We start from the raw sequence: 72,089 nt of genomic DNA on the forward strand, positions 1-72,089 counted from the left end.
CTTCTTGATAAAAGTTTGGAGGGAGACCAGGCAAAGAAACCCATACCGAGACCCTTGAAGGTTCTGCATCCTCATTAAACTCCGGTGACCATCTAAAAGCATGGTAAAATATTCCATTAATCTCACAAACCTCCTGAGACAAAGCCTTGGTAAAGTCGGCTTCATTAGCCATACGGACGAAGACGTTACGAGGCCTCCGCATGGAAGATACGACTGGAATGGCCGTAAGTCCCCAACAACTATGAATGAATGCCCGCATAGCATCCAACGAAGGTCAGTTCTTCAAGAACTAAAGCAAAATAGAAAAAGGGAAAGGCTCCGCTAACCGTGCAATCTCTTCTTTGGAAAACTGGAAATAAACCTCTCCTTCCACCATCTTCAGAGGTCTAGGGGCAAGAACCATCTCAGGGATGGGTTGAGGGATGGCACCCACCAGGTCGGCAAAGGAAGGCCGCCCAGTGCCACCATCTACGGCTGCCATGCAGCCTCACGTAAAGGCCAAGAACCGTGCGGTGAAAATAAACCCTATTCTGTAGAGAGAAAAAGGGTAGAAACGTCTAAAATCTGTAGCGCTTAAGTTTGATGGGTTTATTAGAGTGCTCAAGAGTGATATTGATAACTTATATAATCATTACAACAACATTGATCAGTCTTCAAGCCAAGGTGGTAGCTCCTCATGACCGACCGGCTCAACATCTTCCATAGATGACACATGGAAGCAGTTCATATGTTTTGATGCGAAGGTAACATTAAATCCAAGCATCGAGGAATACTATGTAGTGTAAGTTTTAGATTGAACGTTATTTTATGGAAGATGTTGAGGTACCTAATTATACATTTCATATATTAACTTGGTGGAAGGTTCATCCCTTCAAGTTTCCACTCCTTTCCCGAGTAGTTCGGGATGTGCTAACCATTCCTATCACTACGGTTACCTCTGAGTCGACGTTTAGCATCGAAGTTCGCGTGTTGGATGCTTATAAGATTTCATTGGCTCCGACCCCTACGGAGACTCTCATTTGCACACAAAACTGGCTAAGTTCAACGCCCATTAGACTACAAACAGTTGATGATGACAAGAGCTATAGGCTTGAATTGGATAATTATATGCTTTTAAATGATTAATTACATATTTTTAAAGTTTTAATTATTTAACTTATAATTTTTATGATTTTTTAGATCTAACTGTGAACTCCAAAATAATTGCGGATGATTGAGAAGGACGCACAGTGAGATGGAGTCCGAACTGTCTAATAAATCATTAACTTGCATTTGAGGTACTTAACTGTTAGTATGTTTAATTTGGCTAAGTAGAATATATTACTAATGTCTAATTTTTTTTTTAATTTCTAAAACAATACAGTATGCTTGGAATTGGAGGCTGATGGTGCTAATAATTATTATAATCACTAATTTGTAGTTTTTTTCTTTTATAATTCTGATACATTATTACATTGTAAATTGGTTGAGAACTTTGGTGAAGTTGGTTAGGATTGGTTGTGATTGTGGTGGATAGGTGGTTGTTTGGTGGTGATTGTGATTGTAATTGTGGTGGTTGATAGGTTGCAAACTTGTGATTGTGGAGGTTGTTGGTTGTGATTGTGGTGGTTGTTTGGTCGTTCCGAGCCTTTTTTATTTAAATTGTGTTTGTGATTGTGCATTTTTTTTCCTCTTTGATTTTGTAATGTATGTAATTTATTCATTGTATTTACGTTTTTTTCATTGTTTTTACAGTATTTTTCATAAATTCGAAGCCCACTAGGCTGTTGGTGATTTTTAGTCTTTTTTTTTTTTAATTTTTGAAACAGGCTTTTCGGAAATGGGGAGCCCAAACAGAGATTGGGCCTTGGGCCAATTCCAACTCTGATCAAAGCTTCGATTGCCGACTCCGACATCGGAGTCAGAGTCAGATTCTGAAATTACCTCCAACTTTAGTTGGAGGTGGGCTTTCCGACTCCGTCGGATTCGGAGGCCACACCTAATTGTAAGCTTCAAATCTAAGTTTCTTTGGTTTAATATGCATTTAGAAATGAATAATGGGATAGGAAGTGATAGTTTGGGTTATGTGGCAAGATTTGTGTATGGTGCGACTGAGAGCCCCGCAAGGAGTAGTGTTTTGCACTAAGGTAGTTAGGGAGTGTCCTTTGGAAGTGGACCTAGTAGTATTTAGCTTGTTGGGGTTTGACATCATATTAGGGTTGGATTGGTTGTTTAAGCATTTTGCAAGAATAGATTGTCCATTGAGGACTATGAAAATCCATGTACCAGGAATGGAAGATAGGGTCTTCCAAGGAAGTAAGTTGAGGTCGATGCCGAAAGTGATTACCTCATTTCAAGTCAAGAAGGATTTGGCAAATCGGGCTAAGGCATACTTAGTGCCCTTAGTGCTTAAGGAGAAAGAACCCAAGGAGATCGAGAGCATATCGATAATAAGGGGGTTTTTGGAGATTTTTAGAGAATTACTAGGGTTATCCCTTCTAGAGAAGTTGAGTTTTCAACTGAGATGGAACTGGGAGCAGTTTTGGTACACAAAGCACCTTATTGGAGGGCCCCAACAGAGTTAAAGGGCCAACTCCATGAGTTGTTGATGAAATGATTTATTAGGCCTAGCATTTCACCTTGGGAAGCACCAGTACTATTTGTGAAAAAGATAGATAGTATCCTTAGGATGTGCATTGACTACCTAGAATTGAATAAGGTGACCATAAAGAATAGGTACCCATTGCCAAAGATAGTCGATTTACTTGACTAGCTGCAAAAGAGCAGTGGTGTTTTCTGAGATTAACCTTAGGTCCGCATATCACCAATTTAAGATTAAGGAAGGTGACATACCAAAGACAACCTTTCGGACCAGGTATGGCCATTACGAGTTTACGGTGATGCAATTTGGATTAGCTAATGCTCCCATCAATTTTTATGGACATCATGAAGAGAGTGTTTCAGCCATTCTTGGACTTATTTGTAGTGGTTTTCATAGATGACATCTTTGTTATTCCAGAAAAGTTGAGGATCATGAGAGCCACCGAAGGTTGGGGTTAGAGATACTTAAGGACCATCAGTTGTTTGTCAAACTCAACAAATGTGAGTTCTGGCTAGATGAAGTGAAGTTCCTCGGTCACGTGATATCCAAGGAGGGAGTCACAGTTGACCCAAGTAAGATCGAAGCGATAATAGGATGGTAGCGACCGACCTCTATCCAAGAAGTGAGGAGTTTCCTAGGTTGGTCAGCTATTATCACAGGGTTGTGGAAGGATTCTCTAGACTATCAAGTCCACTCATGGCGTTGACCAAGAAGAATGTTAAATTCATTTGGACTGAAAAGTGTGAACAAAGTTTTGAGGAGCTAAAGAGAAGGTTAACTACAGCCCCTATTTTAACCTTACCCATGCCTCATAAGCCGTTCATGGTATTTAGTGACGTGACAAAGTATGGTCTAGGTTGCGTCCTGATGCAAGAAGGTAAAGTGGTAGCTTACACATCTAGACAATTGAAAGACCACGAAAGGAATTACCCAAATCATGTTATGGAGTTGGCAGGGATAGTGCTTGTCTTAAAGATATGGGGGCACTATCTGTATGGTGAAGAACTTGAGGTGTATATCGATCACAAGAGTCTAAAGCATCTTTTCATCTAGAGGAATCTTAACATGAGGTAACTTACTTTTAGGATACTTGTGTATTTATGGGGTAATAAACCATCATCCATGTTTATTATACTTATTATAAACGTCATATTATATCATGCTATGATTTATTTCAAGTACATGTTTATGTATGATTAAGTTAGTCTCTCTAACTTACTGTCAGGATATTGTGCATGTATGTTGGTAAGAGAACAATTTTTCATGTTCTTATGCTCTTATACGTGTCACATTATACTATGTCATAAAAATTTTATCTGTTACACATTATGCTATATCACAAAATGTTTATTTTTTATATGTTATGCTATGTCATGAAATGTCTATTGGTTACACATTATACTATGTCACAAAAAACTTATCTGTTACACGATATGCTATGTCACAAAATGTTTATTTGTTTCATGTTATGCCATGTCATTCATCACACATACAAGTCACTTTACGTTATGTCATGTTATCTTTCATTTCATTTCACGTCACGTCATGTCACGAGTTTGGAGTTCCTCACGAAAAATAGTATTTTCAAATCAGTTGAATCTTTTATGTCTATCACGACCCCAAGTGCTAGGATGTGGTAATATCTTAGTAGAACTTCATTGTTCACATTGGAGTGTCTAAACTGGAGTGAAATTTTCTAGGTCGACAAAGTACTATCAACAAGCTTCGAATATGGCCTAAGTAACTGGTCGTTAAAGTGAAGTCAGGCACCAACGCTGATGGTGCCAACTACAGTTCACGTTCATGTCATACACACTCATGTAGGTGCAGATACCTGTCATGGGATGTGTACATTATGTACTCGCAGTGGGTGCAGATACTTGTGGTGCAATGCGTATGTTAACGTACTCACAACTGGTGTAGATACTTTTGATGTGGTGCAGTATCGACAAGGGCACACGTGTGACGTTTCTAAATTCTGCTTGGGATCAGATAAAACATCGGAACATCCAGCACAAGGTTACCTACCCCAGGTCATGATAATAAAGGATCCAATGCACCTAGCATACATTTAGCAATATACAATATTCGCATCAGATAATTTTTTTCTTTAAACAATACTATACACCAAATAAGATATATCCCAAAGTATTAAACATATTTCATAACTGACTATGATAGACGTTCAAAATTACAATATAAGTCAAAAATGTTTGTAATCATAAGAGTACACGAGATCGAACTCCTTAAATTCAAGTACAAACTAAAGCAACTACTAGGCTAATCTATTGAGTAACTCGCACAACTCAGTCAAGGATGTCATAATACTATCAATAAATCAGAGCATTGAGGCTATGAGCTTTGCATCGTGCCATCACTGTCTAATCGACTGTCTCCAGTCGATCAACCTCTAGCATGCCTCTTGATCCTAACACATGGTCTACCATTCCGGATGGGATAAAATGGTAGTTGGGATTATCATACTGAGATTTAATTACAAATCTTAACAAGTTAACAAACAATTTAAACTAATAGTTTAAGGATGGATGCATGATAATAAAAGCATGAATGCAAAATGTGATCATAAATAAGCTTGATATGACTTGATAAATAACATGACATGTGTTGGCATGACTGGAACTAACAAAAAATGAACTGAGCTTGAGACTGAACATGAACTTGAACTGAAACTGAAATTGAACATGAACTTGAACTGAAAATCAAACTGAACATGAACATGAACTGAACATAAACTTGAACTTGAACTAAAACTGAATATGAACATGAACGAGAGTAACATGAACTTCGAATCTTATTCAATAGTTAAACATGGTTAATAAACATGAACTATGGGTGTTACATGGGTCCCCTTGAGCCATGCGTCCCTACTGATACCAAATCACATCACGAGTATCTGCACCACCTGTAAGTGAGTTAACATACGTATCAATTTACAGGTATCTGCATCTGCTATGGAAAATGAAATGTACGTATCCCGTGATAGGTATATGCACGCACATGAGTATGTATAACATGAAATTGAAATGTGGGTGGCACCATTGGCGTTGGTGCCTGACTTCGCTCCAATAACCAGTTCATTAGGCTCCATTCGAAGCCTGTTGACCTTTACCTTATCAACTCATAGAATTTCACACCAGTTTAGACACTTGAGCATAAACAAATGAGTTCCATTAGGATATTACTTCATCCTAGCACTTAGGGTCGTGACAAACATAAACAGACTTGACTTGACGTGGAAAACTATTTTCAAGACACACTATGTACTCAAGACATGACGTAACGTAACGTGACATGTACATGAGATGAATGACATGGCATAATGTGAAACAGATGAATATTTCTTGACATGATATAATGTGTAACAGATAAACATTTCAGGACATGACATAACATGTAACAAATGAACATTTCGTGACATGGCATAATGTGTAACATAAAAACATTTTGTGATATAATATAATATGTAACAGATATACATTTTAGGAAACAATATAATGTGTAATAGATATACATTTCGTGACATAATATAATGTATAACAGATTTACATCGTGACATAATGTAATGTTTAATAGATATACATTTCATGGCATAGTAAAGTGTGTAACAGATATACGTTTTGTAACATGACATATATAAGAACATAAGAACATGAACAACTATTCTCTTACCAATGCACATACACAATATTCTGACAGTAAGTTAAAACTTAAGTTACAGTGAGTGTAGTGTGCCGAATTAAATGTGCGAATAAATGGGAACTATAAGGAGATATTTCGAAACGTCATAACTCCTCACTAAAAACTTAGAAACATAAAAAACTAACTTAGAGTAAAATGACCATTATACCCCTCTACATGTGAAAAAATGACCATGTTATCCCTAACTTAAGATTTTCACATCCTAACTCCAAAACTTAAAAAAAAAAATTACATTGTTCATGCAAATTTTGTCCAAAATCTAAATATCTAATTAGAAAAATTTTAAACATAACACAAGCATGTGAACTACGGGCTGAAACATGAAACACGTTAAACTCTTATTTTTGTTGCAATTCTTTCAAACACTATCTTTCATGCTAAAAGCAAAACATGCATACAAAATCACATCCTATGCTTTAATAACATGCTAGAACAAACACAAAAAACTTACATCATAAAAATAAAAACTTCCTTCATATCAAAACTTCAAGTATTTTGACTTCAAAGAACAACTCTTGATGTTCATGATCAATCCATTTTCAAACAACTCCAAGCATCGAAACTGCATAAGCTAAAACTCTTAATTTTTGTTGCAATTATTTCAAACCTCATTTCTCATGCTAAAACCGAAATATGCAACATACAAAAATCACATCCTAAGCTCAAATAACAGACTAGAACAACTAAAAAAGATTTAGATCACAAAAATCTTAAATTTCTTCAAAATAAGACTTCAAGTATTTAACCTTAAGAACAACCTTTGATATTCAAGGTTTTAGCTATTTTCAAAACAATTCCAACAACTCCAAAAGTTCAATAATATGCTCTTAATAAATTCATAACACATTCCTAAGAACTATCATGCTTTGAATCATCAAGCCAAAACCACAAAAAGTCACAAAATCAAACTCAACACAATCATTTTCACCCTTTAACTGACACAATCAAACTTAACACATTCCTATGTTGTTTGGTTTTGATCAAAACCATTAGATCCAAAACATTTCATGACATAAAATATGAATGAACAATATCATATGCTTAATAATCAATTCTAAGAATAGATCTAAGCATCAAACCTAAGATCACATGGCAAGATTTGCATAAAAACATAGATCTACCCGTAAACCTCAAATACAAGACCTATTCGGACCTTTCCATGCATAAAAGATCCTATCTTTAAAATCAAAACCAAAAATCCTCAAAATAACATCCGAACATGTAGACCAAAGTCCTAGGAACATCATATATGAATATCAAAGCCATTAGATCATGCTTTCACCACAAAAGACCTAAACTTATTCAAAATAGAATTTGTTTTTCATACTCCCAGTTTGCAACTTTTTACATCTTTGCAAAACTCTTATAAAAACTTATAACATGCAATGAATCTTCATAAAACTTGTATATTATCATATTAAATATAAACCATAAAAATATCAAACCAAGAACACCATTAAAAAAATCAAACACTCACACACTATCCAATTTATCGTTTAGACTAACCCCTTTATGCTTAGACCAACTTTTCACCCATTAAACAACCATGAAAAATTACAAAACAAATACCACCAGAAACTAGACTCAGAGATAAATATATTATGTGAAGGGTACTTTGTGAGAAAAAACTTACAATAGCTTTGAAAAAGTCGAATGGAGAAGGCCAGGAAAACTATCCAAGAGTTCCTCTCAAGTTTCCTCTCCAAGAAAAGGCTTCAAAAGTCATTAAAGGCTAGTGAAATGGAAAAGAACGACACTTATACATCTGGAGGGGGTGATAGGAAATTTGTGAAAGACACTTTGGGTGATGTGGTGTCAGCCAAGACCAGAAACAAAACAAGGTCCACACTAACCTAATTTGGGCATTTCACACTGTCGGAATAAAACTTTCCTAACCGAATTTGGACATTCCACAATGTGATCTTGAAAACACTGGGGTAAGCGCCACATGGTGCTTACACTGGGGCCACTATTCCCTCTGAAAATGGGGAAAATAACTTTGCGCCATAAAATCCAAAATATTCATATGAAACTAGGGGCATACTCCATTTCAAGAAATTCAACTCCTAAGTACCTCAAACAATTCAAAATGCATTTTTGAACAACTGTTGTCTATAAAACAAAAATCGTTTTATTGAGCCATAAAGTCCTACATATTCATCTGAGTCTAATGACACAAATCGTTTCTCATTATCACACTCCTGAGTACCTCAAATAAATAAAATCATATTTTTGACATCATAGTAAGTAGTAAGATTAACTATGCTAACAGACTAAAACCTACGCGATTGGTTGATTCGTGAAACTTTTTCGGGATTTTCACGAGGTTCCTAAAGCCCAAAGAAGTTCATCCATTAAATTGCTAGTGTGCTGTTATAACACGGCTCAAGTGGACCTGTGTAACATCCACATTTCATGTTTAATCAAGCAGTTAATATGGGAATAATATTTCAAGTTCATGTTTAGTTTCAAGTTCAGTTTAGATTCAGTTCATGTCATGTTCAGTTTTTATGTCACATTATTTCATGTTCAATCCAAGTTCTTTTCATGTTAGTTTAATTTACATCAATTCTAGATTACGTTAGTTCACATCACATTATTTATGTTCACGTTAGTATTCACGTTTTTACTATCATGCATGTATATGTACACTGCTAGTTAAAGTTATTTGTTAACTTGCTGAGATTTGTAATCAAATCTCACCTGGTAGTCAAAACTACTATTCCCTCCGGAATGGTAAGGGTGTAAATTTAAACTGAAAAATCGGAAAATCGGCCCAAACCCGGTCCAGTTTCGGTTCCGTAGTTTCCGGGACCAGATCGAACTGGACCAGTTGGAAAAACAAATATATAAAAATTAATTTTATATATTATACAAAATATTTTATATATATATATATATAAGTTTTATATATAATATATAATTATATATGAAATTTTTATATATAATATATATAATTATATATCATATATGAAATAATTTCATAATATAATTTATAAGTTATAATATAAAATGTTAATTTTAAATATGAACATTTGTAATTTGTTTGATCATAAGTTATTAATATAATTATATATAAGATAATGTTATTATAATTTATAAAAAAAAAAGTTTAATCTTAAAGATGAAAATTTAATTGATCATATGCTTTAAACAAAAAATATATATATTAAATTATTAATAACATTTTATCATACGAAGTAAGAGCCAAAAAAGAAAGAAAATCACACAAATATTATTACTAAATTTTGATGGCCTAATAAATTCTCAATAGTTTTTTTTATAAGTACATAAGACATTAGTAGATTAGTAATACTAATATATATAAGTATATAATTTATATTAATTACAATTTACATTTTATGACCTAATACTAATGTCTAATACTATATTACTATTAGTAATATACTTTAAGTCTGTATAAATTAGTATATAAATCACTATATTAAATAATCACATATAAAATAATGATATACTAATACTAATACTAAATTATTATACTAATACTATCACAATAGTCTATCAATAATATAGTTATAATAAATTAAACTCACTATAACAATTAACAAATATTAATATATAGTTATTATAATCACTATAATTAATACTAATATTTATAATAATACTATAGTCTAATACTATATTACTATTAGTAATATACTTTAAGTCTATATATAAATTAGTATATAAATCACTATATTAAATAATCACATATAGTATGAGCAAACTATAGACTTAAAGTATTTAGTTAATGACTATACTAAATAATCACCAATCACTATACTAATACTATCACTATAATAAATTACTATACTAATACTATCACTATAATACAATCAATAATATAGTTAGAATAAATTAAACTCACTATAACAATTAACAAACTCACTATAGCTATAGTTGTACTTATAGTCTAATATAGACTATAGTCATACTTATACTAATATAGTTATACTAAATCACTAAAACTAATACTAATATATAGCTATACTAATAATCTAATATTAATACTATTATATAGTATAATATATTATATAGCTATACTAATATATAACTAATACTAATAGTCTAATATAGTCTATAGTTATACTAATTTAGTTATACTAAATCACTATAACTAATACAATACTATAGTATTAGATATAAATCACTATAACAATTTTTTTTAATAGGTTAAATCACTATAACAAAAAATATATAACTATATATAGTTATAATAAATTAAACTCACTATAACAAATACTAATATATAGTTATTCTATTTTTTTTAATGGAGAGACGAGGTCATATGTCCAAGAGTGACCCCGACTCACTTTTATTTGAAAAACACCTCACTTATGGCGGAGGAAAACCGTGGCAACATCCAAGATCCACAGGATTTACATATATGCCCATCCCATGAGTCAATGACCAAAACTTTGACAACCAAAACCCAACATAAAACAACCAGGACACTTATTAACGAGATCTATACAATGAAAAACGAAGGATCAAGTCCAAAAGAAAACTCCGCCCACACCAACGTAAACGTAAAAAGCAACGTAACGTCGAATCCTGCCTTTTACTTAATGGCCTCCAAACTAGATGACCACAAATTACCTCTTTCTTAGGCACGGAAAACCACATTTATCCAAGCATAAAATCCCTTTGAGCTCCCTTGGAATGTTAGCCGACGTATACTCCTGCGTAATCCCAGTACTAACACCTTTAGCAAGCCAGTTCGCAGCTTTATTTCCCTCTCTAAACAACTGTCTAAACCTAATATTAAGGCCTCGGCTGAGCAAGATTATCTCCTCCCAAAAATCTCCTGGTACCGAACCTAACATCTGCCTTTCTCCAGCCAATTCACAACCAACGACGAGTCTAATTCAACAACAATATTCACCAAGCCCAAGGCATCTATGCAATCCAAATAGAACCCCCAACAATCAACTTTATTATTTGAACCAAAGCCAATATGTTCAGAATAGGCAAAACCAGAGTTCCCTCATGATTTCGAAGCAGCCCCCCAACACCCGACTCTCTCGGATCCTCCAAGCTACTAACATCTGTATTTAACTTGAACCAACCCATCTCCGACTTGTCCCAAGATACTGCAATAAAATTTCTTTTCGAATGAGTTACAGCCGGCAAATTTAAATCCTCTAAAATTGCTTGGTCACGTTGATGAAGATTTCCAAACTGCCTAAGCCTCAAACCAACCCAATGGAGCCAGTATTTAACCTTCCTCCACAAAATATTAAAACAATCCTTGTGTCCCTCCATACGTGCCGAACACCTCCACATCCATAGATTCCATATTAAAATACATGGAACCACACCAATCAAATTACCAACCTTTGAAGACTTCTTTGTTCTTCAAAACCAAGACCGATTAGCCACAGAGGGAACACCCAAGAAACTAGAACACATTTGCCAAATTCTAGTAGCAACCTTACCACTGTATAGAACATGATTCAGGTCTTCAAAATAGCCCTGAGGACAGCATTCACATTTAGAGACTATCGAGATTCCAATACGCCTAATCCGCTCATCCACACTTAGGCTATTGGTCATAGCCTTCCATAGAACAACAGAAAATTTCTTTGGCAAAGCTTAGTGCCAAATCAAGTCCATCCATTGATGCTTCGGAACCGAAATACGAATCCAATCCCAAGCACTTGCTGTTGAAAATTTTTACATCCCTACTACCAAGCCATATTAACATATTCGTCCCTGGTTTAGTATCACCAACACGAGATAAAATATCATCAGCAACCTCCTGACCCACTAACTAAACAATCAAATCCACATCCCAACTATGCTCAATCATACAATCCTTTATTTTTAAAAGAGGAGAATCCAAAATTTGTACAGCTTGACGTATAGGACCTGAGTCCATCCACTTATCACGCCAAAAGGATAAGTTCCATTCTTTCACACGCCAAACAGATTTCTCAACAACAAGAACCGACTTAATAAGCATCTTCCAAAATCTAGAGCCTTTAGAAGGATCAACAAGAGAGATATGTTAATTCTTCACATAATTGGCTTTAAAGAAACGAGACCATATAGTATCTTTCGAGAGGAACTTCCAGGCAAATTTGAATTGAAGGGAGCTACAAACATCTACAATATTTCTCAACCCCACACCTCCTTCATCCAAGGGCTTGCAAGCTGACTCCCAACTTACCCATTTCCTCTTAGGCCTTCCTTCCGACGAACCCAAGAAAAAAGTGCTAAATAACCTATTAATTTTACCAAAAATCTGCTTGGGCACTAGTAATACAGATAATAAATGCACCGGCAAGCTTGAAAGAACATGCTTAAGCAAAAGCAATCGGGCACCAGAAGAAAGATACCTCATATTCCAACCTTCAATCTTTTTAGAAATTTTAAGCAACAAATCGTCAAAATAACAAGACTTCAACATACCTGAAAAGATAGGAACCCCCAAGTACCTCACTGGAAAGTGCCCCATCGAGAAGCCAGACACTCTAAGCAACTCCTGGCGTCTTGATTCTGGTATACCACTTGACCAGACCACTGGGTATAGAGCTCCAAAACTTCTAAAATCCTCTCCACATCTTTCTTCCTACCATTTGAGAAAATAACCATATCATCCGCATAAAGCAAATGAGAGATTAGTGGGCCATTACAAGGTTGTGAATAGTAACCAATAAGCCCAAACTGGAATTTATTACGCAGAAGCCGCGAAAAGACCTTCTCCACCAAAATAAATAAATAAGAGGATAAAGGATCACCTAACAGAAACCCCTTCCATCCTTAAAAAAACCTTTAGAAGTGTCGTTCATAACCACAGAGAACCAAGACGAAGATACACAATTGGAGATTAGGTTGCATACCTCCAAAGAAAAACCAAAGGCTTTCAGAACTTGTAACAAAAATTCCCAGTCAATCGTATCATAAGCCTTGGCCATATCTATTTTCATCATGATATTACTCCCCTAATTGGTTTATTTATGTCCTGAACCAACTCCTGCGTAAGGCTTATATTCTCAAAAATACTTCAACCTGGAAAAAATGCTCCTTGCTCTTTAGAAATCAGCCGACTCAAAACAACAGTTAATCTAGTCACAATTAACTTTGAACATATTTTATAAACAACTGAGCATAGGCTATTTGGCCTAAATTTTTCAAATGACAAAGGATTCGGCACTTTCAGAATCAAAACAATGAAAGAAGCGACATAGTATCTCGGGAGCAAGGTACCTGCAAAGAAATCCCGAACGGCCTCGACCAAGTCTATCTTAATGAAATCCCAACAATGTTGAAAAAACGAGAAATAAATCCATCTGGTCCTGGACTTCTATTAATCGAAATATCAAATAAGGCATCTTTAACTTCCTGCTCCGTTGGGGTCTTGCAAATATTCAAATTTTCAGATGCCCTCACCTTTTCCTGAATAACATCTGATAAATGAAGCATTGAAGATGTCATCCTGCAACTTAAAAAATCAGCAAAGTGTAAAACCGCTTCATTATGAATCTCTTTCGGCCTAGACAACATTCTTCCATTCGGCAATTGCATGGATGTAATTATGCTCTTCTTCCTAGAATGTAAAGCTGCAATAAAAAAAAAAAAAAAAAAAAAACATTAACCTCCCCATGCTCTATCCATATATTTTTAATTTTCTGTGCAATTCGGACTTCCTCTTTTTCCAGCCAAGAATTTAACTCCACTTGTGCAGCAGGCATCTCCGTTTCTATTTCTTGGGAGTATTCTCTTGCAGTTGTGCCTCCCCTTGTGCAATTTTCTCATCCAGGCATTTTAAATGCATTGTAGTCCAACCAAATACCTCACGGTTCCAGCTTTTAAGAGCACTTTTTACTTTTTTCATCTTAGCTGCTAGCTTCCACAAATCAGCTCCTCCCACCTCCTCATTCCATATATTAGAAACAAACTCCCAGAAACCTTCATGCAAAGTCCACATCTACTGGAATCTAAAAATACTTGGGCCATACCTCATATTTGAGTTCACCAACCAAAGAGACATAAGCGCATGATCTGACGATTTTCGAGATAAATACTTCATTGACACCATCGGACAAATATCTAATAGCCATGTGTTGCAGAAAGCCCTGTCCAACCGAGCCCAGCTCCAAGCCAATCCACCATGCCCATTACACCAAGACAATTTATTTCCAAAAAGGGCACTTCGATTAAACCACCATTTTGGATAAAGGAGGAAAAATCTTCAATTGCCCTTGGCAATCTCGAACACCCTTCTCTACTTTCCCCATCATGGCGAATAGTGTTAAAATCGCCAATAATCATCCATGGCATCTGTAAAACTCCAAATGGAAGAAGATCAGCCTAGAGATGCCTTCTCTCCATATATGTACATTTTACATAGACAACAGAAACGATCAACATAGAATTAATCCTAAAAGTGGCATGTTGATTCGACTCCTGAATAATATTAACTTGGACATCATCATGCCAAAAAACCCACAACTTACCTCCAGAGTCACCATTAGAATATGAGGCATCAAACTTTAAAATACCTTGCCAACGAACAAGCTTACTTTCCTGACAAAAAGGCTCTACAACAATTAATCATTTCGATTTTTGTAATTTCAGCATAGCACATATCCATGCCTTCGAGGAACCGAGACCTTGACAATTCCAATACATAAGATTCTCTAACATATATCAAGCCTTTCAGGCCTGCTAGGAGCCTTTGTGGAACTACATAATTTCATACTAGTTCACACTTTCGGTTTCAAAATTTTAGTATCCGACACTCTATCTTTTTCTTTAGCTATATGAGGTAAGACACCCATGCTCTCTGAATCCGAAACTGACCCTGATCTCCCCATCTCATGCCTGACCAAAGACTTCTCCGTCCTCAAAGTTAGCATCCAGATCCTCCAATACAACACCATCCGAGAGGCCATTAGTAATATAAGGACCACTATCCTCTCCAAAAACCAACATACCATTCTCGCCAGAAATTCTAATACTACCACCAGCCTCAAGGGGTTTCACCGTAAAAGCTACATTAGCACTAACCTCCATCAAATTGTCTGTGAAGGTCAAAACAACACCCATCGAGTCAATTGAAGCAGAGGACACAATTTTTGCATGCTCTGGACCAACCTTCAATTTTACCGCATCAGAGTTATCCTTTAGCAACAATTCATCATCTCCAATCAACACTCTGTCCCCGCAAATGGTCACCCAATTTATCACTAACCTCTAAAGAAGTTTCCTTAAGAGCCCCATTATTACTAACCTCAAGAGGAATGTCCGTGACAGCCAAAACGGCACCCACCGAGTCAACCGATATAGAGGACCTAGTCCCCTGACCACCATTCATTGGCACCACCGCTACCTCATTTGATACCATCGAATTCGAGATTTTCCCTATGTCCGAGACTACCAACAACTCTGGTTCCTTTAACTTCTACAGCCTCCACACTTGATTTGGTTCTTTCTTTTTCCCTTTATCTTTTGCCAATATCTTACAGGTGTCAATATTATGTCCTTAAGCATTACACTTGGAACAAAGGGTAGGGAGCGTTTCATAGACAATTTCTTGGCGTACACTGGAAGGCTATCGAGGCGTTCCAATCCATACATGAGACACTAGTTTCTGAGATACATCCATCAAAACACAGACTCTTACCCCGTCTATGTATGTCGCACATTTAGTCGCATTGTCTCTCCAAAGGAGAGAACCCACATGTGTTGTAATGTTGTGCAAATATGATTCTTGATAGAAATTCGGAGCAAGCCTAGGCAAAAGAATCCAAACAGGAGCCATAACAAGTTTGACATCTTTTGAGAAATCCACCGTCCATTAAAAATTCTGATAGCTAACTCCATCGATATCACTACTTTCATGGGACATAGCCTTGAGAAAATCATCCTCCAGAGAGAACGTGGCAGACACGTTTATTGGCTTCCTCATTGTTGAAACAACCGGCTGAGAAGAAAGACCCCATCTCCCGCTAAAAAATACTCGGATCCAATCTAAGGAAGGCCTTTGCCTCAGAAACTTCATCACCATAGCAAACTGAAAAGGAACCTCCAATCTCTCTATTTTGTCTCTGGAAAATTACACAAAAACCTCCACATCGACAAGTTTTGGAGGCCAAAACGGGACCACTACCTCAGGGATGGGTTGAGGCGTGATCAACACCAGCTCGGCGAAGGAACAACTTCTATCCTCCACCGTCAGAGGGCCCTGAGATCCCCCGGCGGGAACCATCTCCCCTTAGGAAGCCCTAGCGAAACCAGAGCAAGACTCGCCTAAAATCGCCCCACGCGCCAGAATAAAAAATCCCCAATCTCAAAAAGAATGCTAATATATAGTTATTCTAATCACTATAACTAATACTAATCTATACACTAATACTAATAGTCTAATATAGACTATAGTTATAGTTATACTAATATAGTTATACTAAATCACTATAACTAATACTATACTATAGTATTAGATATAAATCACTATAACAATTTTTTTTAATAGGTTAATCACTATAACAAAATATATACAACTATATATATATATATATAGTATTATATGGTATTATTATGATAGTATCACTATAACAGTATAATATACACTTGGTATTATAATATATACTATAGTATACTATATATAATATATACTAATATCACTATATAATTAGTATATATATATATATATATAGAATATACTATATATATATTAGTATCACTATAAAAGGCGTCGTTTTGTCTTCCCCCCCCCCCCCCCCCAACGGCGGCCGTCCCAGAAGGCAAAAATCACTTTCAATTCCCCCCCACTCCCTCTAGCAGCCCAACCCCTCCGTCGTCTCTATCACATCCTCCAATCCCTCTATCGGCAGTCGCACAGCTCACCCCTGCAAGGTACACTCTCTCTCTCTCTCTCTCTCTCTCTCTCTCCTCTCTCTTTCTCTCTTGCTTTTTTTTCTTTCAATATGTTTAACATCATTAGATGCTTTTGAATGGAAAAGATATTTTTAAACTTTAGCAATTTGTTTAGCATCATTAGACACTATTTTTCCTAATTATTTGCCTCTGATTCTGGTGGGAATTCTTCATACCATGTGGCATCTGTTGTTTGTCACTATATTTTAAAATTCTCAAAAAGTTCCATGGCTAAAGCCTAAGAGTCTATGCTTAGTTTTGAAAGATTCACTGGGTTAATGAGTTAATGGGTTAATGGTCGTTTGCACTTCACATGCTCTAGCACTTGAGATAGGCTTATTAGTCATTCCAAGGTTTTTAATTAGATAGGCAACAACAATGGTTAGTTAGAAGGTGACTATGAAAATAGTTTTGATCATCCACGTGATTCTCATTGCATAATATTATTACAGTCATTGAGTAATTCAACCATCAGTAGCTATTGTTATCAAGCCAATAATTGATATCAATGTTCGTTGTCAAAAAGTAGATAATCATTATTTGATTAGGTTAGGTTGTTTGACTTGGATTAGGAAAGAAGATATCAAATAAAATTAGAAAACTGGACCGGAACTAGTAAAACCAAATGTACCGGTTTAGGAGGGTAACCGGTGCATAATCGATTTTTGAAAATGCAAAACCGGTACATAACGATTTTGTCCTAAATTTTGTTCAAAATCAGACCGGACCGGACTAGACCAGTTACACTCCCAGGAATGGTAGATCAAGTGCTAGGATTTGGAGACGTGACCGATGGTCAATTGGAGGAGGTCGATTAGGCATCAACGCCATGACGCAAAGCCTATAGGCTCAATGCTCTGATTCATCGATAGTATAATGGCTTCCTTGGCCGAGTTACTCGAGCTACTCGAAGGATTAACCTAGTATATTTTTAGTAGTATTTATATGTACTTAAGGAGCATTGTCTCTAGTACTCATGTTGTTACAAATCTTTGGATATACACTATAACTTTTGAATATCTGTTATGTGGAGTTTATGAAGCATGTTTATATTTTTGGGATATGTTACTTCTGGTACATAATATTGCTAAAAAATTATCCACTGTGAATATTACATATTATTAGATGCATGCTAGGTGTATTGCATCTTTAATTATCATGAACGGAGGAAAGTAAGCTTGCGTTGCATGTCCCGAGGTTTTAGAGTTCACCAAAACCAAAGCAAAAATTTGAGGGCGTCACAATCATGATAAAACATAACATTTCATGCATAAATTAGAAATATTTCTATGACACTTGAAGGTTAGAATTAATCCAACCCATGTCACTTAAGGCAAAGGCATATCAATGCCACAACAACCCACCAATCGGCACCCTTGGTGCAAAACCATGCAACCTTTCAACAAGCCACCAAAACCAACGCCTCTTCCACAAATTTTTGAAGAGGTTTACTACACCATTCAAACCTCATGACATCACCTAAAACCATACCTAAGAGTTGGTCAAAAAATATTCCATAAACCAAGCAAAAATCACCATTACTCACCTAGGAAATGAGGTTTTGTCCAAAACCAAGTACCCTTGTTTCTTCAAGGATATTTTACACATAAGTTACCCACCTCCACACTCCACCACCTCTGCTCCACCACCTCTGCCCATTTCACCCTAAGAAAGTGCTTCAAAGCACTCTAGTAGAAGCTTGGCCAACCCCTTCTATGAACCTCAAAACTGATTGGCAAATGGGAAGGGAAAGCACATCATGTTGACTAAAACCCATGCACTTCCAAACCCATTCCTTCATTTTCTGCTCAAATCCAATCAATTGACCACTTATACTTCTTTACCCACCTGAGAAAGCCACTCAATGGTGATAATTATGCTCTCAAATCAGACCAAGAGGATGAGACAAGAGAGGGATCAAAACTAGACAGTTTTGGATGAAACCAAAACCGTCATCCATAACTTACTTTCCTTGTGAATTTTGTTTAATAATTCTGGAACTACTCAGCCCCAGCACCTATGGCCATCCTCTAGCACTTGACCATGAGGAAATCATGAAGTTTTAGGCCACTATTGATATGAACCCGTGGGAATGAAATCCCTTAAACCATAATCAATTTGAAAACTCATTCAAGAAAGCCAAAATCAACTCAATGGAAAATTTAGACTCGTTGAGGAACTCGTTTCAAGAACCTAGATTATATGAAAATCTAGACCCGTTGAAGAGCATGTCTCAAGAACCTAAATTATAAAGAAGAACACCATAAAGGTTGTGATTTAACGTTTGATAAGTTCAAAAGTTCATTCAAGAACAAGAGGAGATAAACTCAACTCACAATAAATAAATTCATCAAATTTCATAAACTCATTAAAATGAGGCTACAAAGTGTATTTAAAGCAAAACCTAATTCAAACTTTAGCCAAAATAAATCCCCATCTTCCAAAAATGCCCCAGAGTGAATAGTATTGCAGCGTCTACAGTACTCGGCTACAGTACTTCTAGATTTCCTAGTTCAACAAAATAATAATTTTTCCAATATGCCCTTGAATAGGCGCCTACCTTAAGACATTCTCATAATAAATCCAATTATTCTAAACTAATAAATTAAGTCATTTAAATGAATTAAACAAGTTGAAAGCCTTCTAGTGCCCAAAGCCTTTAAGTCATGTTGTTGCTCTCTTCCATAGTTTGTATCAAATGAATCAAAATTGGATCTTCATCCTTCAAGCCCATCTTGAATGTTGGACTCTTGCTAGACTCGTCCCAAGTGGATTGCACCAATTCTTACATTGCCTCCTTGATCTTCTTGGTTTTTGACCTTGTAATTAGCTCATCTGAAATTTGCAAAGGATCTTTAAGACTAGGTCCATCTTGGTGCCCATCATTCCCCCTCTCCTCAAAATGATTTGACCTTGAATCTCCACCTACATCAAAAGGAACAAGATTAGTAACATTGAAAATAGCAAAAACATGATACTTACCTGGAAGATCCACTTGATATGCATTATCGTTAATTTGTTCAAGAATTTAGAAAAGTCCATTCAAGCTACTCCTATCATCAACAGGTAAAGGCATTAAATCTAAAGGAGTAAATGGATTAAGACTATAAACCATTTCAAAATGTGAAAATTTAGTAGTAGTATGAACACTCCAATTATATGTAAACTCAATGAATGACAAATGATACTCCCACAAATGTTCATGCAACACGTCAAAAATCTTCTTTACACCAAAATGACCACTCCAATTATATGCAAACTCAATGAAAGGCAAATGATATACCCGTAAACGTTCATGTAACAAGTGAATAAATGGCAAATGATACTTCCACAAACGTTCATGTAACACGTTTAAAATCTGCTTTACACCAAAATGACCACCCTAATTATATGTAAACTCAATGAAAGGCAAATAATACTCCCGCAAACGTTCATGCAACAAGTCAATGAATGACAAATGATACTCCAACAAACGTTCATGCAACACGTATAAAATTTTCTCAACACCAAAATGATCCATCAAACCAAATCCATGCACAAGCAACTCACGCATAAGACTAGTAGGCTCACAAAGTCTATTCTCTTTAAACAAATACTAATCTAGTCTATAGAACTGACCAAACAATGCTCTCTCACATACTCCATACACACTAGTCAAACCATCATCATTAACATACAATTTCTTATCATATTCAAGTCTTAATAACTTTACATCTAAAATGATGACAAGGACATACCTTCTTGCTAAAGCATCAACCACAAAATTTTTCTTATCTTGTGTGTACTTGATTACATGAGGAAATGTCTCAATGAATTGCACCAACTTTGCATGCATTCTATTCAACTTACCCTGTCCCTTCAAGTGCGTCAAAAACTCATGTTCTTCAAAGAAAGGTTGGGTAGGGATTGTCGCACCTGGCACAAAATCAATGCAATGCTCTATCTCTCTAATAGGTGGCAATCCACTAAACACACCACTAAGAATCATGACCTCATATCCCTGCAACAAAGAAACAACAACACTAGGCAAAGAGTTGTTAAATTCATTAGTATAAAAGCTTACCTTAGCATAAACACTCACTTTTGTTTCCCATTTCTCTTTGCAATCTTTCTTTCTTTTTCCTCTCGTGACTCCACTCTTTTTTCTTGACTCTCAGCCACGTCTCTATTTTCTTTTTCACTCTCTCTTTCTCTTAATGTTTCGACATCATTCTCTTTTTTTCTCTCTCTCTTTTTCCTTTTCACTCTCTTTTTTTTTCACTCTCCTCATTTTCCGAACTCTCGGCCTCACAATTAATTTTCAACCCATTCTCTCTTTTTCTTGAGGTTTCAGTATCACCCTCATCTTTTTTCTCTCTCTCCTTTTCGGTCTCACTATTTATTTTTTCCTCAATCTCATCCTCACTTTTACTTTCTCTTTTTTTATCAATCTCACTTTTCAGCTCTGATTGGTCCTTATGGACCTATGTTGGAGTTAAAGGAGCAACTTTAATTATTTTTTCATCTTTTTCAAAACTGTAAATGTTCATTAACCAATCATGGATCACTTTCCTATCATATTGCCACGGCCTCCCTAACAAAATATGACCAACATGCATAGGCACTACATCACAAAGCACTACATCCTGGTATTTTTCAATTGAAAAAAAAAACTAACACTTGTTTATTTACCCTAACCTCCTCACAATCAACCAACCACTGCAACTTGTATGGTCTATAGTGTTTTAAGGTAAGTAAACTTAATTTCTCAACTAAAGTAGTGCTAGCCAAATTAATACAACTCCTCCCATTAATGATCATACTACATACCTTGTTATTAATGTGGTATCTAGTATGAAAAATGTTCTCTCTCCGCTGCTTTGTATCATCCATCCTAATTTGTGTATTGAGAGCACGCCTGGCAACAAGAGACTCACTATACTCTTTATTCTTATACTCATGTTAAACACTAGGCTCATGCCTCCTTTCTCTCCTGCCCTATAGATTTCTAATTACTGCTTCTTGATGATCCATCATATCTCTCACTTCACTCAACACCAAGTTCAACCGCTCAAACTGTTGTTGCATGGCTTACAATATAAAGGATGAGTTATCTGTCATCCCCTTTGATTATGAGTCACTCCTATGAGACATCGTAATGTGCTGCATAAAAAGAATGTTAGTGGAAAACCTCACACACTCCCTTACGTGTATACACTCGAATAATGGCACTTCACTCGTGTTTCACTCTTGATTAAATTTTTTCCGATAATAGTCTCACACTCTCTTGCCTTTTGCCTCAATAGTTTTTCCGCTCAAGTTCTTTAAGAACTAGTTAAACTAATTCAAGACAATACAATCTTGTATTATTCCAACCAGCAATAGGCTCAAGAAACAAAAATAAGAAACAATGAAGGAATAAAATGACACGAGACTCAATGAATTTATAAGAGGGAAAGAGTAATTATAAAATAAGATACCAACTAAAAAGATGTATGTAGCCCCTTTGATGATAAAGCTCAATCAACAATTATCTTTCTTTCTCTTTGTTGTAACTATATAGTAACTTTTGAATATGCTACATTTTCTTTTCTTTTTTCCTTTTTTTTTTTGAATTTTTTTCTTTTCTTTTCTTTTCTTTTATTTCCTTTCCTTTTCTCTAATTCAATCACAATCAGCAATATTCAATTATGAAAATTAAGCAATTGAACTCAAACACACAAGAATTGACAATAAAGTAGAAGAGAATGAATGAAACGGCACTCCAAGCATTCGACACACTTAGAGATGCAAGAAACCCAGAGATGCAAGAAACCCTAGAATTTTGAAACCCTAGGTGATGCAAATTTCAGCCAAACCAAAAACCCTAAGAATTTCGGCAGCCTACCTTTTTTTTTTTTTTTTTTTGTGCAACCCTAGAACAATGAAACCATAGAATTAAATTTAAAGATGCAAGAATTAAAACATAGAATCAGACTTTTTTTTTTTTTATGCAACCTTAGAACAATGAAGCCCTAGAATTAAATTTAAAGATGCAAGAGTTAAAAGATAGAATCAGTCTTGATTGGAAACCGAGTTCTAAATACCAAATGATATGAATTCATGGGAATGGAATACCTTAAACTCACAATCAATTTAAAAACTCACCCAGAAAAATCAAAATCAAGCCAATGTAAAATTTAGATCCTTTGAGGAACTCGTTTCAAGAACCTAGATTATATGAAAATCTAGACCCCTTGAAGAACCTGTCTCAAGAACCTAAATTATAAAGAAGAACGCCACAAAGGTTGTGATTTTACATTTAATAAGTTCAAAAATTCATTCAAGAACAAGAGGAGATAAACTCAACTCATAATGAATAAATTCATCAAATTTCATGAACTCATTAAATAAAGCTACAAAGAGTATTTCAAGCAAAACCTAATTAAAACCCTAGCCAAAATAAATCTCCATCTTCCAAATATGCCCCTGAGTGAATAGTGCTTACGCGTCTACATTACTCGGCTACAATACTTCTAGAAACCCTAGTTCAATAAAATAATAACTTTCCCAACATGCTCTTGAATAGGTGCCCCTTAAGTCTTTCTCATAATAAACCCAATTATTCTAAACTAATAAAATAAGTCCTTTAAATAAATTAAACAAGTTGAAAGCCTTCAAGTGCCCAAAGCTTTTAAGTCATGTTGTTGCCCTCTTCCATAGCTTGTATCAAATGAATCAAAACTGGATCTTCATCCTTTAAGCCCATCTTGAATGTTGGGCTCTTTCTAGACTCATCTCAAGTAGATTGCACCAATCCTTGCATTGCCTTCTTGATCTTCTTGGCTCTTAACCTTGTAATTGGTTCATCTGAAACTTGCAAATAATCTTTAAGACTAGGTCCATCTTGGTGCCCATCATTCCCCCTCTCTTCAAAAGGATTCGACCTCAGATTTCCACCTACATCAAAGGGAAAAAGGTTAGTAACATTAAAAATAGTAGAAACATGATACTTACCTGGAAGATCCACTTGATATGCATTATCATTAATTTGTTCAAGAATTTGGAAAAGCCCATCCAAGCTACTCCTGTCATCGACAGGTAAAGGTATTAAATCTAAAGGAGTAAATGGATTAAGTCAATAAACAATTTCATAACAGTTTATTGCATACTAATAGTTGCGTACTATAATGAATTGCATATTAAATGTTATGAACAAGTGTATGTAACCATGTATTGCATGTCTCGATGCTCCAAGTCTCTGTTCCATCCCAAGCGGGGGTTTCGGGTACAAAAACTCTATGTGCAGTCACTTTTGCATATTCCTTTACGCACTCCACTAATGTAATTGGTTGTGTCATTCTTTTTAATATAAAACAATTGTTTTGGTCAATCACATTAGTGGAGTGCACAAAGAGTATGCAAAAGTGACTGTATGTAGCAGAACTCATTATTAATTGCTATATTCTTGAGTTTAGATTTCTTGTTTGCAACTTTTCAAGTTGATATGCACGAGATGTCGTTAGGGCTGTATTTGTAATGTGATGAGGTTGTGATGATGATTGGATTTCAAGTTAGGAGTGTAATATTAGCAAGTATTGTGAACGGGGCTCGATCGCTATGGTAAGGTAACCCAAATGGCCATCTTTATTGCGAAAGTTTCACAAAGGAAACCAGGATTTGCAGCCATTCGACCTTGTGCTCCTGTCCTATGCCTAAAATTGGACCATTTTGAGGATCCATGTTCTTGAGTTATAACACTTGGCTGTGGTAATTGGCTTTATTAAAGGATACTATGCATGGTGTTAATTTTTTGGATGTGTTGGTTATTGGTCGATGTGGCAGCCCCTTTTGGATATGTGGCAGCCCTTTTTGGATATGTTGCAGCCTTATATGGCAACTCTTGTGGTTGAGAATATCTTCCTATTATGCAAGTTTTTTTTTTTTTTTTACTTGTTGGTTGATGTGGCTGCCCCTTGCCGTGATGCGATCTTGTTTTGTTCCTTATAACCTGGTTTGTGCTTTGTTGGCTTCATTAAATAATTGGTTGTGCTTTCTTGGCTTGCTGGGTTTTATTTCCCCTTTGATTGTGATGATGTCAAATTTCATTAGGGGCAAAGGAAATAGGCACAAACTTTGTCAAGAGTAACTTGATGGCCAATATCTTTGTCAGGACTTAGAATATTGGCAACCGATTGTTGCAGCCAAAAGTTTTTGCTTAATCCTCTATGACACCATTGTTTTCCTAAGTCGGTTTAGTAGTCTCGCTTTCACTATTGATTTTGAGTTTCTAACATGTCTAAATTCCTTCATCGTCTACAATTTAATAGAGATGGACTCACAAGAGCATGAATATATTCTTCACAAGCTTCCTAAATCAAGACCAAAACATTGACCACACTTTTTTAATCAAACTCAATACATGCCAGTGTTGGTGGAAGACTCGCCACTCCCACCCCAACTAGAGATTTTAACCACGAAAATATCACAAATGAGTGCCAACTTCACCCAAGAGGGATACAAATTACTTGTCTCAATGTGGTTAAATACTAACTTAGGTGCAATCCAAGGGACTGATACAAACAAACCAAACTTTGAGAGAAAGTTCTGTTATACTTGAATCAGTATAAGCAAAGTACAACGGATCGGAATATTTGGTCCTTAATACATAGGTGGTTGGTGATTCAAAAAACGACAAATAAATTATGTACGAAGCTAGTGTAACAGCCCGCTTAATTAACCATTAGAGTAACCCTTAAGTACTCTAGATTAGACTTTTAATTTTGGGTTATTACTTAAATTAAGGTTGATAGTGAAGTCAAGCTTAATCTTGACACTTAGTACCATTAAGCTAAGGATTAGAGAAGCAAGCCCATTAGTGAATTATTGAGACTTTTAGGACCTTAGAGCATTCATGGGCCTAGCCCAAGAAGCCTTGAAACCAAGCACATAGGGAATTCAAGACTTGGCCCAAGCTTAAGAAAGGCATAAGGTCTTTGGGCCAAACTTGGTGTAGAATGGACCATTTGCCCAATTTGGCTAAGTCAAACATTTTCAAGTCCATCTTAGTGGATCTTGATATTTCTTTCCAATCCCAAAAATCTAGAAATGAGGCCCCTCTCATTCAAACCCAAGAGCCCATAAGCCATGAACCCACACACTTAGTCCTTTTAAAGCCCTCAAGGCCCAAAGCCATGTTTGGGTTTATTTCACCATTCAAGACCAAAAGTCCAATACATCATACCATTAGTTTCCTTATGCCCAAATCATATCATTAGTACCCAAATTAAGTTTTGAAAGTTGGCTAAGACCATTAACCATCATGCTTGAGGTTAGTGAACTTTAAGCCTGCTTTGAAGCTTAATTTTGTTTATTCTTTTCTTAACCTTCTAATTCAAAATTTTCTTGATTAATTGTTTCATTTCATCATATTAGACATTAATAATACCCTATCTAAACCTCCCCACATGTCATTAAGGAAAATGACATGTCAAACCCCAAACTTTGCATCAATCGGCTATGTGCATTGTTCTTTGAATACTTGGACTGTTTTGCCCTTAGATCCAATAATTTTGTGGCTAGACCTCAAGGGTAATAAGGTCCTTAAAAATCTCATGAGACCCCTTAAAACCCAGTTTGAGTTTTGGACGAAATTGGTTACACAAACCAACTAAAATGATCAAATCGAGTGCAGCTTTGTCTAGTTTGTGTAAGAACCGATTGAGTTGGAATCTAACCAACCATCTACCATGGTTGAGCCACCACCCCATGCCACCTCCTTCACGACCCAATCCCCAAGAGCTTCCATGACCATTATGAAGGAATTGGCTTAGTTTTTCCCACCCAAAACCATCCAAAACCGAAGTTCAATATCAGCAAAATAAAACCACCTGAATCCGCCAGTTTGTAAGGGTGGTTTGAGTGATTTTTTGCCACTTGAATGATGCCCCACGACCTGGACACCTCGACAGGACCAATGTAGATACAGTGAAGAGGGAATCATGGTGGCTTCAGGTCACTATTTCCCTTGCACAAGGTGACATAAGCCCATGGAAGCAATCTGAAAAATTTCCAGACTGGTGCACCGCGCACTTTACCCAATCTCCTTGCATTCAAGCCAACGTCTCCACCCCTCTTAAACCCTATAAATAGCCCCCTCACCTCCTAATTTTCTCCACACCTCAGCTCCAAGCTTCCTCTTGAGCCTTGAGAGCACCTCTCCCTCTTAGAGATTAAAAGAGTGAAACCAAGTGAGTTCTTGGTAGTTCTTGACTGTTCTTCTGCAAGGCTGTCTTGAGTGCTTTGAAGGCCATGAAATTTATAATTTTTCTTGATTTTGATCTTAATTAGCATTTAAAGTTTTGTTTCCAAGTGTTGGTATAAAATTTGGTTGAGTTTTGATAAGGTTATCATGCTTAGTTCAAAATCTGGTCAATTAAGAGATGGTTTGAACGATTAAATGATTTTAAGCGAGATTTTAGCTATGGCATGTCTTAAGCATGATTTGATATGATTTATTATTGTCTTATAATTATTATGGAAGGTTTGATTTGTGATTAAAAGCATGTCATGATAGGTTTTAAATCTATCTTGTTTTGATCATCAAGTATGAATCGTTTTTTAATAAATTGGAGATTAAGCATATCTTAGCCATGATTAAGTATTGGGATGAAATTTATTATCCAATAATTAGCCTTCATTATGTCATTAAAGATGTTAGTAATCATTTGTGATTAAAGAAGATTTCATATGCATGCATTCATAGGGATCAATAGTTGAAAATAAACTTAGGCATCAACTAGACTGCATGCCATGGGTTGGGACTGTTTGGGAAAGTTCCACTTTAATTTTTGAAAATACAAGGGCATATATGGTTTTAAAATACCAAAAATATGAAGTCCATGAATTTTGGTTAAATTTGGAGTTCGTTTGCAATTAGTACAAATTTAGGGCCTTAGAGACAATTTTTGAAAGTCTAGGAGTATTTTTGTAAATACTCAATTTTTGAAACCTTTGTTTGTGGACCTTATCCCTAGAAGTATTAATCCTAACTTAGTATGCACTTGATTTACGCAACTACATTGTTATTTTCAAATTACTCATGAAGTTTTTAAGTTGGCCTCTAACTTACACCTTGATAAATTATTTATGAATTATTGATAAATGTTTCATTCATATTTCAATTATTATTTTGAGCATAAAATATCATGTTATATGATACATTAAGTGCATACTTACATGACTTGTGATATTTTTCACCATTTTTGTATATTGCATCTATAAATGTCATTTTTGCATGAAAGTTTGCCACATATGCCCATGTCATGAAAATAATTTTTGACACGACCCCAAAGGATAGGATGGAGAATTATCCTAGTGGAACCCCTATGTCCACTCTGGAGTGTTTAAGAATGGAGTGGTAACCCTTGGGTTGATGAAGAACAGTTAACAAGTTTCGAATGGGTTTTTTTTAAAGAACGCTTGAGCAAAGTCAATATGTTATGATACCTAATGCTTGTGGATGTACACGTTATGATGTTATGATGTTATGTTATATTTTCCAATGCATTGAGAAAGAGTCTATAGACAACGTAGTTTCAACGTGAGTTGTACTATAGTCACCGGCAAGTACTACAATCACCGGCAGGTACTCACAGTGCATATGGGGAGTTGTACCTACGGATCAGCCCCTGTTCAAAAATGATGGCAAAAATGTTTATTGAAGGAAAACCTGTGTCTCTATTTTTCTAAAATGTTGAGGAATCTGGATGGGAGATATGCATACTAATTTTCTTTCTGCATTTTTTGCATTACATATTTATCATTTTTCATGCTTAATTTATCTTTGTGCATGTTGGTTGTTTGACTTACAGAGATTTCGAGTAAATCTCACCCCTTGTGGGACCACTATCATTCCACTGATAGAAGTTGTGCCAGGTCTTGAGGAGATCGAGCTAGATGGAGCATTGGATCTGACTAATTAAGGAGTCGGACCTTGAGAGAAAATTGGATTTAATCCTGAAGTTTATAACCCAAGTCCTTCATGTTTTAGATCACACGAAGAGAATTATTTGACTTTAACTCTTAGTTGTATTAAGTTTATGCTACATTGGTATTTTGAACTTGATTTTCACCAATGATATTGAGATGTGTTTAGTTATTCTGGCATAAGTTATACTTTCACCTTTATTTCCGCTGCGATTATTGCATACTGGTAGTTGCAGACTAGAATTGCATTACATATTAACTATCATGTATGGGGTATGTAACCTTATGTTACATGTCCCGATGCTCAAAGTCTCTATTCCATCACAAGCGGAGGTTGGGGGCGTCACAGCTAGCTTAAGTGGAGGGGTTAAATCAAAGTAGCTTGACCGAGTAAGACAAGGTATACCCCTTCACTAGCTTTTTGTTGCTATTATACATACTGTGTTGCTTTGGTGTTGGATAAATACACACTAATTATTTTTCTATTTGTTTATGTTTTGCAAGTTTGACAAAGCGAAGCTTATGTACCAATAACTAAAGAAAACCAAATTTCTATTTGAGCATTGTTAGCATGTATTGAAGGACCAACAAAAATGGGTTAAGCGATGCTCCAAGAATGGTCCAAAGCGAAGATCCACAATGTCACTGACCCCAACTCGTACCTCTGTTGCTCTAGATTCAGTAAATGATGCTGAAGGGGAGCATGTTCTTGACAATAATGTTGTTGACTTGGAGAGACCAATAAGAAGGAAAGCAGAGAAAACAAAATGAAAGACCCCAAATAGGCTAACTAAGGACATTGTCGAGATCTCCATGATCAAATATGGTTTTCTTGAGGAGTCACGTGCTCAATAAAAAGAGTATTTCTACTTGAGTAGAAAATGAATTATGGCAAGAAAGGAAGGGTCATAAAATACAACAGGAGGATGAGAGGCTAAGGTTGGGAATGGACAGACTTCAATTTGTTCGGTTTAAAATTGAGGAGGAGAAGGCGGAGAGTGAGCAGTTAGAAAGGGAGGAACATATCATATTAAAGGATGTCACTGCCTAACCTGAATTACAATGAACATATTTCCAACAACGTCAAATGGAAATTAAGGCAAATTATAATACAAATAAGCAATGACAGTTAGGAGTGACTATTTTGTGTAACTTATTTAATCATTGTGGCAATTTTCACCAATGGCAATCATTGGTTAATTTGTATCTCCTTAGCAGTTTTTTTTTTTTTTTTAAGATTTGAGGACATTGTCTATGATGTTGGACAATGTTTCTGATGTTGGATGCATGTTGGTTTTGTATGCATGTTATTGAGGAAATTTTTTGTATAGCAACTTTTTTTTACAACATATATTATAGATGCTCGGGATAAAATTAGCCCAAAACTTGCTATAATAAATTTTATTAGGGAACTGAAATCGTACATAGGAATGGAAACACCAAACTCACAACAAATATTACACTAGCGTAGGAAATTTTATAAAGCTAGTTATATAATTTCCATTGATGGTCAATTAGGTTCGATTGGAGTTGAGAATGAGTTGAAGTGTCTCTAATTTAATGATGACGTTAAATGAACTCCATAAATTCAGTTGTATGATTGCACGACAGCTCAGGAAGAATATCACCACGTTGTTCGTACTTGAAGTCGAGAACTCCATTATCATCTCGCTTGTCATCGATAATCAAGTTATGTAAAACTATTCATGCTTTCATGTTGTCTTTTAGATCATTGATTTTGATCATTCGAGTTAGTCCACAAATGATTGCAAAGCGTTGTTGAATGATCCCAAATTAATGCTCTACATCCTTTCTTGTTAATTCATGTATTGCTACAAAATATTTCTTCTCGTTTTCTTGTGAAGATGGGATTGTTTTAAAAAATGTTGATCACTTTAGATAAATACCATCGGCAAGGTAATACCATATAGTGTTGTCATTACTATTAATTGAGTAATTGACTGGAGAAGCACTCCTTTGGGCAAGTTTAGTGAAAATAAAAGATCACTCTAACACATCAATATCATTATGAGATCTGGGTAATCCAAAACATACATGTCATATCCAAAAATCATATGATGCCACCAATTCTAAGATAATAGTTTATTCACGGTTGTGACCGGAGTAATACATTTCCACACAGACTGGCAATTTTTTCACTTCTAGTACATACAATCAATCCTCCCTAGCATCCCTGAGAATCCACGCTATTCACTAACAAAGAGCAATCAAGCAATATCATTGGCATTTGGAGACCTCGAATATTCATTAAAAAAAAACACTTACAACCGCTTCCACAAATTGTTTCAAGCTCTCCATTGTGTGATTTCTCTAATCCATATGTATTCATCTATGAAATCGATAGTTACTCAATATGCAAGCACTCTAAGGGCAACGATTATATTTTGCATGGAAGATTGATCGAGTCTTCTAGCATTATCTCTTCTTTAGATGAAGTAAGACTCGTAATGTAACAGCCCGCCAAAATTTTAACAGATGAATTTTTTTAGACTTTAGGAACCTCGTGAAAATCCCGAAAAGCTTTCACGAATCAATCAATTGCGCAAATTTTAGTCTTACCACTCACTATGATGTCAGAAACGCGATTTCATTTATTGGAGGTACATTGGAGTGTGATAATGAGAAATGGTCTGTGACATTAGTCTCAGATAAATATTTAGGATTTTATGGCACAATAAAAAAATTTTTATTTTTCAAGCAACTGTTGTTCGAAAATGCATTTTGAATTGTTCGAGGCATTTAGGATTTGAATTTCGTGAACCAAAGTAAGCTCTTAGTTTCATATGAATATTTAGAATTTTATCGTGCAAAATTATTTTCACAATTTTCTGAGTGAATAGTGACCCATGTAAGCGCCATGTGGCACTTCATCCAGTGATCTCAAGATTAGAGTGGAATGCCTAAATTAGGTTAGAAAATGTTTATTTGGACAATTGACAAGATTTTAGTCACACTGGGTAAACAGTGTTGGACACTTGACACTAAGAGGAACCATGAGATGGAAATGTGAAGAAAATCAAATTTTGTAATCATGCCACCTAACACACACACTATTCCATCCAACCATCCAATTTGTGTGAAACCAAACAGGGTTTCAATCTTATAGAAATCTTAAATACTTTAGATTATTCAACTAAACTCTATATAATAATAAATATTATTAATTTTCAACTTTTATATTACTTTTTATAAATTTTTTCATTATAATTTGCAAATCTAGTGGTTATATTTATTTGATAAAACATTTATACCGTGCACTTTATTGAAGATTTTATAATTAATAATGTAACGGTGATACCATTCATTTTAATTAAATTAGTACTTTCTACTTATATTTCCAAAGCTAACCCCCGTTTGATAGGGGAGAGAGAGAATTGAAGAATTTGTAAATGTCGTAAAACGAGAGAAATCATGATTAGAAAAATGATAGGACTGTCAAGGACAGAGAAAATAAACTCAAAAAAGTAGATACCGAAGTTACCGTTCATCTACTTTCATGTTAAGTCCCAATTAATAAAGAAATTTTTCTTTCGTACTTTTTTTTTTTACAAGTAAAACTCATATTTTTTACAAAGACTTGTATAAGACTTAACTGTTTAAAATTTATACAAATCATTTGAATCAGCGTTTTTAATACACTAGCAAGTTGTATATATGTTACCTGCTTGAAAAATGGAGCACATTAACGGGTCCCCACACAATCGAAAAATTAGTTGTCATCAAGTGTTTTTCTCCATGGTAGAATGCAAGTATAATAATAATAATTAAGGAGACGATTTTCAGGAGTTGCTTTATCCGTGTTGATGTAAGAAAAAGGATTATATAAAATATTCATCACTTTAATTCAATTATGATGATGTTGCATTATCAATCAATTTCCCCCTTGAACAAGGGTAAAGTCAAAACTAATGCGCAATACTGGACCGTATAATTTATATTTTTTTATTTGACACCAGGTGTAAAGGTCTCGGCAAAGAATTTTCTACAAGTGCATCTCGGATAATTCAAAAGAAAAATCTCTCAATCCAATGGCTCCTAAAGATTGTTTCCATAGAGGATTCGAACCTTACACCTTGGAACAAGCATACCACCAAGACTAGGCTTTTATCACTTGAAAAAAAATACAACACAAATATTGAAAGGAGAGACGTGCGTTCTGGCTAAAGACAGCTAAAAATGATACGCGCGTAAATACATTTGGCTCAAAATTTGTACCTAATGTGTCAGTTAACCCTCAGAAACTCCCTCTTTTCCTCCCCTTAAGTTCGGTCACACTTTGTAATGGACCATAAAGACAAATACGCAGATTACCTTGGAGCAGTCGTGGGTGAAAATAGCACTTGTACAAGTCCCAGAATTCATCCCTGCCCAGCAAAATGAATATGAGTGATGCCTGAGGCATGGATTTCAAAAAAATTTCCAATCATAATATTGAAAAACAATGACGAAAATGAATAGATATCAGGAGGTCAGAACCATGACAATCTCACGCAGGTATAGAATGTCAGTGAGTTTAAAATACAAAAATAAAATCTATTGAACTGAAAATCACAAGGGCATTCTAAGACAAAATGTGGACAATAGAATATCCATGGAGGTCTATCGTATCAAAAAGACCTCATGGTAAGTCACAGTTTTAAACAATGTATCAAATTAATGAAAATGCCAATCTCCAAGGAGGTCTAAAGTATCATAAAACCCTCATGGAAGTTTAAGGAGATCAAGGAAGGTATCAAATAAGAACCAATGGAAGGGAAAAAAACAAAATATAAGAAAAGAACAAAAAAAAAAACTGCAACCAATAACAATAAGCATAACAGAAGGGAAAATGGATATGGATTACCCAAAATAAAAATCAAACCTGACTTGTGGAAGTGTAAAAAGGGAATAGCCCTTAACATCTGGATGTAAATCGAGCATAATCACTGCTAACCGTGAGAGGCTCAGCGCCTCAATGTCAATTAGCTTCTTTATTCTAGGATCAATGTAAAAAGCACCCATAAGCCAAATTATTCAAATAGAGTAGAAACAAACTCAAAGACAGGAGATAAAAGATGTCATTTGCACACCAACAATCCTAAAGTGGTGGACAAAAGCCAGCTTGAGGTTCCCAGAGGAAAGTCTTGACTCATTTGTCATAGTTCTTTTTAACTTATAATGAATAACTAATTTGTCATGATCAATAGCACAATATGATCACTAACCTGCTCGGTGTACCACAAGCAATATTAACACGATTCTTTAACAATGATACCTGCATCAAACCACGAGGGAAAAACAATAAATATACATATAAGGAGAGTAGATGATAGGTAGAAGGGTAAAATGAAGTACTGGTAAGACCATTTAAAATTACACAACTAGAAACGGAACAAGAGTAGCATATCAATAACCATTAAGAAACCAATGGCATCAGAGACCAGGCACAAACTTTTGAAAATACCAAGGGTGTCTTCGTGTAGCCTCTCAAAGGCTCTACCTCAAATGAAGAGTTTTGGGCACACAAAAAAAAAGTGCACCACTATATAGTACACTTGCAAAAGTTAGATAATAAAACTTAGCAAAAGTCACCTATAATTCATTTCAAACGTTCATTATCAAAGTAGATTACATTCTCCTGATCAAAATGAACGTCGATTACATTCTGTTAGACAAAAAAGTCAAATGAGAATTTACTTATAAAAAAGTCAAATGGGAGTTTTTTCCAGCTTTGACCAGCGTGTCTATAAATTCAGTTGCACTTTTTGACAATTATATGGGATCCTCATGCTATTATCTATCATACTGGTAAGAAAATGCAGTGACTGAGGCACAAAATGACCAAAAATCAATGTGAAAGCTCCTGATAACGTTTTTCTGAATATCTAGCAAAAAAATCAGTACGATATAAAACTCATTACAGCATTCTTCGTGTTACTAAGTTTAAGCAATAAAAAGGATTTATTGGATCATTCAAGTGTTTGTTCTTGCATAAACAAATGACATGGAGGTTTGGCAAACTAATAAGATTAGACATTAATGTCAAAATAATAGAAGAGGTCAGAAATAACAGGAGAAAAATTGGAAGCCAGAAATGCTATAAAATTATTGTCTTGTAATTCATGGAGAGAAGATACATAACTTAAGGCGCATGTAAAACAACACATTGAGGGCGATAAGATGAACAGTATATAGATATATAGGTAAGTAGATATAAATTAGGAATAATTTGGGATCAGACTGACGTGCAAATTAATATTCAGCAGAGCTGATGCTTCAGTCACTCATGTTGTTGGCATCATTTCCCCCATATTCCAGTATCAACCATAAATCTAGTCATCTAACTGGAGATAGTGGGATATCAACTTAATGTGTATGCAAAACAACAAATTGAGAGCAATAAGATGAACGATATAGAGGTAAATAGGTCAATACATAGAAATATAAATCACAGATAATTTGGGATCAGACTGACGTGCAAATTAATATTCAGCAGAGCTGATGCTTCAGTCACTCATTTTTTTGGCATCATTTCCCGTACTCCAGTATAGACTACAAATCCAGTCATCTCACCAGAGATAGTGGGATATCAATTTAAGGCATGCAGAAAACAACACATGGAGAGAAATAAGATGAACGATATAGAGGTAAATAGGTCAATACATAGAAATATAAATCACGGATAATTTGGGATCAGACTGACGTGCAAATTAATATTCAGCAGAGCTGATGCTTCAGTCACTCATTTTTTTGGCATCATTTCCCATACTACAGTATAAACTATAAATCCAGTCATCTCACTGGAGATAGTGGGTTATCAACTTAAGGCATATAGAAAACAACACATGGAGAGCAATAAGATGAAAAATACATAGGAAATAGGTAAATAGATAGAAATATAACATGGATAATTTGGGATCAGACTGACGTTCAAATTAACATTCAGCAGAGCTAATGCTCCAGTCACTCATTTTATTGGCATCATTTCCCATATTCCAGTATCAACAATAAATCTAGTCATCTCACCAGAGATAGTGTAATACCTAATAAATGTCACTCGGAAATTAAAAAAAAAATAGAAAATAGAAAACGACACTATGGCGTACAAATAAGTAATAACAGTGAGACTTGGGATCAGACTGACGTGCAAATAAATAAATTTCGGCATTTCTGGCACCTTTGCCAATCTGTTTGTATCTAATCATCATTTCCTCAAGTCTACAATAATCAAGAACACTAACAAATATACAATTACTTGGGAGATGCTACATAATAATCAAAGATATGAAACCTTTACAAATTTTGGTTACAGGAAACAAGTTCCACCAAAATATATGGACTCAGGAACAGCAAAGAAAAGGACAAAATGTCATGGACAGTTAAAGAAATCGTTAGAAATTTGATGTGCCAATTGCATCCACAACGCTTCATTTAAACTTTTGTAATTGAATTTTATTGAAAAAATCTACCCTTACCAAGAAAAAGATAGGTAGATCAATAAAATCTCTAAGCAATGACCATTGGATAAGGAAAGAGGAAGCGGGATACCTAATAACTTATGAAAATGAACATTATTGTGATTGACTGGTGTTGCATGTGGAGTGGAGAATCAATTTATCACCTATTATTGCATTGTGAGATTGCTAATGCTCTATGGACTGTATTGTGGGCTTGTTTGGCTTAGGTTGGTTTATGCTTTAGAACCCAACAAAGGCAGAATCATCAAAATGCAAAAAGAAGAATGTAAGTAACCAAGTTATGGCACTTAGACTCTACAACGAGTTGAATGTAACGAGAATCCCGTGCATCTTAAGTCTTAAATGACGAAAATTGCAAAATGATTGGCATCACAAAAAATAAATTTCGAGATAACTAAAACATGTCATCTAGACCCAATTGACATCCAGGTCACCCTAAATAGCTCTTCAAGCTAAATCACAGTCAGCATAAAGAACACAGTTCAAGGCTTGCATTAATTATTTCCATTTTGGTTAAAAAATATAATTTATTCAGCATAGATGCAACTCTTTAATAAGTTTCTCAAAGCTGAATGACTATAACCATCATCCTCACATATCATCCCTACACTTGATCAACAAACAAGATCCCCCTCAATTTATGGGTCCAAAGTTTTGGTCACATGAACATTAACCAAGAACTTTCTGAGATTCACGGACCTGAACTATGTCAAGTCAAGTGCTACTGATCTCTTTAATCCAGTCCTAATAGGCTTACCATTATACTTGTAGTACCTTGAACAGGAAAAATACGATTGAATAATTTCAGAGCATCATATTACTAAAAATCTAAACCACTTCCCTCTAATTGTCTCTACATCATTTATTTCACTCTAATTATTAGCAAAATTCGCATTGACAATAAAAGGTTAAATTGGCACCGAAAAGTAAAGAAGGGATAAAGAAACTACCTGTTCCTCAACCTTCATGTGCTTCGAGAACAGCTTTACGGCATGGCAATCTTTAGTCAAGGACCGAAAGCCCCTATAGGAACAAAATTATCAACTCATTTCTCAGTGATACTTGCAATACAAATTAGAAATAGGAAGTTTGACACATAACAGGAACACTAGCAACGTAGACTCTTCAAATGGTTCAAAAAAGAAAATGTTCAGTGGGAGTAAAACGAACAGCATTCAAACCTTAGGAGTTCTATCGATCTCAACGCAGATGAACTAACGATGAGAAGTGCCGGACAGCCAGGATCAACTTTCCCTTCCTGTTTTCCACAAAGCGCTTCTTTCCACGATAACCCGAACGCTGCCTTCATATGTTTCCCCAAGTTCTGAACATCTTGGGTCGCATCTTGAGATAGCTCCACAATGGACGTATCTGATCAATCAAACAGAGACTTATCACCCAAGAATATATATATATATATATTTATATATATCTATAATCTCTCCTTTGGAAACCAAACAGAGCGCTATAAAAAGTACCTTTGATGGATTCCAACTCGAGAGAAGAAAGTTGCACCCCATTCGCAGACTGAAACTGATCGAGGAAGAAACAAAGCTGCCGCTTTGCAGCTGAGGCGGGGTAGGCCTCTTCGTTGTTTTCATGGCTGCTTTGTATATTTTGTATAAGCTCAGCCTCGTTCTTGTCCCTCTTCTTCTTCTTGGACTTGAGCTTGGTCTTGGCTCTCTTCGGGCCAAGACGTTTTTGCTTGATTTTAGGGTTTTTAGAGTTTGAATGGTTCTCAGCCGTCAGGCTCCCCATTCCTGTAAGTTCTAATCGTCAGTTAGGTTTATGTTTCGTGCTGTTTTTATACTACAGCTCGGGTTCGGAGTCGACTTCGAATGGGTCGACACATTTAGGGTACATTTGATTACTAAACATCTCTCAACTCATCATTACAACTTTTTAAAATTTTAACATAAAATATAATAAACAATTAAACTTTTTCAAATTCTAAAATAATAATAATATTAAAAAATAATATTTTATCATCTCAACTCAACTCAATTCAACTCACTTCAACATCCAAACGCAACCTAGAAAAAGTCTTCAGATCAGCCCCTATTTTGACTGCATCCCAACACACACCTTACGTGTCATTTCCACATTTCCCTCTCTCACAGACTCAGTTCACAACAAATGCATTTGAAATGAGTTTGAAATGTGTTTCCTCTCCCCTGCGTCGCCCAGCTCTCTTCCCTTCTCATCGCCATCTTTCTTTTTTTTTTTTTTTTTGTTTCCTCATTTTCTCTCTCTGTTTCAACCCACTAGAAGAAGGGAGAACTTGATCTTCTGCAACTACCAGCGTCGCCTAGCTCTCCTCCCTCCCTATCGCCATCTTCTTTTATCTTTTATTTTATTTCTTTCCTCATTCGCTGTCTCTGTTTCAACCCACTTGAAGAAGGGAGAACTTGATCTTTTGCAACTAGCTCTAGTCAAGCTCTATTCTTCTTGATGTTTTTGGGTATTTATTAGAGCTTGAAGTTGGAGATTAGTTAATAATCATATTATCTTCTTTTTGTTGGTATTTTTCTGCAACTTTGTGTATCTTTTGGTTTCGACTTTGCAAATTGCAGGAGTTTTTGTGAGCGTTTGATCGACAATCAATGATTATTCATGATTTTTAGGTATGGCTCTAATTACAAGCATAAAAAGTCCTAATTAACTCTGTTTGGTTTCCGAGAAAATGCAGTATAAGAAAATAATTTGAGCTTCTGAAGCATAGATTATTTACTGCTTAGGACCAAAGAAAATGATAAATTCTTGATTAAACAAAATGCAGCTCTACGACTTAGTTTAGCTGAGTCGATAATTCAAGGTTTGAAAGTGAAATTGGAATAAAATTCGCATAAAAGAAACCAATAGAATTGAACAAAAAAAACTGAAAGGAAGAAAGCAGAAGCTTCTGCTGCGAATTTGGAGAGGGAGACGCTCACGAGATGGCCACGATTTCAATGAAGCTTCTTGGGTTTGATTTCGGAGATGGCCTCAAAGATGAGCTGCAAGTGGAAGAGAAGCTTCAGAACAAAATCCCTCTTCAGTACGCACCGTTTCGCACGTCTGGAAGGAGGACAGTTTTCGTCTTCATCAACAAGTCCGTGCGCACCGTTTCATTGATTAAAAAAAAAAAAAAAAAAAAAAAAAAAATTACAGGTAAGGTGTGCTACAGATCAACCATGAATAGGGGCTGATCCGTAGAAGAACTCTTTTGCTTTTGGGCAAGCAAGAACATATCTCTATCACCTTTTCTATGGTTTTGCCTTCATATTGCCCCTTATTTGTGACAAAAGAATGGCACAAGAAAAGGAATAATATTTTGGGTAATTATACATGTTTGACTATCAAGACAGGCAAAAAGAAGGTAACCTTAGTTCTATTTCTTTCTAAAAAATGTTGATGTAGCACCAAAATCCTATCTCAGCAAGCTCTGAGCAAGCTAGCAGTAAACCTTACAAACACAAAAGTAGCAAACGATTTCACGTCTCAAAGAACTAAATGCCTCAACACCATAATCTCCTAGCCTATCAACATTTGTAAACTGTTCATAGCCTTTATATTCCTTTCTATTTTCCTAGTACAGCAAATGGTGACCTCAATCATAAGCCAATAAGCCCCTATGTTTTAACTGTAAACACCAACGTGAATTTTTCTTAATCAACACCAAGAGCAAACAACCTTCTTATCTTACTTTAAACCCATCCTACTCTGAAAGAAATAAGAGGATAAAGCCTAAAAAAACTGCCTTGAATGGAGTTTTATCCGGTAGAAGAATAAACAAACCATGGTGAATGAAACTTGACAATGATCATGAATGAAAATACGGGCCAATAGGTAACCAATACATCAACATAAGATTCTGGGGGTTTTGGTTTGTACAAGACAATACATGTAACATACCAAACCAGATTGTATTTGTGATATGCTCAGGCAAACGAAGAATTGAGACTTTTCACTTTCAATATAGCACGACAAGCACAAATTTGGAGAGAATCATTCTCAGTAAAACTGGGATCATATAAAAGCACCCGATAACAGAAACTGACTTCCCACTAACAAAATTCTCATTTCCCATTAATCTAAGATGCCATTATTCTACATCAAAAAACTAAATCCAAAAAGTTAATAATAATAATAATTGTAATTACAATACCACAGTAGCACCCAAGTCCTTGAACTTAGCAACAATGGAATCGGCCTCCTCTTTGGTGAGTCCCTTCTTCAACACCACGGGCGCTTTCTCCACCAACTCCTTGGCCTTCTTCAGACCCAAATCCGTGAACGTCCTCACCTCCTTTATTATCTTAATCTTGGACGCCGCGTCAAACTTCTCGAGCTTGATATCGAACGCCATCTTCTCGGCAAATTTGGCCTCATCGGCAGACGCTATACCGGATCTGGCGGATGCGAATGATGGGCCGAGCCTGGATAGTGCGGGACCGTACTTGTTGAGGCCCATCTGGAAGCCCACACGCATAGCTCCCACACACGAAACCCAAAATGGGTTCTCCTGACGGTTTGCTGTTGCTACCGCCGCCGTTGTCAACCTCCAGCCCCACCGTCGAGCACCACCAAGCCCCTTGACCTCCCTCCTAGCCCTGTTAAGCATGACAACCCTCTCCCTCTCTTTCCCGAAATGGGTTTCACCCATACGGGTTCTGCAGTGCCACCGAGCCGTACGCCGCCACCCACAGCTCCAGCCACCACCTCGAGCCTCCCTCAGCCACCAACAGCTCCACCGCAACTCCCTTAGCCCTCCATGCTCAGTCATGCCTCTCATTTGGCCTACAGGGGGTACGGGTAGGGGAGAGGATGGCGACGCCGGGTAGGGGTGGAGGTGGGGGAGAGAATACCAACGCCGAGTGGGAGAGAGAATGTCGACGCGGGTGGGTGGTGAGGGTGGGGGGAGAGGATGGGCGAGGGGTGGGGATGGGGGGGGGGGCTCGAGCGTCATGGGGTAGAGGGAGCAAGAAGAACGTGAAACGAGAGGGAAATTGGTTTTGTTGCGGGGTTTTTTGGTCATTTTACTTGGAGACACGTAAAGTGTGTTTCGGCTGATCCAAAATAGGGGCTGATACGAAGATTTATTCAATTTTTAAAGAGGAAAATGACATAGGATGCGTTTGAATAGGGAATTGATTTATGGAAATAGTTAATAAAAAAATAATAAGAAAATATTAAATAATAGTAAATAGTAATAAAATGTAATGGTAAAATAATAAATAGTAGTAGAGTGTTCTGAGCCTTAGGTTGTGTTTGGATAGTGGATCTCCTCTATTATTTAATATTTTATTATTATTTTTCACATACTTTTTACTATTATTCACTATTATTCAATATTTTATTATTACTTTTTTATCATTTTTTTTATTATTATTCACAAATCATTTGAGATCACATCACTACCCAAACGTAGCCTAAAATTATTTTGTAACTACTTTACAACTCTACATAAAATGAAGGGTAATTTTATTATAGTGAAATTTATTTTTAATTGAGTAACATGATTGTATTGGTTAATTGGACATGAATTGTAAAATAGGTGTAAACAAATTATAAGCGTATTATTATTCTTTTAAAGAAGGGTGTTGCTATACCCACCACCGAGACTCTCTATCGAGAAGGCTAAATTCTTTTTTTTCCTATTGTTTAATTTTCAAACATTTTTTAAACTCTTTAAATATTTAAAAAAATCAAAAATTGATTAAAAAAATTTTCTTAACAATTCAGTTATTAATATAAACTTATTATATATATATATATATATATTACGGATAAATACATTTTTGACATGGTAAAAAATTTTGTAAATAAATTTGTACACATTTGATCATATGTACTCATATAAAAAGTTTAGAACATATATAGACTATAGTTAAATTCAATACTATATTAGTATGTGTTAATTATTATAAAACAATATATTTATACTATAATATATGAAATTACCTAAATGTCTTTGTATCATAACACAAAGATCTATCAATTCACTCAACAAATTGATTAATCGTCAACCATGCAATTATTTAATAATAAAATAATAACATAAAATAAATAAATTGCATAACACCAAAATTGGTAACTTAGGAAAACCCTTGAGAAAATTTGGTTGAGACAAAAAAATAAACACTCGATGGGCATATCATGAAAACCAAAGTGTATAAAGTATTAACCATCAAAAATCTTTCCTCGATACATGAACAAAAATAGACCAACTTCACACAATCCACTTCTGCACACTCCAACCATCAAAACAATCCAAATCTCAAGTCTCAAATCAAGGCAAATAAAAAAAAAATCCCCAAATTGGGATTTGTTGAACCCTAAGACTTAGAAAGAATAAGAGATTGTACTTACCGTGTAGCACACTCGTGTAAAGACAAGATAAACTGGATTGCAGAGACCGAGTGGACCCTAGGGCTCGTGATTCTCAAAGAGTAGTAGGTGGCTAGGGTAGGCAGAGTGAGAAAGTCGTGGGTGAGTGCAATAGAAAATATAGGGGGTTGGGAGGGAGAGGGGGCATGACTATTTGGCAACTAAGCCTTAGACTTAGTCATTGCACATGAAACGGACATGACATAGCCACTATGTCTCAGAGTCCCACTGGGACTTAGAAACTCTATTCTAAAAACACTCCCAGGCTTCATGTGCCTAAGGACCAAAAACAACTGCATTCTCATGCAGAAAATGTCTATATGCATAAAATGTAGAAAAATTCCAAAAATATACAAAACAACCTAATAAACCAACAACAAAAAAAAAATCTAAAAATAAACAATTAAAACAGATTGCCCAAAACTAAAAAATAAAAAATTTTAAAATCAATTGAATCAAGGCACATGTCAAAGTGCACCACATGTCTAATTCATAAGGTCTACACTCACATGTAGACTTCACAAAAATAGAGAGGTGCTTCAGCTCCAAGAATAGGAAGTGTGAGGACCCGAATACTTAAGACTTGGCGCACCAAGCATGAACTTTGCTCAACTAAACAAAAATAAAACTAAGATACAAACCAGAAAAATAGAAAAAAAAAATAAACCAAATCAAACGAAAAGAGATGCAAACAAATAAAAGAATGTGAAATGTATGTCCTAAACTAATGATATGCAAGGAATGCAATAATATGCAAGTGATCATATCAATTAACGTGACACGACATCTTCTTCTACCCACTTTTCTTTAAATTTTGAGGTCATCTTTACATCATCACAACTTTTGAAGTCTTATCCTTGTTGCCAAGAAAAAATTAAGACAACTCACATACCTTGACACTTATGGTGTTTATTTGTTGGCTTAACTCTTGGACTTGGTTTCCAAGTGCCTTTACCTTTTTCTTTGATTTTCTTTCACCTCTATTTTTCAGCACTTTACTCAAATTAAAACAATATGGCCTTATATGACAAGAAATACCATAATAATGAAAAATGGATACAAACTTAACTCCAAACTTACTTTGGTTAAGCTTCTTTGAGGTTGATGTTTCATGTGACTTTTCAAAATAATTTGACTTTGAAGCGACTTCTTTTTGAGCATCCACAACTTGACTTCCTTTGACAAAGACAATACTCTTAGAGGTAGTGGCAGCGGATGATGAGGTTTGAGTATCCTTGTCTTGGGAAGTTGCATACCCTAAACTAGTACGATCACAACTGGACTTTTGACTACTTAACATCCCCTCCAATTTGTGAGTTGTTGATACTCTTCAAAACTCTTCAATTCTTTGTCTAGTGCATCATTTTGAGTCTTCAATCTCAAGATCTCAACTTCAAAAATTTTCAATGCCTCCAAAAGATTGCTCTTTTTCATTTTCCACTTTTGTGAGTTTGTTGTATAGCTTCTTGTTAAACTTTTTTAGCTTGACAACTTTTCCACATAAATCATTATAAGAGTCATGTATGCTTACTTCATGATCAACATCAACAAGAGTTATATTTTAGTTACTATCATCAACTTAATTTTAATATTTTGTTAGCATAATTTCAGGAAAATAATCAGAAACAATGGTAAAAGCCTTAAAAGAATTCTCATCATCAGTCGATGAACTATAAATTTTAGATTCTGAACTATCATTAAGTATGACATTAAGTATTTTTCCCTTATTTTTCTTAAAGTTTGGGCACTCCACTCTTATGTAACCATATCCAGAACATTTATAGTACTTTACTTTGTCATTTTTCTCATATTTTTCTTTATTCTATTTTTTTATCACTTTTCTTTGCAGGAAATTCCTTACATCATTTTTGTTTTCCACTAGCTTTCTTGTTAAAAATGAATTTTCTGAATTTCCTTGTAATGAGATCTATATTCTAATCGTTCAGATTTTCTTCATCAGAAAAATCATCTTGATCTTCTTTCCTAGTCTTTAGAACAATGGACTTACATTTTCTTATTTGATAATGCGAGGACTCATATGTTTGCAAAGAGTTGACCAGTTCTTCAATTTTTATAGCATCAAAATCCTTACTTTCCTTAATGACTGTAACTTTTGGACAAAACTTTTCAAGCAAGGACATCAAAATCTTTCTTATGACCCTTGAATCTTCCACCTTCCCGTCGAGATTAAACTTGAAATTTACAATATCATTAAGTTTAACAAAAAAATATTAAAACTCTTGTCTTCTAGCATTTTAATCTCTTTAAATTTTGAGGTTAACATCTGCAATTTCGACTTTTTTACTATTTTTGTGCCTTCATGTGTAATCTCCAAAATATCCCAAGTTTCTTTGACAATCTCTTACATGAGATTCTTTTAAATTTTTCGGGAGATACAACCATGAGAATAGTGTTAAGTCCTTTGCTATTCTAGTTGTGGTTGTTAATCACATCTTTAGTTCAAACATCAAGAGTTGTCCCAAGCTTAGTCCATCATCGTTCAACTGCATACCACACATGTTTATTTAAAGACTTGACGAAAGCCATCATACGAACTTTTCAATAAGCATAATTTTTCCTATCAAAATGTGGTGGGACATATAATGACGATGACATTATCTACAGGGACATGAATCACAGAGTGAACCATTCTCTTATGCCAATTGATCTACCAAATCTCACTGTATCATAACACAAAAATCTATCAATTTACTTAAAAAATTGGTTAATCATTAAACATGCAATTATTTAATAATATAACAATAATATAAAATAAATAAATTGTATAACATCAAGATTGGTAACAAAGGAAAATCTTTTAAAGAACTTTTTAAAGGTAAAATTATACTGGACAACTAAATCCAGAAAAATCAATTTTATTATTTGATAATCAGTTACCAACAAGTTTCAATTATAAAACCTTTGTCAATTGACACTCTTACTTGACCAGACAAATGATCTATTTGTCTTTATCGCAATAGTAGTCAAAACCTCTATGACCAACCACTCATTTTCCTCTCGATTGGTCACGAGTCTCGCCTTTGTGTTTTAAATCCTGAAGTTGTGTTTTAAATTTAACAAATGATTTTTAAATGGATACCAGTGTTTTACAGTTTTTGATATATTTTAAATGTCCAAAATTATTTTTAAGGAGGGTATTTTTAGTGTTATTGAACCAAATCTAATTTTAAAGTAAGTCATTTTATATTGTGAAGTCCCGAAAATAATATAGTTTTAGCAAATTATTTTATTTAAATAATTTTAGTTCTTTAAGAATATTATTTAATATTTAATATTTCATTTTATGTTAAAAACTCTACTTATTTAGATGATGTTATTTCTCTTAAAAATATTTAGCAAACTTCATCATTTTATTTTATGATGAAAGATTATATTGTTAGAATTCAAGTTGGGTTTTAAATGAGTCTCATTGTATTTCTATTTTATTTTTCCTATTTTTAATTAGTTTATTATCTATGTTTAATTCCTACCGTTGGAGATCCTTAAATGAATGGTTGTGATTAAATTCCAAAAACCCTAATTTTTCCCCCTCATTTTCCCTCTTCCCTTTCTCTCCTCCCCTCCCTCCAGTCGACACCCCTCCCTCGATTTCCTCTTCCTCTAGGCTTCCCAGTCGCAGCCGTCATAGCCCATGCTGCGCCACCACCAGGCCCAGTCGTCGGTCACCTCTTTCTCCTCCCTTAGCCCCCATGCTGATCTCCCTCTCTCTCTTCCTCCACGAATCAGCCCCGAGATCCTCTCCCTCTTGGTTTCCGAGCTGCGCCGCTGCTGCCACCACTGCACCTCACCGAGGCTGCCACCAACTCCTCCATTGGAGCTCTCTCTCTCTCTCTCCGAAGCCCCTCCACGGATCTCTCTCTCCAAAGCCCCCCTTCTCTCTCTCATTCTACTTTGTCGCGCCTAGCACTGTCGCTGTGCCTTCCCAGCACCACCATGGGCCACCGTGGGCCTCCTCCCATGTCGAGCTGCCTCCATCCGCCAGCCCAACAGCCCCATGCCTCTCTCTCCCTCTCTCCTTCACGGATCTGATGCGATCTGGTGGGCTGCCGCCATGCGCCGCCTCCAGCCACGACTGTCACCTCCCACGACCCTCAGTTGTACCCCCAAGTCACCACCGTCGTCCACCACTGCTCTGCCCCAGCCTCGCATCTCTCCCTCTCCTCCTCTGTTTCTCACTTGCGGCCCTAGCCCTTCTTATGCCGCCGTGAACCACCACCTCAAGTTTTAGGGATCTCTGCCAGCCACCAAGGACCACCCCTCTCCACCTCCTGCCGCCACCATGAAGCCTCACCAAACCCTAGCCCTCCACGTGCAGGGAGGGGCCTCAACCTGCATGTGTGTAGCCGCCACCATGGGACCATGCCGGGCAGCAAGCGACGCAACGGGTCAGCCCTGACGAATGCTATAATCTTTCTCCCTTTCTCTAAAAGTTTATTTAAAGCTGGATGTTGCTGTTGATTGTCTTGTAATTGTGGAGTCCATTGTGTTGTGAACTGTGAACGAAGTAGTTGCGGTGGTTGTGTAATTGAAGTGATGGGGTTATATGCGAAGTGTTCTGTGGTGGTGATGTGTTGCGTGATGCATTGTGAGGTGTGAATTTGTGTAGTGTGAAGTAATGGGGCTGTTATGCAATGTGGATTGTGATGTAAAGTGTTGGGAACTATGAAGGGTGTTGTGGAGTAGTTTATGATGTGACCGTGTAGTTTGAAGTGATGAACGTCACTGTGTAGTTGTGTTGTGGCTGTAAGTAGCGTGAAGTGACAGAGTTGTGCAGTTGTGACGTAGTGGTGGTATGGCATGATGTCGTGAAGTGACGAGGATTAAGTGTGGAGTGGTGCTGTGTGAAGAATGGGTGATGGTGTAGTTGTGCAGTAGCCAGATGTCATGTGAAGTGAGGGGATCACGGTATAGTTTGGAAGTGGTTGTAAGCTATGGGATGTGAAGAGATGTGTAGTTGTGAATGAAGGTATGTTGTGTAAAGTGTCAGGACAAGCTAAGTAGTTGGACGGGTTGTATGAAGTGTCATGTTGTATAGGTTTGAGTTGGAGGTTAGTATTGGAGTATAGAGCTTGTTTACATAAGCGGGTGGTAGTGGATTGTATGTTGATATTAGGTGATAAAAGGGGTAGGATACATGTGTAATTTAGTTGGACATATGTACCAGACATATTTACTATATGTAATGGATAATCTATCTTAAGCATGAGTACATGATGTTTAAGCCTCAAAGTTAGTTTAAAGTTGTGTATTATGCTTGGTTAAAATTACGATGAAGTTTTGGTTAGGTTGTACATGAATGGAGGAAGAGATATATGTATTAAATAGGATTGGGTTGTATAACTTGGTGGTCTAAGTTATGCATCGGGATGGATGGTTTGGTAAGAAAAGTATAATGAAGGTGACGATGTGTGTAATTTTAAGGTGAATCAAGGAGGTTCACTTTGAAGGATAAAAACGTGAACTAGGAGGCTCTATGTTCGGAAGGTGACCTCAAGTAGGTCACAAGTTACAATCCTAAGATTGAGGAAACGTGATAAAGGAAAATATAGAAGATGGACTTGGATGATAGAGTGTGTCTAAGTGAAGAAAGTCCTAGTGAAGAGAAGTTTACGAATTTTCTAAGTTTAAGTTATACACTTGAGGAAAGGAATAATGTGAGGTTATGTATGCATGTAGGTTGCCATCTGACACGCACATGAATGGATTGCATGAAATACTACATGAAATGAGTATAGCATGGAGTCTAGGTAAGCATTATGTTCATACTCTTATAGAGTTTTCTAAATGATATGAAATGAAAATGAAATGTTTTCTTTATGATGCTTTATGAAATGAAATGATGTTTATGAAAGTATGTTAGGTGTTTAAAGGTATATGTAAGTAAAGGCCCTCTTTAGCAGCCCCTATTTATGCACCTAAAAGTAATAGTTGTATGCATGTGAATGGATACTATATGTAGTAACTACTGTCTTTATTTTAAATGATGAAATGAAATGTTAAGGTTTATGCTCAATGCTTTTAAATGATATTTAAAGTGACAACAATGAAAGTATATTTTTAACTGACGTTATGAAAGAGATTTTAAACGAATCTATGAAACGATTTTAAATGATGCCATGAACTGATGTTTATGATGATGCTCATGTTTATGCTTTTAAAGGATGTTTTAAATGTTGAAGTTTATGCTTGATGTTGATGCTTAAATGATGCGATGAAAGTGTATTTAAATGACACTAGGAAAATGTATTTAAATGAGGTTATGAAATGAATTTTAAATGATGTTATGAAAAGAACGTTTAATGGATGCTATGAAATGAAGTTTATTGATGATGTTTATGCTTATGCCTTTAAATGATGTTTGTGAAATGAAATGAACTAATGAATGAAATGAATGAAAAAGAAAGGACTGAAAGGAATGAATGAAAGGAAATGCAAGGAAAGGAAGAAATGTTTTAATGTATGAAAATACGTAACGATCATGACTGAATGAATGAATGATGGTACCAATGGATTGGGCAGATTGCAATGTTGGGTAAGCAGTACTAGTAGTACACCTAATGCCCCTAACTGAAAAAAATTACCAAATTGTGGCCACAGGCGGAATCAGGGTCTAAAAAACTGCTAACCCCAACACACGAGGTGTAATAGTGTGTACCGACCAGAGGAAAAGTGATAACAGTTAAATTAAATGTTGTGTAACCATTTAACTCTTTATGAAGGTTGTACAAGGTGTGAGAAATGTTTTATGAAAAATGAAAATATTTTTAAAGAAAAATTTCACCTTGTAATATTTTTGAAGGAAGTGAATGTTTTATGTACAATATGTAGATGAATGATGAATGCATGAATGAAAATCTAAGTTAGTATAGTTTTATAGTATGAAGTAATGTTTACTGAGTATTTGAATCACTTTAATTTTTATGTATGACCATCCCCCTCCTAAGGACAAAGTGATGAAGAAGTGTCGGGATAGATGTGACACCCCAGATTCTGCTTAGGATCGGACAGACATCTGAAGCGTCGGGATATACAACACAAGATTATCTATCCCTGTTCATGACATATAAGATGCAATGTTTCTAACATGCATCTAGCATTATGCAATATTCGCAGTAGATAATTTTTTTGTTTGAGCAATACTATACACTAAACTTATAATATTTTAAATAGATAAAACATAATCCATGAATACTTAATAAAATAAACATCAACAATTACAGCAAGGGTCTCAGAAGACTGTAATCTCCAAACAATAGAGACCTGGCTCCATAATTACATTGCCAAAATCACTATTGAGCTAGTTTGTTGAGTAAGTCGCATAACTCGACTAACGATGCCGGAATACTATCTAAAGACCTAATTATGGAGGGAGCAAGCTCCGTGTTGCGTCTATGGCGTCTAGTCAATCTCCTTTAGTCTACTAGTGTTTGCTTTCTGCTTTGATCCTGACACATCGCCTACCATTCGGGAGGAATGGTAGTTCATGATGAGATTTGATTACAAATTTCAGCAAGTTAACATGATGCTTTTACACAGGTTAATAATATATGCATGACACTAAAAATATGGATGCATAATCAAAGTTGTAAATAAGCATAGTATAATTTGACATATAATATGATATAAATGACACAACTTGAACTGAACTGAAACTTAGCTTGACGTGACATGACATGACATGTACGTGAATTTAAAACATAATAAGGACTAACAACATAGCATGAACGTGAACGTGAACTTGAAACATAACATGAACTTGAAACATAGCATGGACGTGAATATACATAATTTGAACATGAACTTGAATATAACATGAATCTAAACATAGCATAACGTGAATGTGAACTTGAAACATAACGTGAATGTGAATATGACATAACATGAATGTGAAGTTGAACATAACATGCACGTGAACTTGAAACATAATATGGACTTGAAACATAGCATGAACGTGAACATAAATAACATGAACTTGAATATAAAATGAACCTAAACATAAATGACATAAACATGAACTTGAAACATATTCTTGTTTCATGGGATCACCATGATAGAGTAGTCTTATCTCTTGAGATTACCATGATTGCGTTAATCTTATCTTATGGGGTTACCATAATTGTATTCTTATCTTATGGGATTACTATGATTTAACAATAATCATGAACTGAACAATAACTTAACTGTACGAAGACGCACATGAACGTAAGTCGAAAGATATGACGTACTTGACAAAAAATATTTTGTAGCTTGACATAACATTTGACAGACAACATTTCATAACATGATATAACATGTAATCGTGAACATTATGTGACATGTCATACATGTAACAAATGGCATAACGTAACATTTTTTACTTGCAACTTATAGTAATACGTGATACAATAAATGATGTAACAGATAAACATGTAATGACATGGCATAACATATATAACAACATACGAACATAAATTATAATTTCTTTACCCATCACAAATACGTAGTAAATTGATAGTAAGTTAAGATCTAACTTACTACGATCGTCACGGTTTACGAAAATAAAGCGCGAAACACGAGGAACTTAAACTAGTGATTCTAAAAATTAGAAATTTAATCACTAACAATTAGAAGAATGAAAACAAGCTAACTTAGAGTAAAATTATCAATTAACCCTCTACAAGTAGGAAAATTACCATTTTACCCCGAATTTAAGGATTTTATATCCTAATTCTAAAAATTTTTAAAATTTACATTTTTCATGTAAATTTTATCCGAAACTCAAATATCAACTGAGAAAAATTCAAAACAAATCACAACTATGAAAAACATACTATGACTGAAACATCCATAGGATTTTTTTTCTTGATTTTTGTCGCATTTCTTCTAATTTTAAAACTCGTGATCAAACCAATTTTTTTGCAACAAAGATCTTTATATCCTAAGTTTAAAAACATACTTAAAAAATCTAATAAGAAATTATTAATCAACCCAAAACTTTTTCGTAAAAAGATCCAAACTTTCTAACTAAAAACAAATAATTGAATCACAAGTTTTGATCTTATTCAAAACATCTCCAAGAATTCCAACAAAATCAAATTTTACTTATAACATATTCATAACATTATCTTAAGAACAACTATGCTTTAAATGATCAAACAAAAGTGACCAAAAATCACAAAATAACACTTGGAGTTTTTGGTTTTACACTTAGTCCAAAAACAAAAACGTTTATCTCAACCAACTTTGATCAATCTCTTGATCCATGACTTAAATACATGTGATCTTCAAATTAAAACATCACATGGTTTAAAAAAGTGTCATAAAGAAGATCCAATCATAAAACTTAAAATTACATGGCTAAAACTCAATAAAACATGGATCTAACCCAAAAAACAATCAAATCTTAAACCTAACTGAAATCCTCTTACATAGAAAAATTATATCTTTAAAAACAATACTAAATATTTTCAAAATAACATCCTAACCTATATATAAGAGGTTTAAGACCATTATATAAAAGTATCAAAGTCTTTGGAGTAAGATTAAATTATGAAATATTCAAACTCTTAAAACAAAAACTGTTTTTCTGCTTTCAGTTTTTAAGTTTTTAGATCTAAGAAAATCTATCATCAAAAGTTGTAGTCATGCAATAAAACCTCAATGAACATTTATAAACGCATGCTAACAATACTCCATTAAATTTTCGGACCAAGATATGTCCATTAGTTTGGTCAAAATTTTCAAAACATAACATACTCTCCAGTTTCAAGTCCAGAATGATCTTTTCATGGTTAAAATTACTTTTGACCAATCAAATGAGCATGAAATGAGATTAATAAGATATCCATGAAAACTATACTAAAATACGAACAACTTTTATGAAGGAGTCATCATACAAAAATACTTACAAAGGGTCGAAAATCTCCACGTAAAAAGACCCAAAAATTTACCTGAGAGAGCTCTTTTGAGTCTCTCTCTAAGAATGGAATGAAAAAGTAATGAAAATGAGTGGAATGTGTCTTGCAAGATTTTGAACTTCTGGAGGGGAAGTTATGGGCTTGAATGACCCTTGATTGAAGGTGACTATGTGATATAAAGTGGAGAATAGTGAGGGGCAATGACTACCTACAGTAGCTGTGAGGCATGAAGGTTGATGAGGTGGATTTCTCCTCCACATCAAGGCACTATTGGGTGTAGCCAAGCGCAATGGATGGCCTATCATGTGGGGGAGAAAAATTATTCAAGAACCTTTGTCAAGGTGGTCAAATTCGTGGGCCTCAACCAAATGAGCTTTAATTTGAGGTTTAAATAGGGTTTGGTTAGGGTTAAGGATGCTATCAAGTCCAAATCTAATTTTTCTTGACCCAATCAATTTTTCAAGGTTTAAAATGTTGGATAATAATGTCATAACAAATATTTGATTAATTAATAACATATGGAAGTGATTTAATCAAGTGATTAAAGATAATGCTCGAAATCCGATTAAAAAGGGTTAGAGGCCAACTTTAGGGTTTGGGAAACCATTTAGGGTATCGGTTTCAACCAAACTTTTGGGGTTTAAATTGGATTCCAACCATTTAGGGTTTCGCTAGAATTGAAACCCTATTTGGTCTGGAACAATTTGGTTGATCAGATGAAACAAACTTTTGCTTAGGTGGCATGATCTCACATATTGATTTCCTCACAAATCCATCTAATGGTTTCTCATGGTGCGAAATGTCTAATATTATTCACTATTTGTGGTTATGATCTTGCCAAGTGTCTAAATAAAATTTCTCTAACCTAATTTGGACATTTTACATTGATTTTGAAAATACTGTACTTGATGCGCTTATCGAGATTACTATTCACTCCAAAAAAATACATAATAAACTTAGTACTGAAAAATTCTAAATATTCATATTAATCTATAGTGAAAATTGTTTACCGAAATTCAATCCGGAAGTGCTCGTAAAATAATTTCACAATTTCAAACAGACATTACGTCCGAAATTATAAAAATAGGTTATTGCGTCATAAAATCCTAAATAATCAACTGAGTCTAATGGCGTAAATCATAACGCATTCTGACATTTGTAACTATCTCAAATAATTAAAATTAAAACTTGTGTAATTGGTCGATTCGTAAAAATTTATGAGGTTTTCATGAGATTCCTAAAGTCAATAGAAATTTCACCAGTGAATTTCTAGCGGGTTGTTATATCATTCTCTTAAAAAAAGGATTTCATCCATGAAATCAACGCAAGTACAAAAATAAACATGCTCGAAAGAAGAAATTGCTTACCAACCTACTGTCCATCACTGGATGCCTCATCATGCCCAAGGGGCAGGTAACGTTTTTCCTGAGGTAACACCTTTCTCTCGTAGTCAACACTATTCTTATCTATAATCATCACTTGGTTATACAAAATAACTACCACTATAACATAAGGGTATAATACTCCCAAAGGTTACTGCCTAAATTTAATGACTTCTATGATATTAAATCCTTGCTTAAATGAAATCACTATTCTCCTTACTATTCAAAAAATTATCCACAACGTATATATATCTACCATTCTTAACTCTCTCTCTCAAATCATATCAATTTGTACTGAAATCCTTTCACAAAGTAGGTCAAGTCATACCGGCATACTCTCTAAATCTAAAACTTTAAGTATTCACGCAGTTTAATTTGGAAGAATTTAATCCATACACAATTGAATTCACTTTCTCAATTTCCTCAAGGAATTCTATCTGCCTAGGACTAGCTTACTCCTTCATAATCACAACGATTCGTTCCTCCTCCTAGGTGATACCTTGATAAACGATCAGTTATTAACCTCAACTTAAGACTCTCTCTCTTATGATTAGCATAGCTCTTCTATCCATCATAAGCTGTCTCTTATTCTGACTCTAATCAAAAAAATTTGTTCTTACTGTTCACGTAAATCTTCAAGATCAAGATTTATTACCCATATAAAAGTCTTCAATATAATGGCGATCTACGTTTTCTACAAACACAATGCTTTGCCAAAGACACTTAATGGCAATTGGATAAAACTACCATCATAAGCAAATCTTACTACGGCCAAAGCCTCTCCTAAACACTTTATTCTTCGGAACACAAATTCATTTGGATCCTCAAAATCAAAACAACTCCAAATATGCAGAATACTAATTTATCAGATATAAACAATAATACTCTTAATGAGAATTGTTACTCTTACTACCTGGGTAACAATTTGGCTTTCGAACTAAACTCGTGTAATACCACAATCACTAAAAACAGAGACTTGAATCAATAGCGTATAAGTTACAAATTTCAATGACTTGACATTTCCCAAAATAAAAATAATGCAACAATACAATTAATTACAATCAAATAAACCATACATAAGCTTAACAATACCTAGGTCTTAGAAAAAAGATACCAGTGACGGTGCCAGCTTCTTCAGTTCCTGGGGCGTCAGCATCTACGTCTCCCTGAGTGATAGCATACACTCTCATGGGCACGTGTTGTCTCGGTTTTGGTTTGTAGCCGTTGTTGAGAGAAATCCCATTTCTTTCATTCCTCAAAGCAAGGCTGGGGTAGTATCATATGACCTAGTTGGCCACACCTGAAATAAGTTCCCAACGCGATTTTGCACTCGCCTCCATGGTGTTTATCGCATTCTCCACAAGGTGGAAATGTGATCGACATTAAGCTTCCAGTCTCAATGCCTTTTCCTTTATCTGATCCAGTAAACATCTTATTCTTTTCTGAGCTTTCTTTAGCAGCATATGATGAAGTCCTCTTTCTTTCCGAAATGATCAGGGCAGTCGAACCCTTCTGCTTTGTCTTTGCTATTGCAACCACGTTTACCCTTGGTAATTCTTTATTCGTAGGCAAGCTACTTGACTACAAATCCTTGGCTGAAGTCTTGCTTAAAACTTATGTGCTTGCATCCTTTGAGTAGAAATCAAGTATGGTGCAAACCTTCTTAACGCCATAAACTCAGCAGCGTACTACTCTACGGTCAAACTGCCTTGACTTAAAGTCGTGAACTTCTGCACCTTTAGTTGTTTGACAGAATCTGGGGAGAATCTATTGTTGAATTCTTCCTTGAACCTCCTGAAACATGAGTCGCGAACTCTTACCGTGAGTCATGTGTCACTTCCTGAAACACTCGAGTATAGGTATTATAACCACATACTATCTCTCTTCCTTCAAAAAATTCAAGCTTAATGAAGACTAAAATTTCAAGCCTAATACTTGGTGCATTTCCTAAGAACATGTGATTTAAACCCAGAGATGTATGGCTTTGATACCACCTTGTGACGCTCCGAGATTCCGCTGGGTTCGGATAGACATCTGAGGTGTCGGGACATGCAATACATTGTTATTTGCCCTCGTTCATGACATATAAGATGCAATGTTCCTAACATGCATATAACATTATACAATATTCGCATCGAATTTTTTTTTAGTAATACTATGCACCAAACTTATAATATCTTAAATAGTTAAAACATAATTCAAGCATACTTAACAAAATAAACATCTATGATTACAACACGGGTCTCAGAAGACTATACTTTCCAAACAACAGAGACTTGGCTCCATAATTAGATTACTAGTGAATTTCTATTGATTTTAAGAATCTCGTGAAAATCCCATAAATTTTTACGAATCGACCAATCGTACAGGTGTTAGTCTGTCAATATAGTCAGTGTTATCATTCACTATGGTACTAGAAATATGAGTTTAATTATTTGAGGTAGTTAGAAGTGTCAGAATGTGTTTTGGTCTACGCCATTAAACTTCGTTGATTATTTATGATCTTATGGCATAATAACTTATTTTCATAATTTCGGCCGAAACACTTGTTCAAAGAAGTGAAATTATTTTTAGGGGCACTTCAGAGTTGAATTTTGGTAAACGATTTTCTTTATAGGTTAGTATGAATATTTAGAATTTTTCAGTACTAAGTTTATTATGCATTTTTTTTGGAGGGAATAGTAACCTCGATAAGCGCACTTAATGCAGTGTTTTCAAAATCACAGTGTAGAATGTCTAAATTACGTTAGAGAAGTTTTATTTAGACACTTGACAAGATCTTAGCCACACATAGTGAATAGTATTAGACACTTGGCACAAAGAGGAATCATTAGATAGATTTGTGAAGGAAATCAAGATATGAGATCATGCCACCTAAGCAAAATTTTGTTTCATCTAATTAACCCAATTGTGTTAGACCAAAGGGGGTTTCAATCCTAGCGAAACCCTAAATGGTTGGGATCCAATTGAAATCTCAAAAAATTTGGTTGAGTTTCGGTTTCGCAAACCCTAAAGTTGGCCTCCAAACCCTTTTTAATCGGATTTCTAGCATTGTATTTAATCACTTGATTAAATCACTTCCACATGCTGTTAATTAATCAAATCATTATTATGACATCATTATCCAACATTTTAAACCTTGAAAATTTGATTGGGTCAAGAAAAATTGAATTTGGGCTTGATAGCATCTCGAACTCTAACCAAACCCCCTTTAAACCCCAAATTGAAGCTCCACTTGGTTGAGGCCCACCAAGGCCGCATCCAATAGTGCTTTGATGTGAAGGAGAAATCAACCTCCATATCTCACAGTTGTTGCAGGCTATCCTTGCCCCACACTATTCTCCACTTAATCTCACATAAACACATCCAATCAAGGGTCATTCAAGCCCATAAATTCCCCCTCTAGGAGTCTGAAGTCGTGCAAGACATAGTTCACTCTCTTTTATCACTTCTTCACCCTGTTCTTAGAGAGAAACTCAAAAGAGTTCTCTCGGGCATATTTCTAAGTCTTTTGTGTGGAGATGTTTGACCCTTTGTAAGTATTTTCGCACGATGACTCCTTCATAAAAATTGTTCGTCTTTAGGTGTAGTTTCCGTGGATATCTTATTAGTCTCATTCCATACTTATTTGATTGGCAAAAGTATTTTTAACCATAGAAATATCATTATAGGCGTGCAACTGGAGAGTATGTTATGTTTTGAAATTTTTAACCAAGTTAATGGACATATCTTGGTCCGAAAATTTTATGAAGTGTTGTTAGCATGCGTTTATGAATGTTCATTGAGGTTTTGTTGCATGAATAAAGCTTTTGATGATAGATTTCCTTAGATCTAGAAACTTGAAAACTAGAAGTGAAAAAATATTTTTTGTTCCAAAGGCTTTTATATTATTATATGATGATCCTAAGCCTTTTATATACATGTTAGGATGTTATTTTGAAGATATTTAATATTAGTTTTAAAGATATGATTTTTCTATGCAAGAAGATTTCGGTTAGGCCTAAGATTTGATGTTTATGGGTTAAATCCATGTTTTATTGAGTTTTAGCCATGTGATTTTAAGTTTGATGGTTGAATCTTCTTTATGACACATTTTTAAACCATGTGATATTTTAGTTTGAAGATCTCATGTCTTTAAGCCATGAATCAAGAGATTGATCAAAGTTAGTTGAGACAAAAATTTCTATTTTTGGAATAAGTGTAAAACCAAAAATTCCAAGTGTTTTATGATTTTTGGTGATTTTTATTTGATGATTTAAAATACAGTTGATCTTAGGATGATGTTATGAATATGTTAGAAGTAATATTTGATTTTTTGGAATTATTGGAGATGTTTTTATTAAGGTCAAAACTTGTGATTTAAGGGTTTAGTTTTTATTAAAAATTTGGGTCATTTTACAATAAATTTGGTGTTCATGATTATCTTTTTTTTAATGAATATTTTAAGTGTTTTTAAACTTAGGATAGGAAAATCTTTGTTACAAAATTTTAGTTTAATCATGGGTTTTGAAGATGGAAGAAATTGCAATCAAAACCAAGAGAAATGAGTTATGAATGTTTCGGCCATAGTGAGTTTTCTATAGTTGTGAATAGTTTTAAATTTTTCTGAGTTGATATTTGATTTTAGGACAATTTATATGAGCAATGTAAATTTTGATAATTTTTGGAGTTAGGATGTGAAGTCCTTAAGTTAGGAGTAAAATGATAATTTTTCACATGTAGAAAATAAAATGATAATTTTACTCTAAGTTGTTTCTTTCATATTTCTAATTATTAGTGATTAGATTTTTACTTTTAAAATACCCTCTTACAATTACTCGTGTTTCTTATTTTCTTTGAACGCGACTATTGGGGTAAGTCAACTCATAACTTACTATCAATTTACTGTGTATGTGTGATTGGTAAGGGAACTAAAGTTTATATTTGTATGTTGTTATATGTGCCATGCCATATTATGTTATCACATGTTTATCTAGTCCACGAATCATTCTGTCATAAATACTTATCTGTTACATAATATATTCTATCTCATGTTACTATCTATTACAAATATGTCACATTATGTATGCAATCTGTTACATGTATGTCATGTCACGTAATATTCAAGGTCACATGTTACAAAATGTTGTCTATTACATGTATGCCATGTTATGAAATGTTATCTGTTATATTTATGTCTCAAAGTATGTCATGTCTATCGTCTTATGTTCATATCACGTTACGCTATGGCAGGACTTCTGTCTTTTTGTATTCATGTTATCCCGTCTCGAATACAATTTGTGTATCTCGAGAACAGTCTTGTTAAGTTATTTATGTCAATCACGACTCTAGGCTCTAGGATGAGGTAATATCCTAGTGAAACTCCTTTGTTCTCGCTGAAACGTCTAAATAGGTGTGAAATTTTCTAGGTTGATGAAATACAGTCAATAGGTTGCGAATGAGGTCTAACCAGCTGATCATTGTGGCGCACCAGGCACTAACGCCGATGGAGTCACTTTATTTTACGTGTGTTAACAATAAGTGTGACACAAACAATTCATGGGGCCACAACAACTGGGGAGCATGAAGTATAAGACCACATTAACTATGGAGCATACACTACGTGATACGCAACAATTGTGACATGTAGAATACATGAGGCTACATCAATTGTGGATTAAGTATTAGCGCACTTATAGCTAGTATAGATATCTGCATTGTGATGTGGTAATCGACAGGGACATATAGCTCAAGGGGACCCGTGTAGTACCCGTATGGTCACTTTTATTAATTAAGTCTATTAATAAGATTCCAAGTTCATGTATTTCATGTTCAAATCATGTTTCACGTTATGTTATGTTTAAGTGTACGTTTACGTCAAGTTTCAAGTTTATGTCACGTCAAGCTAAGTTTCAATTCAGTTCAAGCTATGTCAGCTCATGCCATGTTATGTCAAGTTACGTTCTGCTTACTATTGACTTTGATTGTGCATTCATGCCTTTATTGCCATTCATGTATCATTAACCTGTGTGAAAGTTTTCTGTTACCTTGTTGAGATTTGTAATTAAATCTCGTCGTGGTAGTCCCAACTATCATTCTCCCCTAATAGTAGGCGATGTGTCAGGATTAGAGCAAGGAGCTGACATTGGTAGACTGGAGGAGGTTGACTAGACGTTGCAAGCACGACGTGGAGCTTACAGCTTCCATAGTTAGTTTTTTTGGATAGTATTCTGGTCTCGTTGTCAAGTTATGCAAATTACTCGACGAACTGGCCCAATAGTATACTTTGGTAATGTAAATATGGAGTTTGGTCTCCTATGTTATGAGATTACAATTTTCTGAGACTTGTACTGTAATCATAGATGTTTATTTTGTTAAGTATGAATGGATTACGTTTTAATTAATTGAGATATTATAAGTTTGGTGCATAGTATTGCTAAAAAAAAAATTATTATTATCTGCTGTGAATATTGCATAATGTTAGATGCATGTTTGGAACATTGCATCTTATATGTCATGAACGAGGACAAATAACATTGTATTGCATGTCCCGACGCCTCAGATGCCCGTCTGAACCCAAGCAGAATCTCCGGTATGGAGTTTGGTCTCTCATGTTATGAGATTACAATCTTTTGAGATTTGTACTATAATCGTGGATGTTTATTTTGTTAAGTATGAATGGATTACGTTTTAATTAATTGAGATATTATAAGTTTAGTGCATAGTATTGCTAAAAAATAAAAAATTATTATCTGCTGCGAATATTGTATAATGCTAAATGCATATTAGGAACATTGCATCTTATATGTCATGAACGAGGGCAAATAACATTGTATTGCATGTCCTGACGCCTCAGATGTCCGTCCGAACCCAAACAGAATCTCGGGGCATCACACGTAACATGAACATGAACTTGAAACATAATATGGACTTGGAACATAGCATGAATGTAAACATACATAACATGAAAGTGAACTTGAATATAACGTGAACATGAACATAACATGACAAAAACATGAGTTTGAAATGTATTCTTGTCTCATGGGACCATGATAGAGTAGTCTTATCTCATGGGGTTACCATGATTGCGTAATCTTATCTCTTGTGGTTACCATGATTGAGTAGTCTTATCTCATGGGGTTATCATGATCTTATCTCATGGAGTTACCATGATTGAGTATTCTTATCTTATGAGATTACCATGATTGCGTATTCTTATCTCATAGGGTTACCATAATTTAACAATAACCATGAACTGAACAATAACTTAATTGTACGAAGACGTATATGAACGTAAGTTGAATGACATGACGTACTTAACAGAAAATATTTTGTAACTTGACATAACATGTGACAGACAACATTTCATGAAATGACATAATATTTAACAGTGAATATTACATGACATGACATATATGTAACAATAAACATTATGTGACATGGCATACATGTAACAGATGTCATAACGTAACATGACACACTTGCAACTTATATCAATTCGCGATAAAATAGATGGTGTAACAAATAAACATGTAATGACATGGCATGGTATGACATAGATAGCAACATACGAACATAAATTGTAGTTTCCTTACCCATCACACATACATAGTAAACTGATAGTAAGTTAAGAGCTAACTTACCTTGATCGTTGCGTTCTACGAGAATAAGCGTCAAACAAGAGGAATTGAAAATAGTGATTCTACAAATTAGAAATTTAATCACTAATTAGAAACATGAAAACAAGCTAATATAGAGTAAAATTACCATTTAACCCTCTACATGTGGAAAAACGACTACTTTACCCAAAGCTGAAGGATTTTACATCCTAATTCCAAAAATTTTCAAAATTTACATTTCTTATGTAAATTTTGTCATAAACTCAAATATCAAATCATAAAAATTTAAAACAAATCACAATTATGAAAAACACACTATGGTCGGAACATTTATATGATTTTTCCCTTGACTTTTGTCGCACTTCTTCTAATTTCAAAAGTTGTGATCAAACAAAATTTTTGCAAAAAAAATCTTCTATTTGAAGTTTAAAAACATACTTAAAACATTCAACAAGAACTTACTAATCATTAACCCAAAACCTTTTAGTAAAAAGATCTAAATTTTTTAACTAAAAACAAACCTATGAATCACAAGTTTTAATCTTATTCAAAACATCTCCAAATTAAAACATCTCATGGTTTAAAAACGTGTCTTAAAGAAGATCTAGCCATCAATCTTAAAATAACATGGCTAAAACTCAATAAAACATGGATCTAACCCAAAAATATCAAATCTTAGGCCTAACTGAAATCCTCTTGCATAGAAAAATCATATCTTTAAAAATAATACTAAATATCTTCAAAATAACATCTTAATATGTATATAAGAGATTTAAGATCCTAACATAATACTATCAAAGCCTTTGGAATAAGATTAAACAACTAAATATTCAAACTTTCTCAAAACAAAAACTGTTTTTCCACTTCCAGTTTTCAAGTTTCTAGGTTCAAGGAAATCTATGATCAAAAGTTTTAGTCATGCAATAAAATCTCAATGAACATTCATAAACACATGCTAAGAACACTCTATTAAATTTTCGGACCAAGATATGTCTACTAGCTTGGTTAAAATTTTCAAAACATAACATACTTTCTTGTTTCACACCCAGAATGATCTTTCCATGGTTAAAAATAATTTTGACCGATCAAATGAGCATGGAATGAGACTAGTAAGAAATCCACAGAAAGTACACTAAAAAAAGAACAACTTTTATGAAGTCATCGTGTGAAAATACTTACAAAGGGTTGAAAATCTTCACGCAAAAAGAGCAAAAAATCTACCCTAGAGAGCTCATTTGAGTTTCTTTCTAAGAACGAGATGAAGAAGTGATGAAAGATAGTGAAATATGTCTTGCACAACTTTAGACTTCTGGAGGGGGATGTTACGGGCTTGAATGACCCTTGATTGGAGATGACTATGTGACGTAAAGTGGAAAATAGTGAGGGGCAAGGACTGCTTGCAGCAACTGTGAGGTATGGAGGTTGATGAGGTGGATTTCTCCTTTACATCAGGCACTACTGGGTGCAGCCAAGGGCAGTGGATGACCTGCCATGTGGGGGAGGAAACTTCTTCAAGAAGCTTTGCTAAGGTGGCCAAATTCGTGAGCCTTGGTGGGCCTCAACTAAGTGAGCTTCAATTTGAGGCTTAAATGGGGTTTGACTAGGGTTTGGGATGCTGTCAAACCCAAATCCAATTTTTCTTGGCCCAATCAAATTTTCATGGTTTAAAAGGTTGGATAATGATTTCATGACAATGATTTGATTAATTAATAGCATGTGGAAGTGATTTAATTAAGTAATTAAACATAATGCTTAAAATCCGATTAAAAAGGGTTTGGAGGCTAACTTTAGGGTTTAGGAAACCGTTTAGGGTTTCGTTTTCAACCAAATTTTTGGGATTTCAATTGGATTCCAACGATTTAGGGTTTCGCTAGAATTGAAACCCTATTTGGTTTGGCGCAATTTGGTTGATAAGATGAAACAAAGTTTTGCTTAGGTGGCATGATCTCACACCTTGATTTCCTTCACAAATCTATTTAATGGTTCCTCATGGTGTCAAGTGTCTAATACTATTCACTATGTGTGGCTAAGATCTTGCCAAGTGTCCAATGAAACTTCTCTAACTTAATTTGAGTATTCCACACTGTAATTTTGAAAACACTGCATTAGGTGCGGTTATCGAGGTTACTATTCACTCCAAAAAAATACATAATAAACTTAGTACTGAAAAATTCTAAATATTCATATTAACCTATAGTAAAAATCGTTTACCGAAATTCAACTCCGAAGTACCCCTAAAAATAATTTCACAATTTCAACAGGCTTTACGTCTGAAATTATGAAAATGTGTTATTGCGTCATAAAATTCTAAATAATCAACTGAGCCTAATGGCGTAGACGATAATGGGTTTTGACACTTCTAACTATCTCAAATAATTAAACTCATATTTCTAACACCATAGTGAGTGATAACACTGACTATGTTGACAGATTAAAACTTGTGCGATTGGTCGATTCGTAATAACTTATGGGGTTTTCACGAGATTCTTAAAGTCAATAGAAATTTCACTAGTAAATTTATAGCAGGCTGTTACAATAGACATGGCCCAAGGGAAGAGTGACAGAAGTCTAGGCAAGTTTTTATGTAATGTATGAAAGTCATATTTTTGTAAAAAGCCTTTTAATTTAATTTAATGATTTCCGTTGCAAAACTCTCTTATATTTATATAGTAGATTTTAGTTTAAACTTGGAATCTTTCATATCCTGGGAAGGAAAGAGAAAAGGTTTTAAAAGGGTTAAGTAATTCCTATCTCATTTTCTTAACAACTTTTTTCTAAAATCTCACTACAAGGACGGGTGTTACAGGGTGGTAGCAGAGCAAAAGTCAGGTTGTGAAAGATTCTATAAACTTTTCAAAATAAAAGAGAGAACTTTTACAAAGAAATAATACTTTTGAAAAGAGAACTAGAGGTGAAGGAAAAACCTAGGCTGAAGTCTTCCCAAGGCATGTCTCGTCCTGCAGTAAGTTTATGAAAATGTATATGTTTTAATGTTATGATATTTTATAGTATGACATAATTAATGCTTGCATGTCAGAATGACAACTACTAGGAGAGGTTAAGTTAAGTGCATGAAATGAAGTGATAGAGAATCGAGGTGGTTAGAGGAGAAGGAATGAACGATTGAATGCTAGGAATGCATAGAAGTAGTTACATGTTTATGCGAGGAATACATTAGAAAACGATAGATAGGCTGCGATAGTCAAGAAGTGGATGGACGAGGTATTCTAGTCACCTAGTCTTATCCAAACTTATTAACTTAGTCATCTAGTCCTACCCAAACTCTTGCATCTACAATCTCCCCTTTTGGCGGATTAGTGACAAAACCAACTTGATGAATGTAACATAAACCTATCAAAAGCACAAACAACAGACCAAGAAATCGATTAGAAATTTCAAGCAAATAATCAAGAACAAAAAATACTAACATAAAACAGTTACTAAGATTAGTACTATCAAAATTCACTAGATTTAAAACTAATTCAAAGTCTAAGCATATTCTAGTCCAACATCATAATTATGTCCAACAAAAATAAACTTAAATGAAATCAACTATCAAGTAAAAGTTTCTAAAGTAATTTTTACAAACCAATATTTAGTTCTCCCCCTCAACATTAAACTATCTTAAACAGAAACAAAAGATTCATCATTCAACTCCCTCTGAATCAGTTTAGATCCTCAAATCTGCTCTTCTCTCCATTCCCCCTTTTGTCACTAATCTGACAATGGTCACTATTTTCCCATGTTGGAGTCCATGACATTCTCCACCACCTATTGCATTTTCAATGATAGTTGAACCAACCTGTTATTTGTGAATCTCACTGTGAAGGGTTAGCGACACTGTCATAATCAAAATGAATGAGCTCCAAACCATTGTGTGCCGTGTAAAAAAAAATGATATTCCTTGATTTGACATGGCCAAAACACCCTCTGATCTCAACTCAACCATACATATAAATAGAACTGATGTATGAATATGAAAAACAACTTACAAAAGATTGAGACAAAAAATCAAACACTTGGTGGTCATATCATGAAAACCAAAGTGTATAAAGCATTAACCACCAAAAATCCTTCCTCAGTACATGAACAAAAATAAACTCACTTCACACAATCCATTTCTGCACACCCCAACCATCAAAACAATCCAAGTCTCAAGTCTCAAAACAAGGCAAATAAAAAAAATCCCCAAACTAGTGTTTGCCGAACCCTAGGACTTAGAAAGAAAAAGATATTGTACTTTTTGTGTAGCACACTAAAAGACCGAATGGACCCTAAGGCTCGTGATTCTCAAAGAGTAGTAGTTGGTTAGGGCACGCAGAGTGAGAGAGCTGTGGGTGAGTGCAATAAGAAATATCGCGGGGTGGGAGGGGGCACAACTATTTGGCAACTAAGCCTTAGACTTAGTCATTGCACATGACACGGACATGGCATAACCACTATGTCTCAGAGTCCCACTGGTACTTAGAAACTCTATTCTAAAAACACTCCCAAGACTTCATGTGCATAAGAACCAAAAACAACTGCATTCTGATGCAGAAAATGTCCAAATGCATAAAATACAGAAAATTTCCAAAAAAACTACCAAACAACCTAATAAACCAACAAAAAAAATTTAAAAATAAACGATTAAAATTGGTTGCCCAAAAAAAATTTCAAAAAATTTCAAATCAAATGAATCAAGACACATGTCAAAGCGCACCACATGTCCAAGCATATTGTCTCTCACACAACCAAAATAAAATAAAATGCACTCTCATTTGCAACAAATTACAATGATTGTACACACCTCATAAGTTCATTATTATCAAAGTTCATGTGAGTGTGTGAATGAGGCTACTTCAACAAAAAACAAAAAAAAAAACAAAAAATCACATTTATGTATGTATATTTTGTTCTTTTTTTTGTTCTTTTCCTTTTTTTTTTCCTAGATACTTCCAAAAGGTTTATCTTATCTTAAAAGTCAAACTTTATGCTAGGGTCTAGATACTTTAATATAGTATCTCCTCCGAACATAAGGTTGCTAAACCCTCAGTATGCCCATTTTATTGCTCCTCTTTTTCCACGATGAACAGAGTAATAAACATTTCTATAAGGATTTAAGAATCAGATCCTTGTAGGGTGTTTGCTTTTTTTTGCAATGAAGAAATACCAAATTTTTCTATATGGATTAAATTTTTATATCCGGTAAGGGGAGACCTCTTGCTTTTTAGTACAAGGTTTAACTAGTATTAGTCAATTTAAGGGATAGAGTCCCCATTTGGACATCATATATAAAACTTTATGGAGCATACGTTATAATAAGAAAGCATATAAAATAAATTCCTCATAGTGCACTAGGATTTGACTTTGGCAAAATGAGCCAAAAGGCTTACACTCACAAGTGGACTGCACAAAAATAGAGAGGTGCTTCAGCTCCTAGAATAGGAAGTGTGAGGACTCTAGTACTCAAGACATGGCACACCAAGCATGAACTTTGCTTAACTGAACAAAAATAAAAGTGAGATAAAAACTAGAAAAAAATAGAAAATAACTCAGCAAAACCAAACGAAAAGAGATGCAAACAAATAGAAAAATGTGAAATGCATGTTCTAAACTAATGATATGCAAAGAATGCAATAACATGCAAGTGATCCTCTCAATTAATATGACACAATATCTTCTTTGACCATTCACTTTGCTTTAACTTTTGAGGCCATCTTTACATCATCATAACCTTTTATGGTCTTATACTTGTTGCCAAGAAAAAATTAAGAAAACTCACATTACTTGGCGCTTATGATGTTTATTTGTTGGCTTAACTCTTGGACTTGGTTTCCAAGTGTCATTACCTTTTTTTTTTTTTTAAAAAAAATTTATTTTCTTTCACTTCTATTTTTCTATACTTTACTTAAATTAAAGCAATATGACCTTATATGACAAGAAATACCACAATAATGAAAAATAGGTACAAACTTACCTCCAGACTTATCTCGGTTAAGCTTCTTTGAGGTTGATGTTTCATGTGGCTTTTCAAAATGATTTGACTTTGAAGTGACTTCTTTTGGAGTATCCACAAATTGGCTTCCTTTGACAAAGACGATACTCTAAGAGATAGTGATAGTGGATGATGAGGCTTGAGTATTTTTGTCTTGAGAATTTGTATATCCCAGACCAGTATGATCACAACTGGACTTTTGACTACTTAACATCTCATCCAATTTGTGAGCTGCTAATTTTTGCTCACACTCTTGAGAACTCTTCAATTTTTTGTCTAATGCATCCTTTTGAGTTTTCAATCTCAAGATCTCAACTTTAGAAATTTTTAGTGCCTCCAAAAGATTGTTCTTTTCATTTTCCATTGCTGTGAGTTTGTTGTGCAACTTCTTGTTAAGCCTTTTCAACTTGACCATATCTTCACATAAATCATTATAAGGCTCATGTATGCTTAGCTCATGGTCAGCATCAACAAGAGCTATATCTGAGTCACTATCATCAAATTAACTTTAAGATTTTGTTAGCACAATTTCAGAAAAATCATCAACAACAGTAGTAAAAACCATAAAAGAATTCTCATCATCAGACGATGAACTAGAAGTTTCAGATTCTGAACTGTCACTAAGTGTAACATTTAGTGATTTTTCCTTGTTTTTCTTAAAATTTAGGGCATTACACTCTTATGTGACCATATTAGAACATTCATAGCACTTTACTTTGTCATTTTTCTCAGATTTTTTTTATTCCAATTTTCTTTATCACTTTTCTTCGTAAGAAATTCCTTGCCTCGTTTTTGTTTTCCACTAGCTTTCTTGTTCGAAAGGAATTTTCTGAATTTCCTTGCAATGAGATCTATATCCTCCACGTTCAAATTCTTTTCATCAGAAAAATCATCTCGATCTCCTTTCACAATCTTTAATGCAATGGACTTACCTTTTCTTGTTTGAGGATGTGAGAACTCATATGTTTGCAAATGGCCAACCAGTTCTTGAGCCTTTATGGTATCCAAATCCCTGCTTTCCTCAATGACTGTAACTTTTGGGCGAAATCTTTCAGGCAAGGATTTTAAAATCTTTCTCACGACCCTTGAATCTTCTACCTTTCTGTCGAGATTAAACTTAGAATTCACAATATCATTAAGTTTAACATAAAAATATTAAAACTCTCATCTTCTAGCATTTTAATCTCTTCAAATTTTAAGGTTAGCATCTATAATTTTGAATTTTTTTACCATTCTTGTGTCTTCATGTATAACCTCCAAAATATCCCACGCTTTTTTGGCAATCTTACATATGAAGATTCATTTAAACTCTTCGAGAGATACAACCATGAAAATAGCGTTAATCCTTTTCTATTCCAGTTACAGTTGTTGATCTCATCTCTAATCTAAGCATCAAGAGTTGTCTCAGGCTTAGTCCATCCTCGTTCAACTGCATACCGCAAACGCTCATCTAAAGACTTGACGAAAGCCCTCATACGAACTTTCCAATAAGCATAGTTTTCCCCATCAAAGTGTGTCGGGACATATAACGACAACGACATTATCTATAGGGGCACAGATCACAGAGTGAGCCACTCTCTGATGCCAATTGAAATTACCCAAATGTCTCTGTATCATAACACAAATGTCTACCAATTTACTCAACAAATTGGTTAATCGTGAACCATGTAATTATTTAATAATAAAACAATAACATAAAGTAAATAAATTGCATAACACCAGAATTGGTAATGAAGGGAAATCCTTTAAAGAACTCTTTAAAGATAAAATCCTATGGGGCAGCCAAATCCAGAAAAATCAATTTTATTATTTGAAAATCAATTACAAGCAAGTTTCAATTACAAAACTTTTGTCAATTGACACTCTTACTTGACCAGACAAACGACCCGTTTGTCTCTATTGTAGTAGCAGCCAGAACCTTTGAAGATCTTCAAACATTGGCTTTTTTCCTTGAACTCGAGTGACTGAATTACGATCATGCTATCTGAGTCTTGGATCAACGATCACACTTTTTGAGAGAAACAATATGAAAATTCTCCAAGGAATTTTCTCACCAAAATATGCAACAGACATTACTATAAAAAATATCCAAAACTGAATCTCTACTGATTCTAACCAGTAGGATCCCTTAAATAAATAATATGAAAGCAATTTGAATTACAGTAGGATTCTGCTGACGGAGCGACTTTGTCGCGAGGGACTCTTCTGACAGAATGCTGACACGTGACACTTAATCTTTTTAGCAGTAGAAGTTTCCCATTTAAACTCTTCTCTGGATAATTACAGAACCATTGGAAGTCAAATTTCACACTCTTGACTTATCTAAAACACTTCCTAATAACTTGTAGAAAAACTCAAAATAGTTCTAGATAAAGTCAAAGTATTTACATTCATTCAAATTACAAAACCAAAAACAAGATGAAGTCTATCATCTTAGTCACTTAGTCCTATTCAAACTTATCAACTTAGTCTCTTAGTCCTAGCCAAACTCTTGCATATACAATATAAATAGACTAATAATTTAGTTTATGTAATATCATATTATTACTAACATAGATAATCGATAAAATCGGAAGTTCTAGTTTTGGTAGTAAATTGGTCCGATATTGGTTCTTAAATTTCTAAAACTAGTGTATATTGGTTTAGTTTAAAAAAGTTCAAAACCGTACCGAACCGGACCGGTTACACTTCCTAATAAGAATATTATTTCTTAGAAAAATGATAAATACACCTCATTTTTCACAATACTTTACAAAACTATGTTTTAAAATAAATGACATTTTTATATAATACCTTACATAAGTAACATCACTTAATAAAAATATTATCATTTTAAAATATGTATTGTAGAATATAGAAATAAAAAAATCGGAAGTTCTAGTTTCGGTAGTGAGTCGGTTTGATATTGGTTCTTAAATTTCTAAAACCGGTGTATATTGGTTCAGTTTAAAAAAGTTCAAAACCGTATCGAACCGGACCGGTTACACTTCCTAATAGGAATATTATTTCTCAGAAAAATGATAAATACACCTCATTTTTCACAATACTTTACAAAACTATGTTTTAAAATAAAGACATTTTTATATAATACCTTACATAAGTAACATCACTTTATAAAAATATTATCATTTTAAAATATGTGTTGTAGAATATATTGTGGAATGTATTATGTGGGTATCATTACTTAGTTTTAAACCAATAATAATAACAATAATTTTAATGAAAACAATATACACAATTATTTTATTGACTTTTACAAAAGATTTAAATAAAAAAAAAGATACACGTATAATTATTTTTTATAATTTTTGTATAATTACATTTTAAATGAGTGAGATTTTTGTAAAACAACTTATAAAAGTAACATCATTTTATATAAATATCACTATTGTTTGTAAAAAATGATTGTAAAAAGATTGTAAAAAATAGTTATATGTATATCATTACTCTTAACTAAAATGTATTATTTGTTAAATTTATTTAAGTCGGATGATTTTAATAGGTTTAAAATAATTTTATTGAAAGGTTGTCTATTATAGTATGAAAAACAGAAACTTCGAAAAACCATATTAATTAATAAAAACAAAAATAACAAATACAACAACTTTAAACATAAACTTCAGTGCAAGAAGATCAAATACATCAAGTCTTACACACTAGGCCTTAATCTATAAGGTTTCATTCTGCACTATGTCTCTATTAGAGATGTGAAGAAAATTGAAAAACTGGTTGGACCGACCAAATTCCTAGGTTTGATTCGGTTTGTAACTAGTCCAAAACCAATTCGGTATCGATTTTCATATTTTGAAAAATGGTATATTTTTAATTTTTTTATATTATATATAAAATATCTTTTATATAATTTTTATATTATATTATATATTATATGCTAAATTTCTAATTAATATAATATGAAATTTTAATCTTATTATTCATGTCTATTAATCTTATAATATAAAGTTAATATAACATTTAAATTTAAATTTTATAACATAAAATTAATATAACATGAAATTTTAATCTTAAAAATGAACATTAATATTAAGCTATTAATGTAGACTTACTTTTAGTATATGTATATATATAAAGGATAAATACACTTTTGCAAACATTAGAAAGTGTTAGGTACAAATTAGAGAAACCAATTCTCAAGTCTCAACTTATGTAGTTCCATACGTGTAAATGGTAAATCTAAAAAATCGACCCAGACCAAAATAAAAAAAAACTGAAAGTTTAG

The 72,089-nt window shown here is 34.6% G+C and overlaps 2 protein-coding genes and 5 non-coding genes across 7 annotated transcripts; all 7 read right to left on the reverse strand.

Moving 5' to 3' along the window:
• Nucleotides 1-33,152: 33,152 nt before the first annotated feature.
• On the reverse strand, nt 33,153-38,401 carry LOC121246879 (protein CMS1). The gene is made up of 6 exons (XM_041145189.1): nt 38,088-38,401; nt 37,791-37,980; nt 37,560-37,632; nt 34,357-34,406; nt 34,014-34,127; nt 33,153-33,516 (listed from the first exon to the last, which is right to left on the reverse strand). The coding sequence occupies exons 1-6, from the start codon at nt 38,365-38,367 to the stop codon at nt 33,387-33,389; spliced, it is 837 nt and encodes a 278-aa protein (XP_041001123.1). The 5' UTR covers nt 38,368-38,401; the 3' UTR covers nt 33,153-33,386.
• Nucleotides 35,360-35,441, reverse strand: LOC121247913. The gene has a single exon (XR_005937315.1). It is a non-coding gene; the product is annotated as a small nucleolar RNA Z122 (small nucleolar RNA).
• Nucleotides 35,590-35,671, reverse strand: LOC121247912. The gene has a single exon (XR_005937314.1). It is a non-coding gene; the product is annotated as a small nucleolar RNA Z122 (small nucleolar RNA).
• Nucleotides 35,818-35,899, reverse strand: LOC121247911. The gene has a single exon (XR_005937313.1). It is a non-coding gene; the product is annotated as a small nucleolar RNA Z122 (small nucleolar RNA).
• LOC121247915 lies at nt 36,043-36,124 on the reverse strand. The gene has a single exon (XR_005937317.1). It is a non-coding gene; the product is annotated as a small nucleolar RNA Z122 (small nucleolar RNA).
• LOC121247914 lies at nt 36,259-36,348 on the reverse strand. Its single transcript, XR_005937316.1, has one exon. It is a non-coding gene; the product is annotated as a small nucleolar RNA Z122 (small nucleolar RNA).
• A 2,125-nt stretch (nt 38,402-40,526) lies between the features above and the next one.
• On the reverse strand, nt 40,527-41,534 carry LOC121246878 (50S ribosomal protein L7/L12-like). The gene is made up of 2 exons (XM_041145188.1): nt 41,041-41,534; nt 40,527-41,007 (listed from the first exon to the last, which is right to left on the reverse strand). The coding sequence occupies exons 1-2, from the start codon at nt 41,381-41,383 to the stop codon at nt 40,748-40,750; spliced, it is 603 nt and encodes a 200-aa protein (XP_041001122.1). The 5' UTR covers nt 41,384-41,534; the 3' UTR covers nt 40,527-40,747.
• Between the last annotated feature and the right edge of the window lie 30,555 nt (nt 41,535-72,089).

Source organism: Juglans microcarpa x Juglans regia, chromosome 1S, assembly GCF_004785595.1.
Source record: "Juglans microcarpa x Juglans regia isolate MS1-56 chromosome 1S, Jm3101_v1.0, whole genome shotgun sequence".
Taxonomy (NCBI): Eukaryota; Viridiplantae; Streptophyta; class Magnoliopsida; order Fagales; family Juglandaceae; genus Juglans; species Juglans microcarpa x Juglans regia.

Coding starts and splice junctions, on each gene's coding strand:
- LOC121246879 (XM_041145189.1), bottom strand. CDS start 38,367: ATGGGGAGCCTGACGGCTGAGAACCATTCAAACTCTAAAAACCCTAAA. Junction 37,981..38,087: donor CGAGTTGGAATCCATCAAAG/GTACTTTTTATA, acceptor TTGATTGATCAG/ATACGTCCATTGTGGAGCTA. Junction 33,517..34,013: donor TTTACACTTCCACAAGTCAG/GTTTGATTTTTA, acceptor TTTGCTGGGCAG/GGATGAATTCTGGGACTTGT.
- LOC121246878 (XM_041145188.1), bottom strand. CDS start 41,383: ATGAGAGGCATGACTGAGCATGGAGGGCTAAGGGAGTTGCGGTGGAGC. Junction 41,008..41,040: donor GGGCCTCAACAAGTACGGTC/CCGCACTATCCA, acceptor CATCATTCGCAT/CCGCCAGATCCGGTATAGCG.